This window comes from Cimex lectularius, unplaced genomic scaffold (assembly GCF_000648675.2).
Source record: "Cimex lectularius strain Harlan isolate CLEC.00 unplaced genomic scaffold, Clec_2.1 scaffold42, whole genome shotgun sequence".
Classification (NCBI taxonomy): Eukaryota; Metazoa; Arthropoda; class Insecta; order Hemiptera; family Cimicidae; genus Cimex; species Cimex lectularius.
In genome coordinates, this window is record NW_019392754.1 from 3,786,391 (window position 1) to 3,858,479 (window position 72,089).

Below are 72,089 nucleotides of genomic sequence, written 5' to 3' on the forward strand. Positions count from 1 at the left end.
AGTTTTTATTTATTTATTTTTATCTGTTTGTTATTTATGCTTTTATCCACAAATGACGAGGCCCTGAGGTTCGGAGAGGCTAGCGATAGGGGGGGATGATAATCGGTTATAGTCCTAATTGGTCTGATCACAAGTTGGCTGGAAAAACGTAAAAGAAAAGGGTGGATCATTTACAATATTAAAAATGGTGTTTATCCTCAGCAACATCAGTATAAACAAATTTTTGTGAAATTGCAAATTATCTATTTTACATATATATACATATATATACATTTATATAAAATTATCTATTCTAGTATTATCATTACTAGTGTATAACACTACCCCCAACAGAGAAAGGCATAAGGTATAGTTAAAAAAAAGACTTGCCTACATTTAGTACAGACCTGCTGCAGAAAAACCTCCAATAAAACTTAGAATCATTGCAGGTCTGTAAACTGAACATTGAAACTCAGAAGGCAATTCATAATATTGTGTATGGAAGAAGCTAGATCACTTAATTCCTGCTAAGGTGAGAAGAAGGAAGGGAAGTAAATATATGTTACTGTGAAGGCCTAATAAAATATAACTGAGATCACGGCTGTGGATGCTGATAAAATACTTGTAGGTGACTGATCGATAACCCATGTATCCGGATGAAATGCTGGCCAGGAGCATGGTCGGTCTGCTTTTTTAATTGCAGTAATTACTTTTGTAATATATACTGTATTTTTTCCATAAAAGGCATTTATTATTATAACTCAGACGAGAAGGATTATTTAATAGGTGTGGCACATAAATGAATAGGCCGCGACTTTGATTTAACAGTCGTATAAATCTAAATGAAAAATGCTGGTACAAATTTCCGATTTGATGAAAAGAAAGGAAGTATAAACAACTTTAAAGGGCTTCTGTTTTCCCTTTGAGGGACAGATGGCTGACGGTCTCATTGTTATCGTGGATGACTAAGTCACATACCCCCGTTGCTATAGTAGGAACCCTAGTCAAGATTTGAATAATGAAACGGCCGCCACCCCTCGGAAGAGAATGAATAAGGAGGGATGGGGTGTCTCGTCTTATTGCGCCAATATTATTGCGGTGCCTTTACGACGGATGACGATGAAGAATGCGATCGCTTCTTACACTTCTGACTTTTGCTTTCATCCCATTGGTTTAATTTATACCCCGTCATAACGGAACGTTACAATTCTACATTGTCTTAAGGGCGGCGGCGGAGAAGGTTGCAGTGTAATTTAAGCAATAACTTTACGTCTCAGCCCACCTCCGCGTACAATTAGGATTGCAAATTGCCGTCGTCTTTCGGTATTCCATTAGCCGGGCTTACTTTAATTTCCTGTGAATGTACCACTCCCCTCCAGTTGTATACATGTGGATGGGTTCTCAGGGAAATTTCTCATTTCCAATCCCAGTCTCGACTGTCCAGGTAATCTGTTTTAGAGTAACAAGTTTCGACAATACTTTATTCGAAAAGGCCATGCCAAGTGAGAAGAATTGACTTAGTTAACCTTTTGATTATTTGCCAGATTGTGTAAAAACAGGTTGTTTCAACATATTTTAATAAATCTCGTCAATAACGTAACATTAAAATATATCGCATAAACGTATTCGTCAATATCTGTTAATATCTACCTGTACTTATGTGCTTTGTCAGTATTCCTACTTATTTTTCCTAACTCTCACGTAAGAAATAGGTACTGGTTAATATTACACAATCTCATGACCTGCTTATAGTTAATTTCATATTACTTGAAACCATAGGTTCAAATTGATTAGATGAACATATTTGTTAAGCTTCTAAAGTAATACTTTTCGTTTCAAATGCTTGATAAATAAATAATAAATACTCTTCTTATCCTAAACTTTCTTTATATCTTTCGGCCTCTATCTCTCCCTTAAACTCTTATTATCTTTCTCGCTCTCTCTCTCTCTCTCTCTCTCTCTCTCTCTCTCTCTCTCTCTCTCTCTCTCTCTCACTATCCCTCCCACTCACTATCTCTCTCTCTCTCTCTCTCTCTCTCTCTCTCTCTCATTAACTTTTTTCACTAACTCTTTTTCTATGTATTTCTTACTATCCCTCCCACTTTCTCTCTTGTAATAGAGCGCTACTTCTCTGACTCATTCATGCTCTCTTTCTTCCCTTCTTCTTCTTCTTTCTCACTCTCTCTCTCTCTCTCTCTCTCATTATCCCTCACATTCCCTCTCTCTCTCTCTCTCTCTCTCTCTCTCTCTCTCTCTCTCTCTTTCTCTATCTCTTTCATTAACTCTTGTTCTTTTTCTCTCACTATCCCTCTCATTCCATCACTCTCTTTCTTTCTCTCTCACACTCTCTACCTCCCTATCTATCTCTCTGTCTCATTTTCTTTCTCTAACTCTTTCACTATGTTTACTCTATAAACTCTCAGGACTGTCTCTATTTCTATAAATACCTCTGTTTTATTTTTATATTTTATTTTTCTTCAAGTTTAATCAAAAGGTTTTCTATTCACCAAACATTGCCATATACCATTAATAAGAATTTCAGTGTAACTCCTAATACGAACTGTTTATGGCCATGAATATCTATCTTGATAGTAGTAAGAGGTTATGTACTTCGATTTCAGTTTTTGTATGGGTGTTAACTGGCTTTCAAACATTTTCTTCAATTTTCAGAAAATAAAGTTATATCAAACGGTTTTACTAATTGACACTACAAATTCCTTCTCTCGAGATTTCCGAGCTCATGTTTCTCTTATGTGTGTACATTGTTCTCTCGGTACGCCTGCTCGTGCAGTCCCGCAATTAACATCCAAAGTTCTCTAGGTTATTGCTCGCTTCTAGGACAGTAATTGCGGAGTGTCCTCCATTCTCAACAGCAGCTTTAACAATCCGTCCTTCCGAAAGCTTAATTAAACTATTTAAAAACTATTTTCAAATTGTCAACAGTTTTGACGAATTAACTAATATTTATGATGAAAAATACCGATGATACACATTGTTGGGAAGTCCACTGGATAAACAAATGTAATTACTATGCCAAGATTTTCAAAACGTTCTGTTAATAAAGACATGCAGCAGTATATTGTACAACAGCCTGCAGTGTAAGTGATAGAAATATAATATTTTTTTTTTTTTTTTTGAGACGGATGCGATTACTTACGGGTAGTAACTAATCAAGCGCGGATCAGAGGCCTTACTAAGTCTCCGGTTAGGATGGTAACAAATGAGACTGAGTTCCTGGAGGTATAATGTGAATCTAATGGTGTTCTCTAATCGTCCTAGGATCTACGATCCCATCTCATGTAGGGATTTGTGCACATAGCTCCACTCCTAGTTTTGCTTTCCAACCCACCCCTCGCCACGATAAGCGCTGCTTCTCCTTATCTGCAAGTGGAGGAAATAATGATTTGTCCTAAGAGGGTTTATTTGTAACAAAGCCTGGCTATTACATTGAACTTAACGAAGGAAATTTTTTTGCAAAAATAAAATACACAGAAATAAAATTGTCCACTACGCAAACACTAAATTTAATTTAATCAAAACACCACAACTGTTTCAACTTCGATAAAACGGCCGATCATCGTGTTATTTTTACTATAATATTTATGTTTTTATTATTATATAATTTTTTTATTTATTATTATATTTATAATATTATTGTAATATATAATAAATAATATAATAAGGCCCCATTTAAAACATAATCAAAATCAGAGAATTAAGACGATGCACACTCCCCAAATTGAGCGGAAATACAAAAACGACGTACGTACTGAGCCGAAAGCCCTTGCGATTGTTTGAACGCGTATCTTACCGATAGCGACATACGGAGATGCAGCTCGAGCACCAAAGTTGGAAGAAAGTCAGACCTATCTAAAAATCACTAAAGCCTACAGGATGACATCTACGCACGCCCTACAAGTAATCACTTATGCCCAGCCAATTGACATAGTACTCTAAAGCAAAGTTGCAATCAGACAAAAAGAGTGCAACGGCTAATCCTACAAGACGTAGAAGAACATGAGCTAGAAAGGCTGAGAAACATCACTCTGAATTCTGGGGTATTTGGGTAATTGGGTAGACTCTTCGTGGCACTAAAGGAAGACGTACCTACGGATATTTCCCAAACAAAAGGGAGAGGGCAAGAGCGAAGTGGGTGCCTCCGGATTCTAGGCCACACAATCCTTGACCTATCATGGCAACTTCTTGGCATAATTTCAACAGGTCCAACAGTGCTTTTGCCCCGAATCCTATACGGATAATAACGCGCGCCAAAAATTCTCTCTTGTAGACTTTTTGGAAAGGGAAAGAGAATACCTAAAAGCCCAACTTTAAACGAACTTGATCAGGACCGGAATGTTTTTTCCATCCAAGAGATCAAGCCTGAAAGCTCTCTTAAACATAGAGAGCATAGTTATTTATTTGTTCATGAAAATAGATATATATTTATTTACTTCGCGGTACAAGCGTTACTAGGTTAGTAGGGGCTGGTTCCCGTCCAATGTTTGCAAACATCCTAGTCGACATACTTGTCAAAATCGTCACACTTTTTTAAAATTAAAAAATAAAAGAAAAAATATAAAGAGGAAGCCAGCAAGGGAGACCCATTAGCTTAGCACAAATTAAACTCAAGGAATATAAATCCCCATACCCTTCCCCGGCTTCATCTTCATAAAGGAAGGCCCGAGAAAGACGATGAACTCAAACATTTCCCTCTGTTTGTTTTACACCCTCAGTTTTTAGTTTGGCATGATCCGCCGATATAGGGTCTACCTAAGTTAAGGTACGGCAGTTTGGTGGATGGGACTAAAAAATGTGTACTCACTTTGACTAAAAATGTTTTCAACTGAATCCAACAATGTGTATTGCACTAAAAAAATGCGAGTTTTAAAGAAATTAAAACTTCACTTTTATAATAAATATATATTCGAAAGGTGGGTTGAGATGGGAAGTTGGTGTTCGAGTGGATCACGATACTCAAGTGGTTGTGCAGGGGCGTATTTAGCCGAAGGTTGTGGGTACGAATCCCGCTCATGTCACTGGCTGTTTTATTTCAACCAATACCTTACATAATAAAGATTAATTAATTGAAAGAAGTTATTTGGTCAATCAGACCATGAAATCTAATGGAATTATTAATAAATGAAATTGATCTAATATTCATCATTTCATAACCTAAGTTAGTAAAACTCCCCTAGGAACTTTTCGATTAGATTATTAATATTTAGTTATTAATATTATTAATATTAATTATTAATTAATAGATTATTAATACTAATAATCTATTAATATTATATTTAGTAAATTTAATCTTGTCAAATTATAAATAAAGTTTTAGGAAAACTTCTTATTGAAAATAATTTTAATTGCAAAAATCAATCACGGTCAGTATTATGTATAATATCCAAAAATTGTCAATCTCTTTTCTTAAAATTACTTTTCCGTTCTTATTGGAGGAAAAAGTTAAATCTCATATGGTTCTTAAAGAAGCCATTAACTTTCAAACCTTTTAGCCCAGCAATTCAAATCAAATGCATTTCAAAACATCGTAATGCAATGATTTCACAGGTTAAATATTGTTTTTCGCCTTTAAATGTTACAAATTGCTAATAGGTCACAACCTTTAAATATAGATATTTCCAGTAATGCGAATTCAAACTAATTGGTCGTAGTTTGATTGGTTGTACTAAAAGATAAATTTTTAAACGACGTATGTAAATTTGAAAAAGCAAAGATGATACCCAAAAAAGTAGAACTGAGGTGACGGATTTATAGAATAAGAAAAATGGAAAGATGTGTGATAGACGGTAGGATGTTGGAGGGTTTCTAATCATTCATGAAGGAAAATTTCATTTCGGATGGTAAGTATGTTGTTCTAAGGACAGAGTTGTAAAGGCAGGACTCCAGCTTTTGCAGGTAGGTGTCGAAGAATTGTTTCGGTGATCAAGTCGCTTTTTTTACTGGTAGATGGCTTATGTTCTGGCATATTTCATTGGGTGTGAATGGTGTTGGTGCAGGGGAGAGAGTTAAAGGAGATGATAGGTCTTGTTCAATGTTCTATTGAAGTCGGGATCATTCAGCTCAGAGTGAGGGGTGAAAACACTGGATAGGTAGGCAATTAAGTCGGGTATTTCTTCGTCGGACAAGGCCCAGGGGCCATCATCTCGGAGAAAGAAAGGAAAATTACTAGAGTAAGATAAATAGATAGAATATAAATAAATAGATAAATAGATCGATAGATTAGTTAAACAGATAGATGAAGAGAGAGCGAGAGAGTGGGAGAGAGTGAAGGGGGGAGAGAAAGATATAAAGATAGTTAGATAGATAGAGAGAGAGATCAAGAGAGATTGGATAAATGAAGCTTTATTGAGAGAGTAATAGATACAATAATAAAGGGGAGTACATTCATATGTATAAAAGTGATGTGTTTATTCGTAATAAAAAGTTTTTGGAAATACTACGGAATTTATTACACAACAAAAATTGTAATTAAACAAAGATGAGAACAACTGGTCTTTTCGCGAGGTCGTGTGTGAAATGGAATAAGTTTTAGAGATATAACATGGTAAGGGTTTTCTCGGTAATGAACACGTGCATAAAATGCAGCTCAGTGCATTTGACATTGCAATAAAGGAATGTGAGGACTAGCATTTGATAAGGGATGCATTTAATACGTAACAAAAATAAAAGTATGTCAGCCATGTGTAAACTTGATTATATATTTATTAATCCTTATATACTGAACACCGATCATCTCTGGTTTCTTTCATTCATTTCAATATTGATAAGATTATTATGCTCGTTACTTATTCGGATGATACAATATCCTACTCAATTTTATCAGTAACTGTCGACCTTTCATACAGAAACTTTTTAACATATAAATGTTTGAAGTCGGAGGGACCACGCTATTGCAACCAAGGTGAAAACAACTCGGAAGTTGTAATGTCAAGGAAATTGTGGCCCCGTCTCAGGCTTTGCAATCCCAGACTATTGTAATACGGTAGCTCCTCTTCTATATAAAAACCCCTTTTTCACCCCCTTTTTTTCTTTTACGAGGTCATTTTCTTTCGAAGCGCCCAAGCGCAATTTCAAGGAGCATTAAAGGAGCTCCGTCACCTCTAAATCATAACTGTGCCATTCACAATTACATCGATTGACCGCGGCCGGGCTTTTAAATTGCTTGATGAACATTTATACAATTTATTGTCCACTTGTTCCAACAATTTTCCAAATATTGAATAAGCAGGTCACAACACTTAACTATTAATGAATAAGGCAGATGATTTTCAAAAAGTTGGTACCAGTATTAAAAAGTGTTAATAGTTTTCGTTGTATTAAATGTTATCTTACCAATAAATATTTCACCTAGAATTTTCGTTCATTTGCTTATAAATTAATAAAATGTATACTTAGGTATGTAATATTATTGATAACATATTCTATAATTGTCAACTCTGATGTTGTACCTGATCATCATCAAGCAACCAATGTTTGTTAACAACAATAGAAGTAACATAACATATTTATGCCCATAACTATTTGTTGTTAGAATTTTTTTAACAATAAATTTGCGTCGGGACGTCGGTGGCCGCAACGGTTTAGGCGTTGACACGGCGCTCATCACTGTAAAGTAAAGGCGCCAGGTTCGAATCCAGCGGCCCTGCATTCGAACCCGACATACTTATAAATGGTTTTTTTTCTTTCAAAAACACCTGCACCGCGAAGGTTGATATAACCTCAGCTGTTGCGAATCCTCGTAAAAAAAATGGCGAAAAAACGGAGTAACTCATCATGAGAGTGTTGCGGTAATGTAACATTGAAATGTTGAGATTTTCAGCTAATGGCGGCTAATTTCAATGATTATGACGGTTCTTGTAGTCATTTTAAGATCCAAATTCTTTACTGCTTGCAAATCATGACGCGCAGGATATGGTTCTTAAATTTCTGTTTTTGGTTATTTGTACCCTATTCATGTGAAATAGGCAGCTGAGCCTCCATAAACCACAGGGGTATTGTCAGATGTGCAAATAAGTGATAGATACAGCAGGTTTTTAGTTGATAGGTAGAACATGCATGCAATGCTGCTAAGGATATTTTCAAGACTCTGTTTTTGGTGGTTTGCACACTCTGCTGCGAGATAAATGAAAATAAGCCAAATGGGGCGAATGAGAAATAGATACAGCAGTCCTGTACTTGCAAGTGGTGGGATGACCTCCAGGATGTATTTGATTTTTTTCTGTGCCTTATTTTTGTTATCAGTGTTTTAACATACATGGCCAATGTTAGTTTTTCAGCCATAAGTACTTTTAGATAACTGATATATGCCCTGCGGGAGGAAGGTTGTTCATCAAGGGTAATATTGGTTATTGATCTTCGTTTTCATACGTGAATTTCATAAGCGTGAATTTGTATAGGCTAATTATGGTGCCTCACTTTTGACACCACTCTCATGTAAATTCTAAAAATTGTTGGATACATTGATCTTTACTAGCTCTGTCCGAGCTTAGGGCAGCGATATCGTACTTTAATGTGAAGGAAAGTCAAGACAAGATAACAAATGGGCCTAGCACGCTGCATTGTGAGACTCCAAAGTAATTAAGGCAACAGTTGAAGTGTGATATTCTGTATTTTACTGCAAATGTTTGGTCCATCAGGTAGTTGGTGACTGATGTAGGATCCAGACAATCCAAAACAGAGTGGTACAGTGCCAGGAGTTCATCGGAACATCCGTAATTCTGTGTTACACACTAATATGAATCTCCGGAAGTAAACCAAATCATAACGGACATTAACGCCGTCTACTTTATTTACTACTAGGCTACGTCCACTAATGCCACTGGATCTTTGGCTTCAGAAAAAGATTCACTAATTGAAAAATTTAAATGGGCTTAGAAAGATATCGACTACTCAATATAGTTGTTGGATGCAACAGGACATTTTGTTATAAATAACTTTTTGTGTCATCCTGGAATGAAATGATTGAATAGTAATATTTTCCCCTTGGTGTCTGCGGAATGGAAAACCTGCAATGTGATACGTAGATGCGTATCGCCTTCTCGTCATCTTCAATAGTGGGTCCGTGTGTCAACCTCAAAAATAATTTTCACAAATTCATGGAGGACGTTGATCACTACTATAGATGAAAAACAACAAGAATAAGCAAGCCAAAGTCATCAGACACTCCCAAACTACAGAAGTTAACAACGGAAAATAAGTTTTAGTTATATGCGGCAGCTGTGATTGCGGTTAGAAATCTTCAACTTTTTGACAATAAGTTTAACGTTAGGACAGTTATACCGGCTGACTAGTATTTCAGTTAAGTTGTGTTTGTTGTAGCATCCATCATCAGTGATGTGTCTTGCTCGTGATAATGGGGGTAGCAAACTAATACTCGCGTAGCTGTACGGGGCGTCGGTGGCCGCAACGGTTTAGGCGTTGACACGGTGCTCATCACTGTAAGGTAAAGGTCCCGGGTTCGAATCACGCGGCCCTGCATTCGAACCCGACGTACTTACTAATGGGCTGTTTTTTTCCCCAAAAACACCGGCACCTTGAGGTGGTATCACCTCTGCTGTTGTAAACTACTACTCGTAGAAAACTACATTGATGGCTTTACTCAATAACTTTAATTAAATTGTATTATAACAACAATAAAAGGGATATATAAATCAAGAATTCCTTTTTTTTTTGTATATTTGATCGAATTCATAATAAACTGTAATTTATGAGAGTAAATTTGTCAAATTGTTTTGCTAATAACATAATATAAACGGATTATGACATATTTTATAGTATGTTTCAAAAAATTTAATATAACTTATTTTCAATTATGCAATTTGATGTGTCCGTATTATATAAATAATTCATTATATTAATTAATTCAAATGCGTAAAATTACACAAAAATTGTGTTAATGTAGTTTAGTCTAATTATGTAATGGCACTTGTTTTTATTATAAAGTAACGTAAAAAATTGAAACAAACAATAAAGAGGACTCTGAGAACAGTCTTAATTATTATCAATCTAATATTAAATAAAGTCTAGTAAATTTATGTTTATTAATCGTTTCATGGGGTATAATTGTCTTGACGAACTGTGATTTTAAAAAGACTTGTCAAATTTTGTATGGTGGCTTTATTTGTCGTTGAAACTTCTTTAATTTATGAAGGTTGTAAATTCGTCAAAATGGACAGACACACTGGTGTGATAAAGCCTTCCCAATCCCTGATGGAAAACCTGTGAATTAATAACACTTGGTCGTGTCTAATCTGAAGGATAAATCATATTGATTAGCGTCGGTAGACGGTTTTCTGTGGGTAGGGGACATTTATTAGAGACCAGGACGGCGTGTGTCGGGCCCGCGTGTGCCTGGGACTGAGAGCGGACATAAATCCGTGGTTCATCAGCGAACTCTGCCAATTCCCGGGCTCCCACCTAGCAGACAAATAGGATTTATAGGTGGACGGGAGACTATTGCCCGGGACGTGGAGGGACGGGGACGAACCCCACCTCGATTGAATCGGTTTGAGTCAATTTGGCAGATATCAAAAGTAGATAAACAAGGCGTAAAGGGAAGGGTTGGCATCGGTATTTGGAAGTTTACCAACACTTAAGGGGGAGTCAAACGGCGTAACATTTATCCATTTCTATTTGAAAAAGGAACAAAAAATCATATGACAATTTCTCTGTTATTGTATTAACTAGAAATTACAAAATCGTAAGATTTTTTTCTAAACGAGGTTATTTTCTAACTGCCTTTCTTTACGTACTGAACCTAATAGTCATGGCCCTATTAGTTCTTCTGGTACCCAAAAAACTATAAAAAGTCCAACAAGTTTGTTGCGAGTTGCAATTTTTTCATATGTAAGATCGAAGAATGAAGCAACGCCAAACAGCTTGTGCTTTTACCTTTAAAATTTTCACTCTACTCAGAAATGATCAAAAAATTAACCAATAAATAAATGCAACCAAGAATATTTAAAAAAAGATAACACATCAAAACAGTTTTTTCTTTTTTTTCCGAAGGTATTTCAACTACGAAGTTTTATGAAACCTCCGAGTGCCGATGTTTTGAAAAATGACCATTTGTAAGTAAGGGGCCTCTGGATTCGAACCCGGGACCATTGCCTTACCGTGATGAACTCGGTATCAACGTCTAAACCGTTGCCGACACCGACGCCCCCAAAAGTATTTTAAAATCAAAATCACACAAATACTGAAATAAAGAATCTGATTAAGTAGACTTTTTATTATTATAATTATTTGATATTTACAGTTACAGATATTGCACAAGTGAATATGCTCATAGATGCTGAATTTAACATTTGACTCTTTTAGATGCGGCAACACTCCTTTATACTGAAACTTCCTCATTTTTCACTCAATGAGAGACGACTTTCGCTTCAAGGGACTTAGAGGATTTTCGGATAGGATTGGATGAGATGTCGTACTAATAGATTATTGTGTATGTTCCGTGACTGATGAAATTTCTTATACGGGGTTTGGATGAGTTCGTGTACAAACGGGATGTTTTTGGGTGAATAGTGCAATTTGGAACTACTACGGATAGTTTGGGTTTGTTTTAATGTAAGTAGGATTGAAAAGTATTATACGGCGTTTATTGCCTATAGGTAATAAAAGTAATAGAAATCAAACAAATATAATTAATACAAAAATTATATTTAATACAATTAACCTCATAACCATATTGGCAGCACTTTGCTTCATTTAACAATACTATCTTTATGATCAGTCAGTGGGAGGCAATGGGGTTCCATTTATACTCACTGTTGGACCGATATTTTTAACAAGGTAAAATTTAGCTGTACGCTTGTCGTTAGGTCTTTCTTCATTCTCCACTTTGTGAACCTTACATTCATTCAGGTGTAGTTGTAAGTATTGAGCGTTAATTGATAGGTCCGAATTACATGTAAGATCGCTGCATCATCAGGGAACGTATATGTTAAAATGTTAACATGTGTGGAAATATCTGCAGTTTATATTGAAAATAGAAATAGGACAAGTTGATTTCCTGATGATCACCCGTCCTAATGTGTATACAAGGTGAAAATTCAGTTCCCTGACGGACTCAGCAAAATCGATCCGTCAGATAAAATCTCAATAAGAGGGAGGATGTTCTTCAGTTTCCAAAGCAAGCCCGAGTCCCAGACTCGATCCTGTTCTAAATCAAGAAAGACATCCAAGCAATGCCTTTTTTGTTCAAGGGAATAGGCCATATTGTCAGCTGGACGATACAATGATTCAGTAGATAAAGAATCTAATCAGATGCCAGTAGAGAAAAAAGTTATATTTAACCCATAAAAATAAAAAATAGGAAAAAAAATAAGATTAAAGTTATGGATGAAAATAGACAAATATTCACAATCTCCCATATTAGAAAATGTTAAAAAAAAATTGATATTGACCTAAAAAATCACCAGCTAAATTGTCCGGAAACATAAATGAATCCCTTCCTAAACAATTGAAAATCTCTCCTGATAAATGAATGCGACTGGGGTGAAAAGATTTGATCATTGCTATGACCTTTTTAACAGTTGTAAACAATTGGTGTTGTTTAAAAACGATGAAAAATACATCAAATGTGTTTTCACAGTTGGTGTTTGGTAATTAACTGTATAAATTGTAAAACTCTTGAGGTGTTTTTTGTACACCCTTTTTATATCGATTTTAAATGGTCTTTCTTTTGTTTATTAATAATCAGGACTTTGATAAACATACATTGCTCTTCGAAAAAATAACAAAAACAAGAGAGAATTACACAATTTATTATAAACAGTAAAATCAAAATTTATTGCGTATTAAAATAAGCAATGTTAAATCTGATCGGAAGATAAAATCACTGATGAAACTGTGCTAATTTAATACCAAATTTTTTTAAATCTAAAATGTAAACCTTTGACCTCGAAATTAGTCTATCACCAATACTCTGAAATATTTAACATTATTTTTTTGCAATAAATAATAGGGTAATACATATACTTCCATCAGGATTTATGAAATGTTCGGTCAATATTAATTTGGTGTTCACGTTTTTGCTTTTCTGACGAATTTACGTTATTTTATGATAAATAAGTAAGAACATAACAACCTAGGAGAAAAATTGTAATATATGTTTTTTTAAATTTAGCTTACGTTTGTAAATCGTAGTCGATTTAAACATTTCTTTTTGAGTGGTTCTCAGAAGAGGACGTACTTTCAAAAAATGAAAAAGAAATTATATTCTATTGGAAAAATCAATGTTTTAATCGAAAACTTGGTCGTTTTAATAGGTAATACTGGGTCATAATTATACCTTTAAATAATTTAAAATAGTTAAGAAAAATAAAAGTAGATAGTCAAAAATAGAAAAAAAATAGTTAAATATGTGTCTTTGTTTTCCAAATTTTGTATTATATTCAAAAAATGTGGGTGAAGCATATAAACTTTATTTAAATTGATAAATATAGTAGACAAACAGATAATTAAGAACAATAATTGGGTTTAGTAGGAATAGAAATGTAAAGCCATAAAGTTGGAGAAGAAAATAATCAACTTATGTTTTACAAATAAGGAACAAAACATATTACGAAACTATTTAAATCGTATTTAATTTCTGATCAGTCAAAATTAAGTTAATTTGGTTAAAAATTTAATGAAATTTTAAAATGACTAATACTGAGTAATATTTCCATTGGGCCGATGTTATTGAAACCCAACAAATTTCGGCAGTATATAGCAGTAATTTTGAGTTGAGTTTTGTAATTAGAATAGGGCTAATTGATTGATCCGATTCAAATTAATGAAAACCAATTGTGTTGTACAAGAGTCGTCCAAAGTTTGTTAGGGAGAGAATCGAAATTTATTGTCCGGGTTGAACATAGGCCGGCCTCCTATTTTAACCAGTTTGAAAGTAAATAAAAAATAAATTATTAAAACCCTGTTAGATGCTAATATATGGCTGGCTTGTTAACAGAACCGCGTTTTCTTTTGTCGACTAACTGTAATTCCACAATATTTATATCTTAGGATACGTATATAATCCCCTGGGGCTTACTGCTACTCTGACACGGGAAAGTAAGCCTGCCGAGCCAGTGCTTAGCATTGTGGTTGTCGAATTGGTTTGAAATTAAGCGCGGGTCCGCTTCGTTTTATACCGGGGTTCGGATTCGATAACGAGTTGAAATTTCATTTTAATGTAAAAGCGGCCACGTATTCATTAGAGAAACGGTCTCGGGACCGATTAAATTTGGCGTTCTCATTAATTTCGCGAGTTACTTGTAGCACTTCAAAGAAGCGATTAGACCCAATTCGAATTTAATTAGAAACATTGCATATATGATTAATTCCTTATGTCAAGAGGATATCGGTCGTTCCTGTTTTTGAAAGGATGTTTCCCAACACGCGTATCCCTTTTAGAACGGAATTAATTATTCTGTAAATACATAAATTATCAAGGAAATTGGAAACTGATAAAATAAGGCGACAAATACAAAATGTATACGGATTTATTCGAGTGAATAGTCAATATATAATATGTGAAGAACCGGGTGGTTTTATAGAATATCCTTTCAAGCGGGAGGGTTATACGTCCACCTACACAGGTAGGTGAATGTTTCGAGCTTGGGGTCAGAATCACTTTAAAATACTTTTTTTTTTAAATTATTCTCAAATAGAATAACAAGAGCTAAGCTGGGATTTGAACCCAGAACCACTAGGCTTGCCAATACGAGTTGGTAATACTAGCTCACCACGATCCTATTGGGTGGTTTTTATTATCAGTGAGAAAAAACACTTGCTAGCAAGTTTGAAATGGTGTGTAATAATTGTAAATTACATCACACCAGACCGCATCTCACGATTTCTGAATTTTAAATTACGATAATTTTTTTTAATAAAAAAATTTAGCATATTATTATAATACGAAGTTTATTCAGCATTAAAGGTGAGAAAAAACACTTATTCACAAGTTTGAAATGGTGCATAAAACTTGTAATTTTTAAACAATTACGACCTGAGCAGACAGCAGCGGGCTGGCCAAGTTTCAAAAAGCTGACGTGTATCTTTATTCGACCCATTTCACCCGGTTTTTCTCACCCTCATATCTCTGCTTTCTGTTAAGAAGGGCTTTTGAAATTTGAAACATAAATTAGGTTTAGATCGCTTCGGACATTGTACAAATTTGAGCACTTAATCTTAGTCTTTTCGAAAAGGGGAGAATTTCAAAATATTTCAGTTTTGTTACTGACTTACTCGTTGATCATCCAAATTAGAATGAACTTCCCTAATAGCCAGAAACGTGAAATTCCGTAAAAAAGGGTAGTTATTATGTAGCAAATAAAGGAAAAAACATCTGACAATTGCAATTTTCTCAAAATTAGTGCCACTTTAGGGAGGGAGGTGTAGTCTCACCATCAAAATTATAAGGCACTTCCCGTATAGGTAGAAACTTGAAATTTTGGTGGTCTGATATTGCAAAAAAGGAAACAATATGAAAATTTCTATTTTCACTTGTTGCAAGAGAAAATGTACGACATGCGTAATCGCTCCTGTGCCTAGAAAAAAACGAGGTCGACATCCACGATGCTGAAGCGAAAAAAATGAATGATATCCCAACAAAAACCTAACCGTGAAAAACGGGCCAAGTTTCAGACACCCTCCCAAAAATGAGCCTATCAATGCAATGATATCTACACAGTGGCCAAGTTGGGTTTTTTATACCATAACCTAAGGGAACTCAAAATAAATGATAAAGATTCCAGATTCCCTCAGGAAAAATAAAGTCAGCTTTGAAAGTAGTGATATCTACATTATGGCCAACCTCACTTCACTCCGATGTGCAACACCGTCGTTTTATTTTTAAATCAATTAAATCAATGCATTACTCGGCCGGTTTGTGAATGAGGATTAAAACATCAGGACCATGTGTGCTCACCTAAGTTGGTGAAGGGAAGGTAGAGAACTCAGGAGAAAAGAAAAACTTCCAGACTCCTCATCATTTAGAAATTGGCCTTTATTGGTTAAGCAATAAAAATAGGAGAATAGTGTTGTTCATAAAAGTAGCAGTGAAGTTGGCCACAATGTAGATATTACTACTTCGATTGGTTGACTCTTTTGGAAGGAAGTCTTCAACTTTTATCTTTTCTTTTGAGTTTTCTCTGGTTGTGGAGTTGGACTTTGCTTGACTTGATATCACTGGATTGAAATACTTCTTTTATGGAAGGCGTCTGGAACTTGGAATTTTTTCACGGTTAGGTTTTTGTAGGGATAGATTTTCGTAAAAAATATAGCATACAATTAATTGGTTCATGACTGTTCTTTCGACAAAAACCATTTGGAGTTTTTTTTCCCAGCAAATAATGCCCACATAATAGCTGGCACAATATTTTTCGTATATCTACCCATTATCCGCGTTTTAATCATGCTGGGATATTGCAAACAGTCGTACATATACGATACGCGTATAAACAGGAGGGGAGTTTTAGCTAGGTTTAAAATAAATCCTATTAGGAAGAGACCGTTGACGTCAAAAAATTCCTTTCTCCTCTTCCGTATAAATCAGTTAAATCTCATTGTCCCAGGCCGGCGGGTAAGTTGAATGATGATATTTATGTGTCTGTTGTAACGGCGTGGAGCAAGTGGCCAGCCCCATGGGGCACTCCCTGTAATCACCCTTTGTTATCAGGGCACCACGTCATCCCCTATCTAATTCCATCCCCCTCCTTCTATAAAAATATCTCCACTCCCTTGGATCGGCCCCCAGGGGTCCTTGGTCCATGATCCGACTAGTGCTTATTAACTTGAAGCTATAGACGTGGAACGGATGAAAAAGGGGAAATATTGTGGGTTGGCTTTTCGAAGAAATTGAAAGTCGATGTTTTTACTGATGCCACCAAAAACAAATCTCTTTACAAGACTGGAATATGATTACTTTTTAATTTGATTTGTGTTTCGTATGTTGGAAATACATATTTTTTTTAGTTGTGTAAATAAATAATTTCAGAAAAACCAACAATGAAAAATGCGTTAATAGTTTCCTCGATATCTAAATATTTTATGCGTTATAATTTATTTACTTAAAGATTAATTGAGATTACATGGTAATATACTAAACAAATGCACTTAAAAAAAGCTGTTTTCTGTAAATACGTATCCAGAATAGATATTTCAAGATATTTTCGCACATTTTTTTCGCATTATTATATTTGCGTATTGCTGTCATATTATAATAAAAACAAACCGTTTCCTACCTTTATTATCAATGTTTTGTTCTTGTTACAAAATTTATTTTCATAAGTATTATAATTGGGCTATAAGTGAATAGATTATTACAAGTAATTGAGAACTTAAAATATCCCAAGGTGTGGATTCAATTTTTTGTTCTTGTTACAAAAATTTATTTTCTTATGTATTACAATGGGACTCTAAATGAATACATTATTACAAATAGTTATGAACTTAATATGTATGTAAGGAAGTGGCCTTTGCCTCGAAATCAAAGGGATTTTGTTTTGGGGAAATCACAAAATACAATTGCATGGCGTCGCTTTTATATTGCTTTAAATTAAAAAAAAATAGATTACAAAACACGTCACACCGCGCTGTGAGATAAAACAAATAAAGCTTTTGTTTTCTATCTGAACAAAAATTGTAATAATTCTCCATTGGATACTAGAAAATATTAGCTATATTTGCCTTAAGGGCTTAAATAAAAGAAACTACTTTGAATGTATATTCCAAGATACTCCCATTCTAATCTAGCAGAACATAAAAAAGCTGTTTTCACTAAACATTTAGTTCTATTTAGAGGAGATATTTCAAGATATTTTGTCACAATTTTTTCCACATTGTTTGTGTACAGTTGTCATAAATATAAACAAACTGATCAAACCATCAAATCAATTTTTTGCTCTTGGTTACAATAATTCATTTTCTTCAGTAATATTAATTGAAATTGTGACACGAATTAAAAAAAACTGTTCAACATAGCTTGCCAACCTATTTAATTAGCCACAGCCAATCATATTTCAGGGGTCAATCATATAGGAATTTTCTATTCAACCTGGGAACCACATACGTTGACCACATAATTCACATACTAATCGTTTTTACGATACTTCTTCGTGATTAAGAAAAGCATAAGATTTATCACAGTAACCCTCAAAAAATTGGGAAGACATATATTTTTAGTAGTTTCTGCCTTCAGTTCAGCAGTACGATTCGACAAAACATACTCCTTATTAATATTTCTGGGTAGAACATTCTATGATCTCTAAATTGGAGAAGATGCAGAACACCTTACCCCGAAGGAGACTGAGGATGTACAGAATGTAACAACCTCTATAGCACACGCATTTAATTCGGAAACAGTTCATTTGAGCAAAAAATGGTCTTATAGAAACCCCAAGTTAATTTTGGCAAGGAATCGCGTGGTGGTAACAGGTATAAAGTAACTTTCTCATATAACTGCGAAATGACCCTAACTTTGTTATTTTAAATGAAAATCCTTATTGTAACATTCCATTGTGGCTTTTTTTATGCCACTTTTACTAAAAGGAAAATTTTGATAGGATCGACTATTTCTCAGTTATGACCGACGCATGAGAGGGTATAGTGTTTGTAAAAACAAGATCGTTTATGTCGAAAACGATTAGCGTTAGCAAGTTAATTTAGGATAGGAATCGTCTCAGAATAGGGATCAAACAATACCAATTGTGTTCAAATATTAATTATGCGACAATAAATACAGCTGAATCCTTGACTGGAGGAACATTGAATATAGTAGCGGACTGTGTAAATATTAAATTAAAAAGAAAAGTGAGAATTATAAGCAGTAATAAAACAAGGGGTTAAAGAATCAATGAAATAAGGTTAACTCACCGGTCGGAGATTCCACACAGAGATTCCTCGATCTTTCAGGTTCCAGGACCGTCACTCGCGTGGTTGTCGGCATAACGAGGGTGAACCGGAAAACAGGGAGAGGCGAAAAGGGGTGAGGAAAGCCGAAGAAAAAGTCAGAAAAACACAAACGCGGCTCAGGGCGAAAGCGGCTCGGCCAGCCGGTGCAAGGCATGCAGTTTTACCAACTTACAACAACGGGAGAGCGATCGCTTCGATTAAAAGAATTCAAACATTGGGCGCGCGGGTAAACTATTTTTCTACGGGAGGGGGGCCCTCGAAATGAACAATTTCAGTCTGTAAAAACCGCATGGCCGCCCCGGTGAGTTAATATTATTTCAATTGATTCTGTAACCAATTTTTTTCTCACCGCCTATAATTCTACCCCTTTATTTTTAATTTAATATTTGCTACAATACTCGATGAAATAAACGACATACAGAATTAATAAATACGTAGTTTTTATTTATTTATATGTTGTTTAGTAAATTTATACAATTTAAAAAGATAGGAGAGAATACAAAATTGAGAAATAAATGAAACCATACATTATTTAGCAACAACAAGTCATAATTGATCGTAATAATTAATTAAATTAAATTTACTTTTCATCTAAGGTCTTAGTTGAATAGAAAAAGCTAGTGTGTATCCCGCTCGTAACACTATCGTTTTCATCTCAACCAAGACCTTAGATAAAAATTATAATTAATTAAAATAAATTAAAAGTGAAATAGGCTTAAAACAGTTTGTAACATACAAATTGAATTCTAAAGGTACATTTGGCTGGTATTTTTTAATTTCATTCAACATATTATCTTGTTTTTCTCGGATGTTAGAATATTGAGTGGTTTCAACTGAACTACATGAGCTTGTATGCGCTGGATTTTCTTTTATTGTATTGGATTGTATTGAAAATGATAGTTGGTTAAATTGTTGTATCACCTTTTAAGGATAGTGATATCTCTCTCCATCACCTAAGTACGGATGGACTGGCTAATTTATAAAAATTTAATTTACTAAATATATTATAATTTTATACTTGAATGCGAGGGATCCGTCCTAGATTTTGTTCTGTGAAAAGGGTCCGCTGGCTAAAAGGTTTGGGAAGCCCTGGTCTAGAAAATGATACTTGATTAAATTGTTGTATCACCTTGTACGGAGAGAATATTTTGCACACAAAGAAGCTTTTAAGTGTTTTGATTTGTTAGAGAGAACTCATGTTTTAGAAAAGATAATATTTAAAATGTAGATTACTTGTTCGGTCGCGCAGTTAATTTCGAGGGCTACCTCCGGAAGAAAAAGTATTTATCCGAGCGCCCGATTCGTTTAATCGAATCCAACCGCTCACTCATTATTTTAAGTTGGTCAAACTGCATGACCGCCCCGCTGGCCAAAACGATTTCGCCCTACTCCCCGGTTATAATTTTCTGACTTTTCCTTCTGTTTTCCTCACCCTTGTATTTTCGCCTCGTTCTATTTTTTCGGTTTACCCTCGGTATGCCGACAACCACGCGAGTGACGGTCGTGGAACCCGTAACATCGAGGAAGTAGCCTGTGTGGACCGGTGAGTTAATCTAATTTCCATTGATTCTTTAACCCATTGCTTTATTACCGCTTATAATTCTCACTTTTCTTTTTAATTTAACATTTACACAGTCCGCTACGTATATTTAATGGTCCTCCGGTCGTGGATTTAATTGTATTTATTGTCTGCACAATGAATATTTGAACGCATAGAATATTTGCGTTCTATTTCAAGTTCGACTAATTAATTAACTTTTAAATCTTGTTCAGTTTGAGACTTTCTATCTTAAAGAATATTTCAATTTGTTTGCCTTCTAGGTGTATTAAGGAGTAATAATCAAAATAATAAACAGATCAATTTAATCTAAATATTTGATAAACAAAGAAAACTGCATTTAATTGTTTCTCCAACATTTGGGGCTGGAATATTATTCGTATGTATTTCTTGATGTAATTTGAGTCGCTTTTTGGGCTTTTTTGAGGTTAGAAGAACGAAATGTGTTTTTTTTTTTAGAATCGTGTCACAATTTTTTTTTAATAATACTTAAGAAAATGATTTATTCTAAGAAGAACAAAAAATTAATAATAGTGATAGGAAAGGTTTGTTTGGTTTGCTTACATTATAATATGACAACAATACGCAAATATAACAATGCGAAAAAAATTGTGCAAAAAATATGTTGAAATATCTACTCTAGATAAGACTAAATGTTTCCAGAAAAAAGCTTTTCTTTAGAGGTGTATCGTTCTGCTTGTTGCGACCACCTACGTTCTTTTTGTTAATCCAATTTATATAATATTCAATAGAGAATTGTTACAAAATTTGTTAGATAGAAAACAAAAGTTTTATTTGTGTTATCTTACAACGCTTGTGGCGTGTTTTGTAATATATTTTCTTAAATTAAAACAATATCTAACCGTCGCCCTAAGATTATATTTTGTGATTTCCCACAAACAAAATCCCTTTGATATTGAGGCAAAAGCCCGTTCCTTCGACACACTTTAAGTTCATAATTATTTGTAATAATCTATTCACTCAGAGTCCCATTATATTATTACATAGTTGGAACTTAAGAACTGGTTTCATCAAACATCAAATTGAATCAGCTATGCATGGTGTTTTATACTTCACATATCACACTTTCACGCACCCATTTGAATTTAATTGGAATTCAGACGCTTCTAAACTTTGCCCAGGTCAATTAAACTAATTAGTTTTGTTTGAATCGGGACAAAATGTGGCCTAGGTTAGGCGGGGATCGTTGCTGGGTGGCCGGACATTTAAAAACCACTAACGATTAAAAAAGTTGATATTTTCTTTTACAATGGTCCAAAACACAATGTGAAATAGGATTTATAGGAGATCGGCTTCTAAGCCTTATCACGGCTAGCGGAAAGAAGTAAACCCTGTATGACAACCGGATATGCCAGGAAAATCTCGGAACAAGCGGGACAGATATGAAACCCCTTGGGACGACACTGCCCTTATTTTCACTAGCTACCACAATGGGGTTTCTCTATTTCCAACATAAGGGTAACATTCAGAGGAAAAATTTTTAATAAACTTTCAAACTGTGGAAACACATTTAAAGAATTCGTAATTACTAGAGAACTACATTCCCAGTCAGATAAGGATTTAAAAAAAGGAACCTGTTGAGAAAGATGAACGTCTAAAGACCTGTTTTATTTGATGGACATAAATTTATAATGTTCAAATATTTTAAACTCTTAACGACGTTAACGATAGTCATGGAAATAATCTTTAATTGATTTTCATGAAAATAATTATACAGATTTCTATATGATATTGTTATTAATATTATTTAAAAAACTTACTGCAAACGGTAATAATCTATAAAACTTATAAAATAATTTTTTTCAAAAAGTGCATAAACAAATTTTAGACAAATTGTACAATATACATTTTCTAATATAACAAACGGTGATTCTTTTAAATGGCAAATCGATCTGGATCTTTGAAGTGCGAGATTTGCCGGATCGAACGGTTGTCCACCCGACACCGTAAATAACTCACCCTTGCCCATTAAACAGATAGATACATCAGAAGATCGGGCTCACGGCAACTGTCCAGAGGTAAAAAAAAGGAAAGGGGGCGAAAAAAAGTACACACTTGTTAGGTCTGTATACTGGTTAAAAATTTATATGTGGCCGGCCGGATATCCCCGGGCCCTCACGAATCCCTCAAAACAGAGCCATAAAGTGATTTAAACCCGTTGAACGCTTATTATCCGAAAGGGGCAAACTGAAGGTTCTACTACTTGATATCAAAGTTTATTGGCGGCGGATGTTTCCGTACGTGCACGAGTTCGATATGGTGTTAAATAACGAACTGATCAACGATATCAGAATAGAATGATTTATTGGCATTCTTCTGAGGGGCAAATGTTAAAAAACATGCAATGACGTTGGATAGAGGGTTAAGATTGGTTGTGACTAATATGGAACTCTTTAAAACCAAAAAATGGGTGAAAGGAGTAAAGTATGATTCTAGCTATTAGCAAATCCGAAGAGACAAGGAAATGAGAGAACAGAACATTTTTTTTATTTAAAAAACATAAACATTGATAAAACATACTTGATTTTGTAGAGCCTCAGTCCTCAAGAATTAACAACATTCCACGTCTTATATATATAATTTATTATAGCTCCAATAACTTCAAAATAAAAGTAATCAAATACATAATATTTTAATTATTCAAATTAAAACCTATTTCCCGACGTCTTTGTATTTATTTTTAACTCGGTGAAAATTGAAATAGAGATCTAAAAACAAAACTCATAAAAATATCGTGGGTTTTAAATAAATATAGAAAAAAATGTATTCCAATTTAATCGAGAATGTTGACTTTGATATCTGCGTTATTCTTGACAATTTCAAAAAACTAAAAAAATACTACACGCCCATCAAAATAACTGACTACTTGGTTTTCGCACGAAAAAATGGCCAATTTTAGAAATGCATATTTTTACGCTCAATAAGATGGCTTTTTAAAAAGTTTTCCTAGCTTCAGGCATTCATCGGTGAATTCAAAAATTCTGGAACGTGTCAATTTTTGCACTTTTTACGAAAACTTCAAAATTGCATAAATTGTGGACCGTTATGTTTCTATTAATATTACGTTCAACAACTTTTGTTGCGAAGACTTTTTGAAAAAATGATCCGTTTGAACGACAATTCTCACTTTTGCTTACTCCTTTGGGATGCGGAATGCTTCTGCTGACGATAACTAATTTTTACTTCGTCACATAAATTCAACTATTCCTTCCCATTTCACAGGTGTTGTGTGGCAATTTGGCTTTGAATAACGTGTTGAAACAGTAGGTTTATGTATGGTATAATCGGGAGAGAGTGATCTGTTTTGTCAACTTAAAAAAATCACGTTTTTTGCCCAAAAATCGCAAATAACTCGAAAACAATAGAGAAATCGGGAAATTGGAAGGAGATGAATTGAAAGCTTCTTAAAATTTCCTATCGATTGATAAAGGGCGTGGCTCCAGGGCGATTTCCTGGTTCCACAACACAATTTGAAGTTTTCGTAAAAAGAGCAAAAATTAGCACGTTCCAAAATTTCGAATTTGCTAATGAAGGCTACAGTAGGAAAACATTTAAAAAAGACATCTTTTTCAGCGTGAAACTTTCTAAAAAGTGATACTTAGCGCAGGTCTGTGACTTAAAAGGCTTAGAAAATATCCATTTTTTGATGAGCTGTGTAGACTCAAAATAAAGGGGGGTTACCATTTTGCATTTTTTCTACGACAAAAAGCAAAAAAAAAAAAAATACACAGCGGGGCTTATAGATGATTTTATATATATATATATATATATATATATATGTGTGTAATCTCTATATGCATACAAATACTTATCTATGTACCTATGTAAGTAACATTGAAAACCCATATTTATCATTATATTTACAAATTCATATGTCTTGTTACATACAGGATGGCCAGAGTGGTATGTCCCCTCACCTTATTTTGCTACAAATTTTAGAAAACTGAAAACATGTTTTGTTGTAGCTGGAAAAACGAGACTGGCATATTTGCTATTTCGGATGAAAACGTTTGATTTCATTTTAAAATTATCATGCAAATATTGACTAATTACGAGAAATAAATTGAGTTTTGTTTGAAAAATAGAGAAATGCCGTGGGTAGGAGTTTCATTTATCATATATATTATTCCATTTCTAGTAATTGAATCACTTAGTTGTTATGTAGAAAAGCATTGTCTTAGAGTGCGTATGATCGTTTTGCATATCGTCACCTTAAACATAATCATGATTTTATTTCTAGAAATTTACCCAATTGGGATTATTTCGTTTAAAATTACATTAAATCTATGCTGCGAAAAAATCACATTCGAGGGAATGTGAACGGATGGATGTGCATTTCTCAAAAAGAATGTAAATGGAAATCACGCTCTTAGGAAATTGGTACGCCGGGTGGTCTTACTGCACTGATCCACTTCCATGAACTGAGCCCCACATCCCGCATATTATCTCCACTCGTGAAAACCAGGCTTATTCACCAACGCAGGCGGATAGAGACGGGGTAAGCGAAGGAACGGTACGGGCGCGTGCTCCGCCGCCACCCCTACGGCTAGTCACGACCGACGTTTTAATTAGTAATTGTACAGGATGCCTCGGAGCCTTTTCCAAATAGGCGTTATTGATATGTTACGGCCTGACGCACATATCTACCTCCCTTCATTGCTTATCCGCGGATATCCTCTTTCCTCGTTAGGCGATTTACGAGTCACATGATTTATGTGGTTCAGCCGGGATTTTATGTTTTAATGTAGAAGAGAGAATTGGAAGTTTCCTGTATGAGGCATATTTAATAGTATCCAGTCGGTATCAATTACAGTGCGTACTATATCTGTCTATATTTGTTGTACGGAGAAAATATGTCAACATAGGATTTGGAGCAATTTTGGGCATCCACTGAAATAAAACCGTTCAAACTGTCGAATTTTATAATAATACGCTTAATTTTTATTAGAAATCGTAAGATGCGGTCTGGTGCGATGTAGATTTCAGAAAAATAGTTTCTTTATCGTGCCAACGTTTCTATCTTTATTGAGATCATCTTCAGGGCCTGGGATTTACAAACAATGTTTACATATTACAATTACATTTTGGATGTGGAAAAGTGAATTTATACAATGCAAAATATATTTTATATATTCAATCAAAGTGTTTCTACTCACTCAAAGTGTTTGTCTTCTGTGTAATTGTGTCATTCTTGCGTATCGTGTCGAGAGTGCCAGTGAGATTTTGCTATTTTGTGTTAATATACGTTGGATGTTGAAGGGGTGGGGAAGGACGTCGGTATAGAAAAGACATTTTTGTATAAGGCGTCTGCTTCTTTGAGGTGAAAGGCCTTATACAAAAATGTCTTTTCTATACCGACGTCCTTCCCCACCTCTTCAACATCCAACGTATATTAACACAAAATAGCAAAATCTCACTGGCACTCTCGACACGACACGCAAGAACGACACAATTACACAGAAGACAAACACTTTGAGTGAGTAGAAATACTTTGATTGAATATATAAAATATAGTTAACATTGCATAAATTAACGTTTCCACATCCAAAATGTAATTGTAATATGTAAACAATGTTTGTAAATACCAGGCCCTGAAGATGATCTCAATAAAGATCGAAATATTGACACGATAAAGAAAATGTTTTTCTGAAACCTACATCACACCAGACCGCATCTCACGATTTCTAAATAAATATCGATTAACGGTCACTAATCACCACACATTTCAATACGCTTAATTTTAATTATGCGTAAACGCAAACTCCTATTTATTTCAAAGTGAATAATCTTGCATAATTCCATGGCGAGAACAGTATTATGTAAAATAAATACTTATTGTACATACTAAGAAGTATAAAAGAATAAATTATTTCCAAATACCATTTCATTTTAATCATAATAACAATTACATAGAAACAACTTAAAATTGAGCAGTAAGTACACAATACGTAAGTGGTTTGCTATGAGGTACAAAAATTGATTTAGCGATAGTAGACTGTAAATTCAGTAGAATGAAGCACAAACGAAAGTTTTCTTAAAACTCAATCCGTCGAGAAGGTACGATTCTTGAAAACATGTCGAAATAAAAAGGACTCGTCACATAAAAATAAGATTGTATCGGTTACCTATATATTTTTCATCAAAATTTAGGGTCGTTTGTAAAATCTACGTAAATTTTTCTAAAAAATGGGTCATCCAGTCTAACTGTTAGCCGTTTCGCCAACCAATCTATAAGTTTAAAACAACTCAAGATATTTGAAAACATTCACTACACTACACCTCCTAGAGATTGGAAAATTTCATGAATCTTTCAACTGATATGGCCGGGGACCGCGGTCCGGTTCTCACCGGCGCCACAGTAATTTTTTAGCACTCTATCAACCAACACAACCATTCTATGGCTAATATGGAAAAAAGATAAGGCAATCAATCGGTATATTATGTTTTCGAGGAGCATGGTATATCAAACTCTCGAAAAAATGCGTATCATGGGAAAATCGAGGTTTTAAACACAGGTACAGATTTAATTCGAATTGACGATCTATTTTTACGTGAAACACTGAGTAGGTACTACTGATTAAAATTGAAATAGATATTGAGTAATGAACAACACAAAGAATAACCAATAAATCTGATAGATTAATTCAGTAAGGAATCTCTGTACCCAGTACAGCAAATTCTCGAAGTGAACTATTGTGTTCGAAGGCCTATTATTTTCCTTAATTAATTTCTGCATACTGATAGAGGGAGAGAGAAGAGAGAGAGAGAGAGAGAGAGAGAGAGAGAGAGAGAGAGAGAGGAGAGGAGAGATAAACGATAAAATGAGGATAGGTCACTAAGAAAATATTCTCCGCGACGATGGTGCCTCACAAAGCTTAATACTAGGTAATTACCCTTTTTTGGATAATCATTTACTAAAGCATATCATTCATTGTACATATATTTATAAATCATAAAGATAGTCTTGTTAAATTAACCAAAGTTTTGCCAAAATGTTTATGAGGTTAATTTTAATAAATATAAGTTATTAGTTGTTATTAGTTATATTTGTTTGATTTCTTAAAGGTAATAAACTCTGTATAATACTTTTCAATCGTACTTTCATTAAATCAAACCCAAACTATCCGTAATAGTTTCAATATGCACTATTCACACATAAACATCCCGTTTGTACGTGAACTCACCAAAACCCCTTATAAAAAATTTCATCAGTCATTGTACAAACGCAATAATCGGGTAGTACGACATTCCATTCTACAAGATACCAAAATGACAACTTCAGCATATATTAAAATATTGACTTAATACAATATGTATCAAATAATTGTAATAAAAAATATGTGAGCATTCTTTATCAAATGTTTAAACAGAAATCAATTTTTGATTGCCTGTTGTGTTTATATCATATTTTTCTTGTGTAAGGGCCTTTACTTATGGAACTTGATAAAATGCCATAACTGGTAGTTTAATTGTATCAAACAGCATTGTAAGACCCCATTATTGAATTTATTACCGGAATCCTCATGATTTGTCTGATCCGCAGGCCAACCAAAGGGCGTGTCGATATTTGCAATGCTCAATGGTAGGTTTAGTAGTTTACTCGCTTTGAGTTTGGTGGAATGTTTGGTAAACAAGATGTTTTGCACTTTGAGCTTGTTCCAGATAGCAGGGCTATTGCCTCTGAGCGAAAGTGAACAGGTCGATAGGGTACATGGAACTTATAAAAGAAAAACACCTTCCTTTGATCAACAGGAATAAAGCATTTCAACTACAAAAACATCTGGGATGGGCTTTCCTTTAGCTATGAGAAATACAAAATTAATTGACTAGTAAATGTTATGTCTCAACCTACTACTCGTTTCCCAACGGCGCGCTAATTCTTCAAAACAAATAACACAATATCAATGTATTTTCTGGAAACGTACTAGTCCATGCCTTTAAAAAATTATACAACTTAAACATTTCACAAAAATGAGCAGTTTTGTAAAATTAGACAACTAAAAAGTTGTAGGTCTATAGTGAAGACTTAAGATATAACTTGAAAAACAGATTTACTTCATAAAAGTAGAACCAACCTTTTATATTGTAGTTAATCTGTTATTAAAATGTGTAAATGTGGAAAACTTTCAATGATAACTGATTCTCGCAAACATGCGTACCGACTCATTTCAAATCGGATGTAAAATGTGTGAAACGATTATTTTTATTAGGTTACCTCCATTATGAAACAAAAAACAAGGAAAGGTAAAAATTGCAAATTACACTTAACTACAGTAGAAATCGAAGCCCATTAAACAAGAACATACTTTTTTTCTTTGCTCCAAAATACAATAAGAGAGAAGAGAGAGAGATGTTTTGGCATGTAGCGAAAGAGAAATGATTTGATTTTTAGCTGGTGCAACATTTGAAATGTTCTATAATCCCTTTGGTTCGTAAGGTTTTCAATTTTTAAATAAATTACATGTTCAATATTTTTTTAACAGTAATTTAAGTTATTCCGTAAAGTATATTTAAACTTTTTGACGTTCTGGGTAGTTTGATAAAGGAAGAGGAAAGCGTGATGTTGTATATTATTAAGTAAAAATACTAACTTCGTTAAAATGTTCCCGTGTCTCTTCCAACTCTTTAATATTTCAATGTAGCTTCTCCCGACATCCCAACTATGGAAGCTCCAACTAATGCACCATCTTTGCAATTAGTGTTTTTATGATGAATAAAATCTGAGTGCACCGTCTGAATTCGGCATCTTTATACATTACTTCTATAACTACACCAACTCAAATGCCATTTACTTTTATCGCATCAAGGTTGTTGTTATTTATATTAACAAGACGACATTATTCCTTAATTGGACATCCGTTCCGTTTTGAAGTTAACAACATGGGTCTAGAACGCATGCAACAGCTGAATAATGCGGGATTGTTTGATTTTGTACATGAGTTCCATACCAATTTATCGTCTCAGATCAGATAATTCGTAATTATGTTCTTTTCCTATCTGCCGACTTTATGCCATTAACAAAGGGCAATGTATGTTGCTATGGGAGCGAGAAAAGGCCTACTAAGTATAGAGTAGTAGTAGAAAGTTTGATTAAGGGTTATAATTAGATATATAAATTCATATTTAGGTAGGAATTTATATAAATTTATAAAACATACTTGACCGGCAGATCGAAATCGATATTTGATAGGTTAGTAGGGATAGAATGAATAGAACAATAAGAGAATGATAGAAAATAAAGAAAAAGGGTGAACAAGGGAGCGAAAGAGCGAGAGAGAGGGGTTGAGAAGGGGGAACAGAGATAAAGAGAGAATGTGTTCCCATGTAAGGTGTAAACAGGACCGTTGTGTAATAATGTTAATTTAAAAAAAATGTACTAATATGATATATAAACTCATAAAACATATTGGTAAATGTCAACCTTTTTTATATTGGGATGGTGCACAAAATAACGAAGATTTTGAAAAAGCCATTAAAGCTATTGTTAAGTCTTATAAAATAAAGAAAATGTGTTTGCAATATTTTCCAACACAATCTAGAAATCTTTGCCAACGTGTAATAAACACTTTTATTCCGCTGACATAAAAGCTTTATTTCGACTCACAATAAAGCCTTGCAAGGCGTTTTCGGCTTTACCGCGTTAAAAATTTATCCCTGAAGCAGAGATCAAAATGCCTAAAAAGTGGAAGTCTATTGGCGAGAGGTTGGGTGAATATGGATAGTGCGGTCAGGTTTCATATCCTGGGTCCTTTCTGCTGGGTTTGCATTACGTCATATGGCCTGGCTTTATCATAAAGAAGAGACGGTCCCTTACGGTTTACCAATGATGGATTACAGTTTCCCGTGGATTTTGACAATTTCTTGATAATATTCCTCTGCTGTGATAGTATTACCATAATTCAAGAAATTATACCACCAAACAGTCACCATAACCTTTTTTGGATGCAGATTTGATTTCGGGAAGTGATGGCGCTTCATCCTTGTCCAACCACTGATCTTTTCCTCCAGATTCCATCTCTCATCGCACGTGATGATTCGATCGAGAAATGGACATTGGGGGGCGCGGCAGAAGAGAGAGCAACTTTCAAAGTGTCGATTTCTTTGGGCTTCGGTTAGTTCGTGCGGTACGCACTTCTAGAGCTTCTTTACTTTAACAATTTGTTCCAGATGGCTAACAACGGTTGATTGGTCACCACTAAGCTCTTCCGCAATTTCCCGTCTTTCTTGAATTTTCTTCAATCAACGTTTCAAATTGGTCGTCATACACGACAGAAGGCCTATCGCGACCTTCCCTGTCTTCCTCTGAAACCCACCCTGGGAGTCGTGGCCCACTATGTGTGGAACTACGGCGACGACGGGTGGTATAGTGTACTTGAGGCTCGAGACCCCGAAACGACTCACCTCGTGTTCTCAATCCGAGTTCCTTCATTCTATCCTGTGACCCCTCCCAACCCTTGGTTGCAAGGGGGGTGTCCGGGCACAGAATAAAGGTGTAGCCCAGTGGGCGTGGCAACCTCTCTGAAGCACAAGCTGTACTGGCGTCGGCCTAGGGTGCCTTAGCAGAGTCACACGAGGGCCAGTGCACCAGATCCTGTCTGCATAGACGGGGGAGGGTGTATGGCCATCTGTACCACGGGGTAACTGAAAAGTATAGTTCCTACTCACAGTAAGTTGTTTTGCAACGATCCGGATTTCGAGCTTTTTAGCTCATCATCAGGTTGAAGGACTTCTCCAACCTGATGATGAGCTAAAAGGCTCGAAATCCGGATCGTTGCAAAACAACTTACTGTGAGTAGGAACTATCCTTTTAAAGAGTATTGAACACCACACTCACTCCATCATTTATCATTTCTAGTAACTGAAAAGTTCCAAAATCAGCCCAGGGAATGGTTTCGAGGTGGTACGTGGTGACGCCCGTGGTGGGAACTTAGACAGAGGCTGTCTTCTATTTGTGACCTTCGTGAAGCCTGCGAATGGCCGGCGTTATTACCCCCAGCCTCACGGGAGACGTCGCGACCAGGCGACAGAGGGTAAGCGTTGAGGAAGCGATGATTATGCTGAATAATCCCTCGAATGCGTGAGTAAGCGAATGGAAACGGGTAGTGAATCGGTTTCTCTGACTCGAGTATGCTTTGCATTGTTGTGCGTATGACCGGCGTGGTACCCTTGGGGAAGCGAAGGATAGGCCTATGGCGTCCCTCGAATGCACATGGCAGGTGTAGGCTGAGCTCGACAGGAGGTTTTGCCGTAGGCGGTGCTCATCTAGGGGGTGGTTAGCAATTCCACTTAAAACTGCGGCCGGGGCGGATCCGGTAGTTTAGCCCCAATAATCTGGGAGATAGAGTCGCTTTATCTATCTAGGGAGTGCGCGGAAAAACAGGCTGATGTATTTCGGCTGTTAGCCCTTTGCGCGCGTCATACGACCCGATGCACAATGCGGGGCCCGACCATTCGGAGTGGACAAGCGGAGAGCGAGGATGTCTTGGCCCATAGGGGCTGGGGCCCCTCTACCATTCCGTCGTATGCGGAGTGCGTCAGCTCTCATCTTGAGAATCAAAACATCCGATAAGGCCGAATAGGCCAGGACGTTAAAGATCCTCTTGTCTTGTGACGAAGAGTTCTCGGGAACCTCATGCTCCGTTTTTTACTTAATGATATTATCATTGCTTTATTTATTTATTTTTAATAAGACACAACCTTCTGACATATCAGTAATCATTCGAAAGTAATTACACAATTATACAGAATGTTAATCTTAAATCTGTTCTCGATTTTAAAGAGATCTTTGAGGACAGATGGAGAGGAATTAAGTCCAACCGAAAATTAAAAAGTAGCCAGCCCGCTACTTTTTTGATCGTTAAAAGATAACACTTGCCAGTAGTTCATCAAAAAGTAAAACTGTAAGTAGTTCAGTGAGGAAAAGATAAAAATGTGTCGAGTTCAAGTGGCACGCTAGGGCCACATCACGAAGATAGGATCTGATGCCGTGCTTCGATAGAACTCTTTTAATTAGATCTCAAGGCCTATCGAATGATAAGACTTTTCCGCTAGACGGATCATCTCCATTTACTTTCTCGATTGATGTTTAATTGCAGATCAAGAGATTTCAACTTTGAAGGCAGAGCCGGTTTTCCATTTTGGGCTGTCCACATTGGTGAATAAATGGATATGTCAATTCTACATGGTCAATTCCGTAATAAGAATCAAAAATGGGTTTGAAAAAAAAAGTTATATTGTTCAAAATGGCCGAGACGTTTCAACTAAACATGTTGACAGAACAATCCGTGCCTTCCTAAAATTCACATATCACACATTATTAAATATTAATTTATCAACTCTTCAAAAGATTTGTTTTTTATAAAAATACGGCAAAAAATTAATGTTTACTTATCTGTTGTAAAAGTTGAAATTTAATTAAAATGCAATTAATTGAGTCACATAAGATTTGTCGTAAACAAAGGGAAAACAAACTCACTTTTATGTTTTATTATGATTATACTTAATTTAATAATAATTTGAAAGCAACAGAGTTATAAATGATATGAAAAAACTGTTAAAAAATATTATTCCCCAAAAAATTCCATTACCTACCAAACTTACCGTTAATTTGGCTAAAGAATTTAAAAAAAGCTAAATCTTTCTCGCTCGCTGTTTTGCTGCCTGTATGTTTGTATTTCCCTCTTTTTGTTCACTCACTCTCTTTTTTTTCTATCTGTCTATCTATCTATCAATCTGTTAAGTCCATGTTAAGTGGTAGAAAGGCCGACTCCACGAGTCCTAACTTTGCATGGTGAAATACAACATCGCTTTCTCTCCCTCTCTTTGTCTTTCTCCCTCTCTCTCTCTCTCTCTCTCTCTCTCTCTCTCTCTCTCTCGCTTTCTTTCTTTATCTCTCGTACCTATGTACCAATTTTTCTAAATCTTTCAGTTAAGCCATATCTATTTATTATTTACTGTTTAAAAATCTGTCCATACTTTTTTTATACATATAATGGCAAAGGCCCATTTTCTAATGCGGAACAAGTAAAATGGTTTACTCTCTAAAACTGGCCCATTGCTACCAAATAATCTATCCTCTTCAATAGAATACTATACCTCCAAGATAGTAGATCCTCAACGAAAAATATTAAATCTTTTGTACCGCAAGAAAACGTGCTACCTGCGTACTATTGTGTATTTACTCATGAACTTCCACTTACCTGGTTATGCAACTCTTCTGCTTTCTGATTTATATGCTGATGACATTGTATGGGCTACTCTGGCTCCAGTCAGAGGATAGAACGCCTTTCAAGGATTTGTCGAGGAGTCAGCAAATGGAGGATTAAAATAAATCCATCCAAATCGAAAGTTTTAACACATCTAGCAAACTAATTATTCCAATTTACCAATCTGCTTAAAGAATGAATCGATATATGCATATAGGAATGCACAATAAGCCAGAAGGCTGCCTGGTGAGCACAAATCCAGTTTCCCACGATTCATCAATAACACCATCATCCTACAATTGTTTTACGTCTGACGGATTTAGAAAACCAGTTGGAACTGGTGGCCATTTCACAATTTAGCGACTGTACACTTATAAGTGTTAAATTAAAAGAGTCCTTGCTGTTGAATATATAAAATGCGGTAATATGTACTTAACTAGTGGTATCGTACATTTACAAATTTTATGAAACCAATACCGTTGTTAAAGTATTTGTCATCATGATATAATTGTACAGATAATAGAATACTTGTCTTACCTTTCAATGAACAAATTAACTGTTGAATAATTATTAGTTTTTCCATAATAATCTTCATTTGTTACCACTTGATTTTCTAATATGTAGTGATTAGAAATTAATTTACAGTTGATGTGGTAAATAATATATTCTATTTAATTGATACCGCACATTAATGTATGTGCAGCATTTCGGCTTTATGGCGTAGTGTTATTTAATTAGCATGAATCCTTCAAAGTAGTTAAGGTGGTTTCATTCGATTTCCCCCTAATGTGTTAAAAGGCCATGTAGATTACCAAAATTATTGAACGAATAGGTCATGCAGATTTCTAATGTTTACTTTCTATTGTTTAATTTCTATTGTCTATCAATTCTTCATACAGTTATACGTAATTATTAACAACAATATGTTTTACTACGAACTTGTGACCTAGAACATAAATTCTACATTACCGTTATTATTTGATTAACTAACTCAACTGCTCTTAATGGTGCTGTACTTAATAATAAAGTTATGCAAGTTGGCGCTTAGGAGCAAAAGTGTTGAACCGAAGCGTTTAAGCCGTTCACCTCGTCCGTTTAAGTGGTTAGCTTTGTGATAAAGGGCGACAAAGGATGGGTAGCAACATAAAGGACGAACTTGAGAGTTAAACCTGGGCCGGGTCTTCAGTTGGATCGCACCCGTGAATAGGGGGACAACTCTCTGCAAGTTAATGGCCCGGGAAACAATCAGATGTATGAATACACCCCCAGGCGAGCCCTGACTCGTCCCAAATGCTCGACATCCCTTTATAAAACAAACGGCATAATTCCCTCTGGGTCAGGCTAACAAAAATTTACTAACATTATGTACTCCATGAGACGATTTTCACTATTTCAAACACAAGGGGCATCACTATTATTTAATTTCTCTTAATAATAAATGCAAAGTAAATATTAGAAAAGTTTATAATTTTTTTATAAGAATTTATAATATCGTATTTGTAGAAGTACAATTATAACCAATGTTTAGGTTATAAACCCATGTTTAACTCTATTATTGTCACAAACCCACAAGGAAACATATTTGGTCCATTTCTATTCACAATATAAGCTGCCTACTTCTACCTAAATCTAATAACGTAATTTCTATTGTCTTTTTGGATGTAATTCGACCAGCTGAGTCGATTGGAAAAGTTATTAGGCTCGTAAAGTACTTTTTTCCCTTTTTTTATTTTATTTTAATTGTATTTGTTCTTCAAATAAAATATAGAAAAAAGGAAAACAATATTTGGTCCATTTCTATTTACAATATAAGCTGCCTAATTTCTACCTAAATCTAATAATGTAATTTCTTATTTTTACGATATTTAACATGACCACATGAGAATAATGTAGTTCCTTGCAACAATGTAGGTCTCTAGAATTTTAACATGTACAGAAATGAACCTACAATAGAAATGATGAATGATGGAGTGAGTGCGGTTCAATCCTTTTTAAAAAAAGATAGTTGAAAACAACTTACTGCGAGTAGGAACTATCTTTTTTAAAAAAGGATTGAGCCTACAATTTCTAGCGGATAGCCTAAGTTCTTGATTTTGCGCAATTTATAATAAATTGCTAGTACGATAATCACCTAACTCGGGTTTTAGCAAACTGTGGTCAGACTACGATCTTATCCGAGTTTGACCACTATCAGCAGCTTGGTCATTTCAGCTCACAACGCAATCAGTCCCTAAATTCAAACCCACTCACACTCTCACATTTTCATTTAAATAAATTCTTTCCTATTTACATGCCATTCATTCAGGGTGGTGGCGTACTTGATGTTCCTCCACCACCCTCTACAAATATTATATAACTAACCTAATTGAGATTGATGAGGTACTCAATATTCCGACATAGGGCTTTTCATACGACACATTCACGCTAATAAATACATTCCGTTTCAACAAACACAACGAAACACAAGATGAGATATCTATAAAGTATTATATACAGTAAAACAGTCCTGTTTCCTCTAAACATCGGAATAAGGGACCATACACTCGCTGGCGTGCTCAAGCAGAATATCATGTCGGGTGGCATTCCTACACGCTCTCTATACAGAGCCAAGAATGGCTCAATTATGTTAGCTACATGGAGCAACTTTTTTCTACATTTCGGACACTTTTGCGGGCTTTAGCCCAAATGTTGGTCAACCTAAGCCTAATCTTAAAGGGGTAAGATCACTTGAAATGTGAGAGCTTTTCTGCAGAACCAGCCCACTGAAGCTGCCATTTTCTTTTAACCATGATTAATAATTTAATTATTTAATAAATCTATCCTCAAGATTGTCTCTGTACACAGGAAGCATGATTAAACACGATGAAGAAAATTAATGGTTAGAAAACTTAACTATGAAAGTAATGGTTAAAATATAAACTCCCTTAGTTTATAGTCAATATCATATTAAATACACACATTAACAATAAAGTATCTAAACACTTGTAATTAATCAGCTTTAAACTGTTAAAAGTTCATGAATGTGCAATAAAATGATCATTTCATGGCAATAAATCGTTGATAATAATTGGTAAGTTTCGTGGTGGTGGGTTAGCAATCCCCGAAGACGTTTGGTCAAAAGATCTAATTTGCCACACATCCATTTCAGGTACGTTGTATAATGAAACGATTTGCAATCGGGGCGAAAATATTTGCCAGGTCGGATTGATAGGGACCGGAAGGGCAAGGGTTCAACCCTAATTCACCGGTAGGATCCTCCCCCCACAATCCATCAGGAGTTGTGACGAAGATGTACGGTCTCATTCGGGCAACGCCCACGTCTCCGATCTGTGAATGTGAAGAACCACTTTTGCTCAGATGGCAGAGAAAGATGTCAGATCTTTCGAATACTTGTCTACCATTTAAATATTCAATTGAAAATACGTGTAAACACGCTGAAGTGGGCATGGCTGAATATTATCAATCATTCATATCATTTATTAGTAAAATAAGAGTTTCGCACTTACAAATAATCAAAATTAAATAAAAATTAAAATTAAAATAAAACAGAAAATATTTTTTAGAAATTAATTTTAAAATATTTGTATTGCGAAAGATAGCTGCCAGTAATCAACGATTTATTTCAAATTAATCCCTTTTGTTATCATTAACATTATTAAACTAATGTAAATGTCATTGCGTTCATAGTCCATTTCGGAAAATAAAACCACATTCAGTCGATTTCATGATTGACTTGTCATTTGTGAACGATTGTCAGAAGTTTAGACCTTCGTTTACAGCGATGGAAAGCGGACCATGATGATCAAAAACGACTGGAGATCAAATTGACAAAACAATCACGGTGATTATTAAAATGGTTAAGTTCAAATGTCAAAGTATAAACCATGCTTGTGCCTGCAACCATTTCGAAAAACTAATCAACCTGTACGTTAACATTGCCGATGTGTAATTTTAATATATAAAACCTTATTTAAAAAATAAAATTTTAAAATAATATATGCATTAAACGTCCCAGAGCCGACACGGTGTTAATACTTGCAAATATTGAATTTGGTTTTAACTTATTATTCAACTGTATGTAGAAATTACTATATAATATTATAGAACTATCGATTAGTCCGGACTATTAATGCGGGAGTTTAACTTTCCCTTTATAATGTTTCTTGGAAATATAATTAATTAAGGGATGAAATTTAGCCCAAATATAACTAACACCCAAGATGCAATAAAAATCCTCATATATGAAATATAATTCCTACATGGCCTAAGATTTACTAATTTCTATATTGCGTTGGAAGAAAAAATTTAACCTTTTATTTTAGAAACAATAGAAGTTCCTACTTTCCGCATTGTTTTAAGTTTACTAGGTTTAAAATATGAAAGAGGAATGAGGTTGACTACTTTTAATTTAGGGTCAAAAACTGCACCTAGAAATATTGGAAATAGTAGAAAATTGTTTAGACTTTGTTTCTAGAAATCTAATTGAAATATGAGCCAAATTTTAGGTTCCTGTTTTTCCTGTGATGCTCTTAGGTGCCTCATTTTTTTAGCAATCAAAAATATTTCACATGCAATTGTTTTCAAATATGCAAAAATATGCATAGAAAAATTTTAACTACCAATAAGGATAAACATCTGATCATCACGGTCGTAAGTTTTAGCCAAAAGAATATGCAATTGACACAAAACCGGCTCTAGTTATGACAATGGCGTGTATGCTTATTTCCATAATTAATTAAGATTTATAGTTGAGATAAAAAAGTCAATGGCACGAGCGGGATTCGAACCCACGATCGCCGGCTAGATACGCCGCTGCTCTACCACTTGAGCTATCGTGACCTCGATCCACTCGGACACTAACTTCCCATCTCAACCCCACCTTTGAATTTTCCCTCCTTGTTGCCATTTTTCAAATGTCGTGTAACCGGATTGGATTCTCGGCGACAAATGAAATGGCCACGGAGAGCTTTAGTGAAGTATACTTCATTTAAATTCATTAAATTAACTAATTTCGTGGTCCGCTTGACCAATTAATATATTACAATTAATTAAGGTTTTTAGTTGAGATAAAAAAGTCAATGGCTCGAGCGGGATTCGAACCCACGATCTTCGGCTAGATACGCCTTAGATAATCGGACCACGAATCTAGTGAATTTAATAAGTGTAAAAAGTATCATTAAGATTATTACTAAATAATTATATTTTAAAAATATATGGTTAGATTTAAATAATTAGAAAGTATTTTATTTTAAATTCAAAATTTTTGACGGTGTGCATACGTCTAGAATAATACGTATGTAAACTAAACTTTTAAATGAAAAGCATTATTTACGTTATTATATCATAGACAGTGTGATTGTTCGTTTTCATTATTTCTGGAAAAATATTAAAAATAATTAACTGAAGTCGTAACTATTGATTTTTGTAGTGATAATGTATAGATTAGTTTTTTATTAGTCTAATAAAAACATCATTCTCACCAGTAACGACCAATCGTTTAAATTGAAGTTAACGAACCACAAACCTTTATTTATGGTTGAATTTGAATAAAAAATATTTTCTTTTTGGTTACCAATTGGAAAATTAATTCGGCCGATTGGAACTCCCATTGTACCAAATGGCAATAGAAAAGGGTCACAAGCATTACAAGGCTCGATATAAAATTAGACTACGCTTAATCAGATATAAAAGTTGCAAATAATGTCCTCGAACATCGTTTCACTTTTAGAATTCATTCTTCAAAGTTTATAGTACATAATATTTTTTTTTCAAGTCATGATTAAATAATCAAGATCTCGACTCACGTCACAATAAAAGCACAAATTTACGTCGTCAAAATTTACACTAAAAATAAATAAACAAAAAAAGAAGAATAAAAGAAATAGAAAAGAAAAAGTAAATAAATAAACAACAAATTAGATAAAACTGGATTCCTTTATATTTTAACAGCGTTTGTTTAACAATGGGCTTGTATACATTATAACAATATAATATTCACTTTAAATAACATACTTCATGCGAACGTTAGTATATAAAGGCTCAAGTATGAACGTCTTTGACTCTTTTGCTTATAAAGATGGTAATATCTTACAACATATGCTCAAAAATCAATAGAAGGCACGCTAAAATTTGCTAATATGTGGTTGTAACTTGTATAGTATATTTGCATGTAAGTAATAGTTTTCTTCTGAGAAATAATCTGCCTCATTTCTTTGCTCTATTTCCTTTCCGTTTTTAAACATTGTCACTTACAAAAACGTTGTGCCGTGTCCCTCCCTCCCTATAGTATTATATTAATTTTTGATAGCTATGATAATTTGTTGTAATACAAAAAGAATCTCTCCCTCCCGCTCTCTCTCACTCTCGCTCTCTCGCGCTCTCTCTCTCTCTGTTTCACTTTACTTCTTGTTTTTATAATTTTAAGGCACGTTCATTTTAATATTTGTTGTATCGTGTATAATATAGTAGTACGGAAGTACTAGTTTCCTCTATGAGAAATACTCTCTCTCTCTCTTTCTCTCTCTGCTATGCGTCATTACTTTGCACTATTTCCTCTACGTTTTTTCTTTATTAAACTTTATCATTTAAAGTGAATGCACGTATCGTCTCCTTCTCTTTTTTTCTTTTGCTGGATCTTCCAATGTCTGTTCCTGTATCGCTTACTCCCTCTGTTTCACTGTACTGCTCTCGGGGGTATAGGCATAAAAAATATAAATAAATTTAAATAATTACTTTGGTTAACTAGGACCAACTAAAACTAGAATAGTATATCTTTATATTTTCTCGACTTGCTGTTCTGTTTTATTTATCTTAGTACACTCACTCGTATGAAATATAATAGTACAACTGCAATTGTTATAAAACAAGTTGCAACTCGATTACACTTTAGTAAAATAAAAATGGGGAATCGTGGAAGGTTTATAAAGAGTTTGCTTTCCCCATGAGGAGGTTCTGACAAACGGATAGTAAGACAAGACGGATAGATGGACTTGGAGACATGGAGAGGGGGGGCAAGATAGAAATTAATGGTGTGTGGCGAGAAAAGAGGAATATGCATTATCTTAATCCACAGGATGTTGCAGATTACACGGAACAGCCATTTATATCGAAATTCCATCTACTATGAGAGGAAAAATAAAATATTTCTTTGTGTAATTTTTGAATGTGTCAGTTGAGTGTACTTCATTTTTAAAATTCAAAAGACAAGCTCACGGCAATTCGATTATCTTTAATTACATTTTCGGCTAATACTGTTCTTGGCCTATTGTAAGTCGGTCACATTCACTCCCCCAGTGTACTCGATATTCCTCGGGGCGGGGTTGAACCCACTCCATTCTCGCTAATAAATTACTTTTACTCGCTAGAAGTCACACACTCACCCCAGGGTACTCGATATTCCTCTTTAGATAAAATTGATATTGAAACTGCAAATAAATGAAAATGAACGTTTACGTACAGTAAATAGTTCTCGAAAAAACTATGCAATTATTTTAACATAATTGAATTTATAAATATTATTACTTTAATATTAAATTTGTTATAATATTAAAAACGAAAATACCTACCCACTTAGCGATAAACGTGGTCGGACTTTGGGAAGATTTTGAAAAGCTAATCTCAAGGGTCAAACACTGAACCTCTCTTAGGGGGCAAATGATATTCAACCCTTGCCTCTCAACGGTCTAATGCACTTCCTCTGTTTATTAAAGTTTATTATCATATTTATAATTTTATTTATGGGAGAGTCGAATAACGACGGGTATGCGTTATAATTCACGAAGACTCATATTCGCCTTAACAGCACGTGTGTTATAACCCGTCTCTTTGCCTTCTGACTAATTAGTGTTTTAACAACTGTTTTATCTGACTAATTTTCATTATATTGCACTGGAACATTTTAAATAATTTGACAAACATAAATGCATTTGTTTAAAATTTTATAATGAAAACGAAACTAGTTTTCCAAATAATTCACAAACTGACAACGTCAATAAATTTTTAAATATTTTTTAAATAAGTATAAATAGTAGGGGATGATCCTTTCCCATTAACACAATTTCAGTGAAGGTAAAACAGAATCTATACATTCAGATATATATTATATATAAGATATATGTTGTTCATCCTTTACCTATTTTTCCATCTCTTCCTCTCACTCTCTCTCCTTCTCACTCTCTCTCTCACTCTCTCTCTCCTCTCTCTCTCTCTCTCTCTCTCTCTCTCTCTTACTCGCTCGTTCTCTTTCTTTCAAACCAAACACATATGTATCTCTCTTGACTTATTTATTTAATTATACATATAGCACAGTCTGTCTATCCTACAGAAAAACATGGAGGAGGTGTTTTTCCAACCCTTGTTTTCTCTATATTTTAGCAACAATTAAAATCGCAGTAATTTAGCATTTGAGCAAAAAAATAAAAAAATAACCTCGCCGCTATGATATGAGAACAAGCCGGCTTGGAGACAATCCCGGGATTTTAATCCTTCCCTACAATGGGCCACGACCCCCATCTCACCCCTTAATACTTCACCCCCGTTTTGGAAATCCTGTGCGGTACAATGGTCATTGTGTCGATTTCCTATCTCACCTCTCTTATTTGTACAACCGTTAAAAAATACAACTGATGACCTGCTGAAAATTTACATATTAATTTACATAATCAATTCTGGATCGGGACTGAAATTTCAACTGAAAGCGAACTTTCATAAAGCCTAATTGAATACACTGAGCATGTGTGCACTAGTTATATATTTATATACATATATAATACATATTTTATATTATATATAATCTATTGGTTAATTTTCGGAAAAAATATGTAAAAATATTCTGGATACTTTGCTGTATCTTGAGTTATTCCGTTATAGTAATAAATGATTTGCTCAAAGATATATGAGAAATAAATTTTTTAAATTTAATTACTAAATATTTGTATTATACTTTAATATCTTGGTTTACAAAAAAAATCGCTTAACTACTAAATTAACAGTTACATATTTACTGATTATTCGTTAAATACTTGCATTACTTATAACAATACAATAATTAACTGAGTTTGTTACAATTTCGACTACTTTCCTCTCTTACTCCAAATTTCGGCAAACAAACTGAAAGTGATTAAAATGTGTGCACAATCGACTAATTTTTAACATTCAGTGTGGTTATTTCTCGTGCACATGCTCAGTAGTACACAAGTAATATCAAAGTGAGTTGTTTGTTATATAGGTAAGTTTAACTTCTGCCACTATATATTTTTTTATTGGGGCTTGCATGGTAAAACGGTGAGACATGTAAACTTTTAATTTTTCTCTAGTTTCTCATGAATATCTTCTGATTTAACTCTCCCAGTTGATGGAGTATGAATAGGTGGATTTTTCGGTTATCTAATCGTACTAAAAATTTATTTTAGAAAAAGATTTATAATAGATAATGTTAGCCATACAGGAACATTATCCACATTTATAAATTATTTCAAAGGATAACACCATATTTTATAAACAAGATATTAAACACACGAATGTTTGTTTTGAATGTACAAAGACAAAAAGATAGTTCGCACTTCACCAACGATGCCTCCGTGGGCTCCAATTAAGGGTATAGAGCTCTTGTTGTAAATTATAAAACCCTGTAAAACAACATGGGGTCAATTATCATCAAATTATAATTAAAAAATGCGTGTAATTGCAATTGAAAGCGACGAGGGCTGAGCCCTCTTATGTCGGCACACTCCCGTTGACCAATTACACCCGGCACTTTCACACTTTTTTCTATTATAGCTCTTTAGTATGTGCATTAATCAACAATTGCTTTGGGACGCAGTACATCTAAAGTCTCAGCAATTTTGATTATTATGCACTTTAGGCAATAACGCCAGGGGAAACAGGCAATCCAGTGTGGATTATTGCTAGTACGTACTACCAGTTTTACATTTTTCACTTTTTTTGGTTCAAACATGACACTATTGTTAGTTTAAGTTAGGTTAAATAGGTATTATAAATATATTGTCTTTAGGGAATAAGATAATCTGCTGATGGTTAAAATTCCGATTGTAAAAACTCATTCCTATATACTCGGAAATTACCGTTTGTAAAATAATTTTCAGTTAGGTTATAAATGGTCATATTTGCAAGCGTTTGAATTATTATTCCGAAGTCTGGTTGATAGATATATTGTTCAAAAGCTTAACGAAGGAATTTACATTTTAGAACTTTAAAAGATGATATAAATTATATCGAAGTAATTGATATATATAATAACAGGCAAAACATTCTTCCCACTTGGTTGTTAAATTTTTATAAATACTTTATAAAATTTTTAATGTTTTATAATCAATTTAAAAAATTCTTCACTTAATACTTCTTATTTTTTGAACTGTTTATATTATGTTCTATAATGTTTATGCTATTCTTTTCTTTCAACATGTAAAGCAAGCAGATTTTTTAAAATTTATTTTATAGCTGTATGCGAAATGCAGCAAGGAAAATTATGTTATTTACAATGATAGACAAATACATGCACATACACAATATTATACGCACATTTACTAGTCTTGCGTGATTGATTTGAACGGCCACCATCTAGAGAATGGTCGTATTTGGCCAGTATAGCTTGAAGTGAACAGTGGCCCCTAGACTTGCCGAAGTTACAAAATCAGATGGTCGCGATGCTACCAGTTCTTCGGACTTTTATGACGGTTTGAAGGAAGGGTTGAACTGGACATGCTGCGAATTAACGGGTTGCCATGAGAGGTTGGTTTGGGGATAAATTTATTGTGGCTGGTCTGGACAAAATGGGATTGGTTACTACGATTGGTGAGGTAGAAGTCTTTGGATACAATGGAATGGCATTAACTATTGTGCGAAGGACTTTGAACTAAAGGGATTTTGTTAAGATTGGGACCCTTGGCAGTCGCGTATAGTTCAAGTCTGTAGGTCGAAATTCATGAGATTAGGGTAGTGTGTAATAGTTTTTTGTCAAGTAATGTCAGTTTAGATCTTTTGCTAGTTTCTTCAGCATTGTATATCTAAGGTTACAGTCAGTTCGTGTAGATTCCACGTAAGTCTTTTTCTAAGTAAAGTTCAAGATATCATCTACTATTCACTGGAGGAGTTGGGGTGCCGTATGAACAGACAGGTGGGACAGTTTTACGAGTAAGAGTTAAAACTGTTTTTTTTTTTTTATCGACTGTCGACGGTTCAAGCATATGAAGGAATTGGAGGTTGCGGGTAGAAGAAACAGGATCGATGTTTGGGGAGAGGATTGCTCTATGCTAAGGTTAAAGTGTCGGAATGTAATTGGAGATCAGCTGTTAAGAAGGAGCAAAGTAAGGGAGCAAGTGTGCTTCCCTGGGGGACGCAGGCTAAAATGGGAAAAGTAAGAGAGAAAAAGGTTCCTTGGGTTATTTGGAAGTATCGATTTGCTGGGAAGGATTTGAGGATAATGCAGTATGTAAATGGATGGTTGTCCTTTAACTTCCACATCAATCCTCCGTACCAAACCCGATAAAAGGCCAGGGATATATCAAGGAAAACATCCGGACGTATAGTGTAAGCTCGATGACACGGTGGGCTTGGTGGCTTGGTGAATAGTCGAATGGTAGTGGCGGAATCTGAATTGGTGAGATTTTGCCGAGGATCGGGAGTGGCCGATAGGAAGGTATGAGTAGGAAGAAGAAGAAAGTAGGTGATTCTAAGGAGAGTATTGTAGAGGGTTGTAATAAATACTATTCTTTTTTTGGAAAGTTGATGAAGGATATTAGCGTTCACGAGATCATACCAGGACTTTTATTTTTAGGATTGTTAATTGTGACCTAACTTTGAGAGAAAAAGGAGGGAGTGAGGTAAATACTGAGGAGAGGTATTGTGCCAGGAAGTAAGCTTTCTCCTCGTCGGTTTTTGTTCAAGTGCCGTCAGTGTCAGTCAATTAAATGGAAGAACATATGTACTACTACTTAATAAAGCATTAAGTGCAAAAACCGGTGATAAATTGTTAGATAAATTTTAATCTATCACTAAATGATTTCGGTGTTTTGGTGAATTTTCTTACATTCAGTCATAATTAAATATGTATGATTAAAACTCATGTATTTCTTTTCTTGTTTAATTTCTTTTACATTAAAATCAATATGTTGTAATTAATATGGCTATAAAAATACAAACAACAGTTTGAAATACATAACAAAATACAGTGTCTGGTATTTGTGTAAATTGAGTGTACAGCTCGTACTTTTCACTTTTCTGCATGTGCTTGCAAAACAGCTAAAAGTGAATGTACGTTACAATAAATATTTTAATAACGATGTAAAAACGTTCTTGTCAATCAGAAATAAAGCTTAATAGGATGAGGAGCATGGCTTATTTTATAGAGCAATAAGTCGGAAATAATATATTGGGCTGTATAACCCTTCCAAAGAATGGATGGGCCTATCGACGTGGAAACCGCAGGAAATGAAGCATTGCTATATAACGTATGATTGGCGGTGAGATATTAACCCGCAAATGACGTAAATAATATCATTTTTGTTTTTTAGCCCTATTTCATTTACCGTAAGTAGAGTTTCGGATATTGGACAATGTGCTTTTTCGAAACATTTGTTGTTTGAATATAGATATATTTTAAACCAGGTGGGCCGCGGTAGCCGAGTGGTTAAGGCGTCAGATCCCGCAGTCGTGGGTTCGATCCCCACCGTCGCCTCTGGACTTTTTCTGACGCCGAAGGGGACCGGTGGCCGCAATTGAAAGAAATTGACACGGCACTCATCAATGGAAGGGTCGGGATCGGATCTCAGCGACTCTGAGTTTGGTCCCAACCCCAAAAAAATGGTTAAAAAATGAGTTTCTTTGATGGAAGAACACCGGTACAACGCGGGCTCAAGTTCACATTTGTGTTGTCAGCCTTCCCCCAAAATATGGAGCCAGGGATAAAGCACAATAACCTGTACAGCTCAGCTGCAGTGCTCAGGAGGGAACTCCTCCAGTCCCTGAAAAAAAAGTGTTTATTTATTTATTTTATTCCATGTTCACTCCGCCTACCACAGAAACTATATTAAATAAATGTATTTGTTTTTAATTACACATTAGTGTGAATAGAATGTAGTTATTTATGATATGCAGGAAAAAAACACGTATAACAAAAAAATTGTTTTATAAGTAAATTATGGAAAAATCCGACGAAATATGTCGGGTATTTCTTTTGTAGAGCAGTAAGTCGAATGTAATGGATTGGGTCGGTTAAGCGATCCGAAGAATGGTTGGCACCATCGATGCGGAAACCGCGGCAAATGGAGCATCGCCATCCACCATATGGTTGGATTTTCTTTAACAGAATTCAAGAATTTTATTATCCCCCTTGAGAAATAAGTCAGTCTTGGCGTCATCTGATTATTGAAAAAGCTGGTGTAACCCTGAAGATGACGGAGTTGTCGCTGAATGGAAAGCGGTTAAATGATTATTTAACTAGATAACTTTGAACCATGCAAATCCTTCACTCGCGTTAATAGGTTGTTGTTACAGTTACCGGGTCAGCGGGTTGTCTACCATTATCCACTATCACAGTTCCCCCGTTTTGTCATCAACGTGATAATTTATTCGATTTCAAACAGCAATGGTCAATAATAATAATAATAATAATACTAACAATATACGTTATTATACGTTATTCCAAAATTATTAACCTGTTGATAAATTTATTTAAAAGGATTGGGCGAATTAAGTTGTTTTGGGCTTAATGAGGAAGCAAGTTTGTTTAAAACTAAGTTAAGTTACCATGTTACAGCCCATTTGAAAGCCCTTCCTGAACTAAAACCGAGAACTCATTTCCTTCACGATATTCAACACAAAACAACTTGAAAGTATGTGAAAGTAAAATTTAATATGTTTCTCTTATGTGATAATCACTTTATAACGAAAATCTGTCATAACGAACGGTTTTTTGAAAAGAAAATATTCAATTTATCATTGAATAAATTGAGCGTAAAATTTATATTAATTTATATATTTTGAAAAGAACTTTCTCTTCATCTCTATTTTTTCACTTTCTGTTAACTACGTCAGCAAGAATTTCGGCCGGCTTTTATTTCAGGCTTGATTACTTCCTCTGAGATTGTAATCAAGAAGGAATAAATGACAGAAGCGAGCGTACTACGATGGCCGGGGCCGACGGGGCTTTTCAAGTTATTTTTTAACTGAGCCCAAACTACCTAATTACAACATGGGTATAACACGACTTAAAACCACTTAAAGGCCCATTCTTGGGTCATTCTACAAGTGAAAACGGCCCTTTTAGTGATTTCCACATATTTGTTTAAATGAGCCGTGAGGCCCGTTAATGAGTTCAACGATTTAAGGATCGAGACATAAGTGAATTGAAATTTCGAAAAGATAAGTTAGATATAAGAAACATAGAGAGAGAGCAATAGATAGATAGATAAAGAGAGAGAGAGAGAGAGAGAGAGAGAGAGAGAGAGAGAGAGAGAGAGAGAGAGAGAGAGAGTGAGAGAGAAACCGAGCGAAAGATAGAGAAACTTAAAGAAAAAACGGACTTCGTATTTTGTTGTTCATTTCAAATTAAATTTATGTATTTCTATCACTATAGTAATTACGATATACTTATTTTAATTTAAACCAAATTAAACGAGATCAGAAATTCAAAAGAAATGAATTGCTAGTTAAATTTTAATCTATCACGAAATGATTTTCTGATGTTTTGGCCTTTTTCTTTCAAACCATCTAATTAAATATGTTTTCCTAAATACCCTGAATTTCTAATATCGTTTAATTTGGTTTAAATCAAAATTAATATGTAGTAATTAATGTTACGATAAACATTCATATAGTTTGAAATAGCCAATACAATACGAGAGAAGGTTTTTTTTGTTATGGAGTATACAATAGATAGAAAATTAATAGAAATATACATTTGTGAAATAAAAAGCACGAGCTAAAATTGCTTGCTTTAGTAATAACACTCCGTAAATATAAACTCTCATGTAAGTATTTACATAACATATCCCAGTCCAGACCATTTAAATATCCACCGAGTTCACCTACAGTAATTGTTTTTTTAATTTTTTTATTACCATAGAATATTTCAACACAGAAATTACATGATTTTTCCATCTTTTATAACTTTGCGATAATACACCGGGCAGAACGAACAATGATCTGAAATAAAAAGTTTATTGTACGTTAAGTTGTGTAACTGACCTACGTTTTTACAATGCATTATTGATATCATCTAAATCAAACTAATAAAAAGTTAAACTTTAATGACGGTCAATCTTAGACTTAAATTTGAACTCCGAAAAGTCACAGGAGAGCTCTGTTTAACAATTCTGTCTGCATGATTCAGACCATTTTTCCATTGGAAACGGGTACAACCAAAAATGAATTTACAGGCCCAGGTCATTTTCGTATTTATCCAGCGAAAGATTAAAACAATTTTTTTCGAACGTTTTAGGATAAATAGTACAATAAAAAATTTGAATCATTTATCACTTATCACTTGAATTTATTAGAGTGAAAGAATCTTTATCACTTGAATGAAAGAATCTAAGACATTTTTCCGTTGTTCTCAGATTAAAAATTTCTTTTAAAATATAGAGGTGCAAAACAAGCAGAACCGTTACCAAAAGTGAACTTTTTACTGAAAATAAGGTAAAGGGAAAATTAGCAGTGTTTTTAATTTTTTAATATGCTAATTATTTAAGATAGCAAGTGTATCGACATGTGTATTATACAATATTTTTTATTTGTTTAACTGCAGGGTTAACATGCCAAAGCTTGAACGTTTTTATAATTTTTTTGGAGAATCAATATTAAAATTGTTTGTAAATTTAAAACATGGACAAGAAAATCATATTTATGACAATTTATAAAAGTTACAAACCCACGTTGCTTTTCTCACTTAAAAATAAAATGCTAATCTATACATAATTAGGAAAATCGGATGATAAGCAAAAAGATGACTAACATAATGAATAACAAATAATTCGACGTCATTTTAATATTTTTATTTATTGTCAAACGTCAAACACAAAATCGATCCGTAGCCTGTCATTGTTAATGAATCATTCCCAGATGGAGGACTTGATGTAAGTCAAATGAATTATTTCCTCTCATTGTCAAACCACATCAAACCGCTTGCCGGTTTTGGATTATCGCCTCTATCCCTTCTGGGGACACTCAAGGGATGATGGCGGCTGGTGAGGGTCTAACAGCGTGTAACCCTATAATTGAGGAATAAGGAAATCGGTGGATTGCCGTCACTTGTCAGTATAGTGTCGATTTTACCCATTCATCAAAATCGGCTAATGGGATGTCACAGATGTTTAGTCAAGGCATCTAGTTAATACACTAGATGACGGTGATAACGGATAATTTATGCCAAGTATCTATTCGTTACCGTGTTGGAGATTTGCGCAAAACAATAATCGATATAATATCGCGAGTGTAAGTTGGCTGTTATTAACACGCAAAAATCGACATTTCATTTTTCTCATTTATAGGCGGAACTTTGAACGAATCAATCTGCTAATTTTGAAAATTTCATGAATGCAGCAATCATGGGTTTAATAAACAAAAGTAATTTCTATTAATGTTAGTTATCATTATACGGAAATTTTACCAACAAATGTGTTATTTTGCACAAGTGGCATTCTACAGCTTGTCTTCAGATTAAAAGAAAAACTAAGCAGCCCTCAGATGTGTTGAAATACATTTATGAGATATAATTAGTGTCTCTGCAATTACTCGTGTCCTTGAATGAGTTATTTGTGACAAAAACTTGAATTTGGTCATCATCAACCGCACTAGGAGAACCAGAGCATTTGCGTTTTCCAAATTAATATTTCCGCTTTTGAACCGAGCAAACCACTTACCCTTAGTGCTTTCTCGTAAACCATCTTCAGGGTTTTCCCTCCGTGGTAATAAATTCACAAATATTAAATGACAAATATGCACTATTTTTCCTTCATTTTAAATTAGCGAAGCAACTTGCAAAAATAGGAGACCTCAAACAAAAATTTAAAACACCTTAACTAACCGTATTATTAGAGTGTGAAAACAACAGTAACTAAATAAATATTACTTCAAAACACAAGACAAATAAAAGTGAATGATTAAAAAACACTACGAATTTATTTTATAAGCAATATAAAGCGAGTTGCAAAAACCCTTTGGCCCAATAACAATCAGGCAGAATTGCTTGCAATTCTGAAGGCACCGCAATGGATGGTTATTAAGTTAATAAGAAAGCTAGCAAACAAAAAAAAAAAAAAACTTTACTTAACCGGAAGATAGTGAGGGCCCAGCAACCGGCAGATACACAAGCGAGGCAAAAATGATAAGGGAAATTTTAAGCTGGGAAAGAAGTTCCATTCTAGAATACCATCACCTGCCATTCAAGCTGGTCGGGTAAAGTATGTATGTACTCATGAAAATGGAAAAAAAGTTAACCAATGAGAACAGCCTTCGGTTCAATTACACATAACCGATTACTTACATTAAAAACTAAATATATGAAAATAACAATTCTTTTATGTCAAAGTTCACACCTAAAAACAAGTAAAGGTCACTAAAAACAAAGTTAGTTTAATGGTTTCTTTTTTAAAACCCTACATCAGCTGACATTGCGGAAGTTTCCTGATAATTTCAAGTGAAAAACTTTTCTGAAAACCAAACAACAAACCATAAATACATGTACACAATGCCTGGATATTCACCGTAGTAGTCATCATAAACAACATACACCTTACTAAAGGATTTTAAGTCCTTACATGCAAACATTTCATTAACAAGAAAACCAAACAACAACCGTATAAACTTCCTTGACTTAACTAATACATTGAACTCCAGTTTGACATAGAAATATAACCAATAGACTAAATAAATTTCCCTGACAATTTTAAATCATAAGACAACTCAACGTACAGCGTAAAACCGTACCACTACTTAAAGAAAAGTACAAACACGAACTAAATAAATTCAACTGGTACAAAATAGTCACAGCTAACAAACTAGTAAAGAAGCCATATACACAAAAACAAAGTTAACCTTCAAAAATACATTAAATTGTTCAAATGAATAAATACATACAGATTAACTAATATAACACAAATAAGGCATAAAATATCTAAACATCTACTCACCAGACAAAACGGTATTTTTACCATTCAGTACAAAAACTCAACTTCTTACAAACTTTATTCACATCAGTTAAAATTTTATACAAATTACGAAGAGAAGTACCAATGTTAAAAATGACCGAGTGAAACGAAAACCGGACTCAATCCATCATCGTCACAAACGGACTCCGGAACACTAGAAGAAAAAAGCAAATTCAGTTGTTACTGCCAAGCTTTTGACCTATTGTAAGGTCTCAGGGCAAGACAATCTTAAATATCTCAACAGATTGACATATTTAAGTCTTTACAGGCGATTTCAAACTTTCTTCACGATCGATTCCGTCTTTAATGTTGCACAGCAGACAGAAAGACCCTTCATAATAAAACTGGAAATAATAACTCCGACACAGTTTTACGTTTTTCTACGAATATATAAAGGGATCCGACTAAATATAAAGCCACACAAACCCTGACAATGTCGAAAAGCTTAGATGTGCCTTAAAGACGAATTCAAGGAGGACACACAAACGAAATAGATCGGAAACAACTAAGCGAAACACTTGCAAAGTACGTTTTCTCTATTGCTTTTTATTTCAGTGAATAATATTAAAAGGAAAATAAAAAAATAGTAAAAATGGTTCGATATCATTATAGTGTTTCATGTATTGTTTTCCTTAGTACGGTTTGCAAGATGTGGGAATATCAAAAGATTTGATCAGGAATACGCGAAGATCATTAATACCCACCGGCTACAACTTTCCTCATGGCAGTCTCGATTAATCTTTCCATACTGACCAAGGCAGTTAATCAATTTAAAATATTTGCCCTGGAAGAGTACCCAGGTGAGGGATTTTATGTTCATCGAGTGAAAGCGGATTGCGTGCCGGGGTTAAGTCTCGCCGTTATCATCATGACGTTATCGTGACGGGGGGGAACTATATCGTGTATTCTGATTAAGCCATTATCTCGGGATCTGTTGTGAGTGGAAGTTTAAAATGGTAAATTTCACCACCGATAACGGCCTGCCGATTTTAAAACTTTAATATTGCAATAGCAGTTGTATTAGAAGAAATGAAATGTAACATTATTAGTTTTGTTTGTAATATAATTGTTGTAATATATTCTTAATATAAATACCGCCAAAAATCTAGTTTAATTGTGTTGTTTATTATTTTACTTCTGCTCAGATTTCCCTGTCCTCCAATTGATTGCGGGTACGTATTTGTTTATTTTTTCCCTTTATAAATACAAAACAGATTTACTGAAGGACTAACATTTTCCATAAATTTGACCTGTAAAAATAAATATTGACTTTAAACAATAATTTCACAACAACTTTATACAGCGTGAGGGGGGCCTTTCGCTTTGGCAGAAATCAAGACATGTTTTCGTTACTTTCCTACAATATTTTCATTGACTCAAGAAACCGAGAAATAACCCCTAGAAATTTGTATCATAGTTTCCTCGCTTAATGGCCATCTTTTTCCTTGGAAAATAATTGCATTTATTAACTGTTATTAATTATTATTACTCAACTATAAATTAGGGGTTTCCAAGTTCGTACACTTTCGTGGAGATGGCTATCGACAATCGTGAATCTTTCATAGTCTCTCTTTTTAATGAAGTTTAGTTAGAGCCATGGTCTCCCAGGTATTCAGTTTTGGCATCCACTATTGTCCACAGCCGGTTGACTATTTCTGTTCTCATTCTATCATAGAACAAAACTCAACCTTACAGCTAGTACTAATTATTTCGTGAAAACAAAAATCCTTTATTTATTAAAGAATTGCGAGATCTAGTTAGAAAAAATTTTACAAGAACTTTATGATGGGGCCTTGGGAAAGTGCACCCCAAAACAAAAGCCCATAAACTTAGCCATTTAGCTGCCAAAATTTCCTGCACCCTCAAAATCTGGAAGATGTATTTAACTTCAAAATGAAAATAAAGAATTTTACATTTGACTATTTCACATACAAAAGTTATCCTTTATCTAGTTCCTTGTAAACTGTTTTCCTCTATATCTCGGTTAATTTTGTACAAATTCCTCCTATAATAAACATAAATTTGTGATGCCAGAAATTCTTGAAAACGTGAATTTTAGCTCATTTTGTATTTGTCATGAGGACCACATCGTAAAAGGAAAACATTTATATAACGTGATCTAATGGGCGTTGGCCATCCTAATTGAACCCGTTATAATGCTTATCTATTAGTTTAACTTCCATTTTTACGAGGCTTTTCAGGACTTATTAAAATTAACAGTTCTAAATTACATTGCATGTTTTCTTTCGTCGTGGTTTCAAATGTCATCGTATATCGTGTCAGAAGAATGTTATATAGATGAAGCGGGCAATGATAGTGGAGAAACGGGATGGAAAAAAGTTACAACCCGACTGAAAACGTGTTTCCGGATAAAGTTTATTACAGGGGAACGCCTTTATTTTTCTACCGACAATTTCGAGGCCGCTAGAGCAACTAATGAAGTCCCATTTTTGCAGTTGACGGAAAGTTTAGAAATAGACCAATTAATGTTAGAAACCCATGAGTAGCACATTTTCAATTTGGCATAAAATGAGGTGTACAATTGAATTATACAATAAAACTATGGGCTTCTCATTTAAATTAACGAAGTTAGTGCCATTTCCTAGCTAGATGAGAAAGTTTTGTTAAATCTGTTACCACCACGCGATTCCTAGACAAAATTAGCGTGGAGTTTGTATAAGACCATTTTTTTGCTAAAGTTGATTTATTTTCGATTTTAGTTGATTCCGAATTAAATGGATAGAAGTAATTTTTATTTTTATCTAGTTTCTTGATTTTTGGAAAGTTTTTTACACTTAGTTCCACTGTGCAAACGTTTTTAATTTAAAGCAACCGTATTCAAGTTATTCGCAAAACACTATTTGCCAACATGTTTTTCGGATAAACAAAATCTTCTTCAATCATGACCAATTTATTTATTTATATTTGTTTATATATTATATATTTATGTATTTACGTTATTTAATTATATATTTACGAATTTGTCCTTCTAAAAAATGTTTACATTAACAATCTAATAATGCTCAAATTGTAGAGTAATACGAAAATTTTCATATTAATAAAAAGTAAATTGAATATATAATTCATCACTTATAACAACATAAAAATCAAACGTTGTTGCCAATAAGAAGAGAAATAATCCTGCTTTCCAACTAATGTAATTTTTTTTTCCCATAAAAATTGGTATTTAAATGCTTAAAAGTGTGTTTAAAGATAATCAGTTTTTTAAACTTTGTTGAGTACATTTACTGGAAGTGTCTTTTGGTTTTTGTACCTTTTTATACGTGTAGTTTCATTTCAATAAAGTAGATAAACGAATGGATTGTGATGTAATAACGTTAAAATACATGCAGTGCAAACACAAGAAACCAATATTTAAAAAAAAATTTAAAAAACTTAGTTCCTACGGCTAATTGGCATAGTTCGTCCTCAAGCCTAATATTTTCCGACTTAGTGTCACTAAAAAATGTTCTGTAATTTTCACATCATTACATCAATTTGTCTGAAAACGTAATGTAGTCTTCAATTTTGCCGAAAACAATTAATCTAGAAATTACACATAAAATCAAATGATCGTCTTAATGATTATTATATTCATATTTAATTAATTGTAATATTTTATATTTAATATTTTTTGTATATTTACTTAATACTAAAGTCAAATGCAAATGACTCAGCCTGAAAAGTCCTGTTAAATTTGCAGAAAAATTATTGATATTGCCTTAAATGTAATTAATATTGTATTTATGGATTATTAGAGTGAACGTTTTACCCAATGGTTCTTGAGTTATTGAGAGCATATAAAAATGAAATTTTTTGGCGATTATAACTCTAAACAACGATATATATTTTAAAATAACTATTGTAAAAATGGGAAAAAGGCCTCGTGTTAATTTACTTCTGCCATCTCCTGTTGGATGTGTTTTCAGGTAGCCTATTAACTAAATTATACGCGTTTTCAACTTAAATATTATTCGTGGGATAACCCAACACGCAGTGTCATTTCAATACCAACACTTCGAAAATAATAGTAATGTTCCGCTAACCCGACAATAGTTTTTGTTTGAGGGGTTATGTGCAATTTTAATTCTTCTCGAAATCGCTTTTCTTTTTTATTAGCTGTGGTTTTCACAGATAAAATAAAGCGATAATGTAATTCTCTCTCTCTCTCTCTCTCTCTCTCTCTCTCTCTCTCTCTCCTCTCTCTCTCCTCTCTCTCTCTCCTCTGTCTAATTGTTTTATAGTGTTAGTCGGATTAAATTATAAATCCTAACATAATACTACTGATATTCTAAAAACAGAATCGATCTCGGAGAATTTTCCTAATTCAGACTTAATAACTATTTCAGCAAGAGAGTCTGTATGTCATCATGTATTTATTTTATTTGTGTATTGAGTAAAAGAGCTTAGTGTGGTTTGGTTGAAAACACTCACAACGTCCATTTAGGCTTATCGTTTCCCTATGTTTTCTGTATTCTGAGAACCACTCCGCGTTCATATCTTTTAGTAAGATCGAGGAGTGATAAGTATTAAAGAGTTCCGATTTCGTATTTTGTCTCCAACGACCACCAAGTACTTTCGCTGATAATGATAATGTGTGCAATTTCAATAGTATAGGATCTGTTAGAGGAAAGTTCTACGAGACCAGATTGTATTCATGGAATGTTTTATCATTGGTGAAAATGAGAATACTGTAAATTTTGCTGTATGAACATGACATTGCAATATTGCAATAGGTCACATCGATGTGCTTTCGGACATTTTACATGCTTATCTTATAGTCTTAAACAAAAACTAACTAAATTTTATTGTTGTGGCCTATAGATAAAGAGGTCAAGAAAACGATTATGATCCTACTGAAAAATGGTCAAAAAGCGTTGTTAAAACATCTCAACAATTACTGAACTTTAAGTATTTTTTTAACGAAAACGATTCTATTATTGTAGGTTTTGTAAGGGGGAAAGCTGTAAGGGAATGAAGCAACCTTAAATGTCCTCGCCCGAGTGTCACGAAACAAATTTTCCGATTCGTTTTCCCTCTTTCAGACGTCGGCGGTATGTCTTTCAGCTACGATAATACGGTGTCTTGTATCCTTCTCCAGAGGAACGCTAACTGTGTTTGGCTTTTGGCCAACTTCGTAATTAGTGGATTGAAAAGTTGAACTTCGCCTCGCCCGAATAACAAAGTTATGATCCCCCTCCCGTTCGCTGACAGCATTATGGCACCTAATGGCGTCTAAACCTACACGTCCATATCGGAAAACCGTTCATTAATTACCTGTTATTAATCATTATCGGCTCGCGCAGAAGTTATTTATTTTTCTTTTCCCGTGATAATTAATTCTACAGGTTGACCTGTTTTGACAGGTTTTCATTTTAACCTTCCCCTTTAGCGTTGTATTATATTCTCCCCATAATTTTGTTTTTAATTATATCAATAAGAAAACAAAAGACATATTAAACGAGCAAAATACAAAAATCTTTTTTTTTCTACGATTAAAAAAAAACAATGTTCAGTATAAGAATATTAATTTTGCAGGTATGTACTGGTATTCAATACATTCAACTACAGAGTTAAATGGAAATAAAACCTGACGTCGATCGTTAAAGTGTCACATTAAATTTTATGTATATAAATGTATATGTATTGCTTATTTTCTGTTGTACATGAGAATGTACATGAATTGTATTAGCCGTCAGGATATGCAACGAGAATGTCGGATTAAATGTTTGTGAGGTTTCAAAAAACATTCCACAACCGTACGACCTTACTCAAAACTCACCGAAAACTAAGCAACACATAGTCGTTTGAAATAATCGACAGAGCGAATTTACAAAATTCAAGATTACGACCAAAGAAATATCATTTGACATAAAATACCTACCCGACATCCATCAATTAAATTGAAGGAAACGATGGGCATAACGACATAACACGACATAAACTACTCGAAATTTGTAACAAAGAATATGCACAGCTATCAAACGTAATAAAGTCGAGGACAAAACCAAACTAATTCAACGGGCAACATACCGGAATACGCAATAGGAATGGGTTACCACAACTTCATCCAAACTCGTAAAACTACTTTTACGATAACTTTGAAGAGATTGCTCTTCGTTGCTCCGAAATTATGGCAAAAGCCACACACATACATATACATATTCCCGCCTTTAGTGTATAACAACAGCTCCAACATTAATCACATATTGCCATAAAGAATTTATTATATTATATTTTATTTATTATTTATTATTTTTTTAACATTGCCGTCCCCATAAAAAATTATTATCCGTAGTTTCAGTTCCATAAGAATAAATACTTATTCTTATCTTTCTTAATTTTTAGTTATTATGAAGTTGTTTGTATCGGTCAACTCACCACTCTATTATCAAATACAACTTGTAATTTATTTATTTATTAGACAAATTTATTACTATTATATATTGACATATTTGAACCGACAGTTAAATGGAAAACATTTACATCCAATCGGAAAAAAACATTGATAAAACCAATCCATTTAACTAAAACAGCATGTATAGTAAAATATGTGAATGGAGAAACCAATACATTAAACAGTCAGGACGAAATATTAAAAACCGATGCAATAAACATGATACAACAAAATGTCATTTAGCGACAATCGCGGAAAATCAAATTATACGATCCATCTCATAGGAAACCACCACGAACCCGCAGGAATACAGATAAGCAAAAACTGCCCTGCGATATTCAAAACGGACGAAAAATGAAGAAATTCAAAAACTTGGAAATATACAAACATAAAACTATTAACACTATTAAAAAGCCTATAAATAGCAAATTTGCAACAGCTGATCACTTAGACCAACCAGAACATAAAAAAACCTATTTAATCAATTGAGGACTTTTGTATAAGCGTATTATATTTAAATTTACAGTTATTCAAGAACGAGGCGACGTAGTTTTATAAGTTTTGAGGATTGAATTTCGTAAAATTCGAAGCACCGCGAAACGTTGAACTATAGTGGACGGCCGTAGGAGGAAGTCGTAGTAAGACTCCGGCTCTGATGTCTTTTGTAAAGAATCTTTACTTCATAAAAATCACCAACACACAAAATAGCAAAACGTGTGACAGATTAACCCAACGAAGATAGGAAAACCAAAATGATCAGGCACTACCTTTGGGTTCAACATCACTCAGGCAACACAAACATATCTCACAATGGTACAAACTTTAAGATATTGCTGAAACCTGGAATCAATTCTTCAAAATTATTCAATTCCTGAACGAGTGCCTTTTGAGTTTTCAAAAAAAATTTATTTGAAAGTTGCGAATACTCCACCGAAAAGTTGCTCAAGTGATGCGTTTTCAAAAGCTATTAATTTACAAAGAGCTTACTAAACTAGAGAAAACCATACCAGTATCATCTGAGATTATCACCTCAAGATTCTCCCTAAAATTTCAATTTTTATTTAATTTAAAAAATATTTAAATATTTAAAATATTGAAAAATTAAAACAGCTCCGTCTTGATATTCTTGATTCATTATGATGAGGTGGTAATGTATTCTATAGCTGGCTTAACGCAATGGTAGAAATGTTCTTGTAGAAGATTTATTTGGTGGCATAATTACAATTTCAACCTAATTAATTAGTCATTATTGCATGGTAACTAATTACTTTTCACTTACTAAATTATGTTCAGTGTTGTTTAATTAACATTTTAAAAGTAAAATTTCATTTTTTAAATATTCTCAGTTCGTTGTTATTTTCCCTTTGGCAGTTAATTTCGCGAAGTGATATACGCAACGTCATTCATTTATACAAATGTCTCACATTTGACCATGTAGCATTAGATTTTGAACGATGGGTAGCCAATTGGAAATATAGAAAAATAAGTGTTTAGCATCAAATTTGTAGTGTCTATAGAAACCGACGATAAAAGATAAAATATAAACTGACACTAAAGTATTAAAAGTTTTTGTTATGCTTTAATGTTGCTTAATTTATTTTGGGACAGTGTAATTTAAAAAAAATAAAAATAATAAAGAAGTTTATGATAATCATATAACCAAATATTGTGTTAAGAGTGATCACAATCGTGATTAAAATGCACACTTTTTGAACTTTAAATAAATGGTAGCATCAAACATCCAGAAATTTTAAAAACACTTTTACAAACTAATAATCAAATTTGGAAAAAAAAGTGCACCATAAGAAACTGTTTTTAAAAGAAAATTTCTATATTGTTTTAAAAAGTGAAACTTTATTATTGATATACATACGAAGAGTACTTTAAAATAAGAAAATTGAATATGCATGTTTTACCAAGTATATCTTGTTTATAATATTGCCATGGTAGTTAGCATTTTTTAAAATAAATATTTGATTTAACTAATATCTATTATATACTTTCTTAAATAAATATTTATATAGCATTTTCCGACCTGAGATATTAAAGCAGTGCTTTTTATATGGTTTTGCATTGCTTCTTCCTTTATGTTTTGTAACTTCAAATCTTTTACTAAATGAGTGATTAAGTGATTTATATAAGCTCAAATCCGCATAGAAGTTTATACTGTCCTCATCTCATTTAGTACATGCAAACCAGTAAAATTACACACTTCGAGTTTTGGCTGTCAAAGATAAGACCTAGGTCTCCTTCAAAGTTAGGCCCCAGCTAGATCATCTCAACCGTACAGTACTTAAACCTAGTCACACTCACACTACCAGTCATTCTTTCCTATTTACATGCTATACCACTAATCAGGTGAAGGATTATTCCATTTCCTCGATCACTGTTTATTATACATATATAAGTAATCGAGGATCAATTGGGTAGTCAATATTTCACCTTGGTTCGGTCACATTAAACATTCACTCTCAATATAAAACCAGATATCTATCAGTACTACTCAAATACTCACTACAACCATTCTCATATGGACATTTCTGCTCGCTCTCTATAAGGAGTCAAGAAATTGCACCACAATCAGGTTGGATATAATAGCTACATGCCGGACAGAAAAGCGTGCGTTGGCCCAAATGTGAGTGTACTTGTGTCAAGGGTGAGGATGATCCCTATTCTTCCATAGATCCTCCTGGTAGTATGTAATAAATATACACTTGTTAATATAAATTAACGAATTAAAAAAAGCGATTTCTTTTCTTTGTAACTGTATCAGAGAAACAGCAAACTCTGACAAATGGGTGATATTAGTTGCTTGCAGTTTGAATACTCTCAATTTATTTTCATTTTTATATTTTTTCCTCTCTGGAAATGTAAACTGTGTTTTTAATGGGACAAACCAGTATTGTTTTAACGGCACATCGATTATTCACAATTGTTGTCTACAAGTTGCTTGATGGGTTCTTTCAACAAAAAGAGACTAATATCTTGTTTCGGCGACATATCCACCAAAAATTTTTTAATGTTTTCCCGAAATGTTTTCCTATTTTATTACTTTATTGGACAGGTTCGATCTCACGTTGATCAATTAATGGGAAGAAAATACGTGTAGCGATGAAAATCAAAGTAATCCACCCTTCGTTCATCTCCCTTTCGCGTTTTGAGGCGCCGTGATCAAAACGATTTCGAGTATGAGGCTCACCTCTCCGAAGTTGACGTTATCATACGCCGCTGAATAATTCATTGGCTTTCACTTCACAGGTATAGTAATAGCATATTAATTCGGCCCTTTGATACAGAGACACTCCATCAGTTCTCTGCAGAATCTAATGAGCTAAGTTGGACCGGGATCTATACGGCAACTGGAAGTGTAATTTCAATATAAGAGCAAATGGTAATGGTCCCCATCCAACCGGTTGGCGCGATATTAAGTTCCAAATATTCTTCTGATTAAAAAACAAATTTACTAAACGTACTAGTTTTTGGTCTAACTGTAAATGATTTTTTTACAATTCATTAGAGACCTTAATGGTGAAGTTTAGGACAAAATTAGCTTTTTTGAAATAATTTCTAAATTACTGTTTCCCAGGGCGGTCTCCTTTCAACAACACATCTGAAACCCTGAACCATCTACGATAGAATAGGAGATAATTGTATTCATAATTTTAAATAAAGCTTGTAGTTTTGTAATAAAAGATAAGTTCTTCTTTTTGCTATTTTATAATTATACAATTACAAAGGAAAAACTAGTCAGTCGAAGTTTGAAAGCGAAAAAGCCCGTAATATATAGAATTATAAATGATTTAAATGCGATTTTCGAGTTCATTGAACTTTCATCAACTGAAAACAGTAAATCGTAATTATATACATAAAATAAAGTTTGGCTCATTTATCAATTGGTTTTCACAACAATGAATGAGTTCGTAGAATATTCTACTTTTGGTCTTAACTTTTGATTAACAAATGGAATCAAAATTTTCGTTTTGTATTGTCGGAAGAAAATGGCAAACAAAAGAAATATGCAATAAAAATTATACCCGTTTATTTAAAAAAAGCGGAAAAAGTTTGGCGAATCTGTGTTCATTCTGTGCTAAAATAAACTTATATAGCATAAAAATCGAGAAATCTTTATACAACAAAATTTTTGCTTTTTGGTCTAGACGTATATATACATTTATGTTATTTACATTTTATGTTATTGTAAGTAGGAAAAATGTATTAAATAGAAAAAACACTCGGAACATTTTATTTTGTATTTCATAATTTAGTTTATTTACGGAGAACAATATTTTGCGTGTTGTGTTAAGGTTTCTAATCCCTGTAATGTTTCCTGTTTATAGTTGTAGTAATAGTGCTATAATTTCATTCTTTTTTATGGTTTAAGTGTTTTAAGTTCTAAATTATGACAATTATTCTCATAAATTAAACCTAAATACGGGGCGTCGGTGGCCGCAACGGTTTAGGCGTTGACACGGCGCTCATCACTGTAACGTAAAGGTCCCGGGTTCGAATCCTGCGGCCCTGCATTCGAACCCGACATTCTTGCAAATGGACTTTTTTTCAAAAACACCGGCACACAGAGGGTTGATATAACCTCTGCTGTTGCGAACCCTCGAAAAAAAATAAACCTAATCCACTGCTTATCATATTGTTTAGCTGTATTTCTTTTTTATACATATATTTTTAATGCTACCGACAATGGTATCGTACATATTAGCATAAAACTTCGATCTATTCGATTCTAACTTCGATATTTTGCGATCGGCCCTTTCGCTTATTCATTCACACAAACAACTATATAAACAAATAAATATATACAGACAAACACATTATAAAGCTATACAATAATTATATATATTTAGTATTTACAATACTTACAGACGTTTTCCTTAAAAATCGGAACATGCACCCCCAATGTCTTTATGTCAACCGCCACTTCTACTCGCTCCCTGTAAGGGACCAAGGCGTGGCATTCCTCGACCAAGTGTGAACCACTGAGCTGCTTGTCTCTACAAGCTGAACACCTGAGCGGTGTTTGCCCAAAAGAAGATGTCCATGTGTCAATCAGGAACGGCCTATCTTTAAACGGGCATGCATGATCTATTCCTTGCTTTCCAGTCGTTCGTGGGCCATCGCGCAGTCGTGCTGTTGCCACGCAAGAGCTTCTCGGACGATCCGGCCCATTGACGCAGCCAACATTATTTTATTGGCATAATTTTATTAGTTTTAATAAACATAGCATTGTACACTATAATATGTTTTGTTTCTACTTGGTTCAAATCGTGGTATCTGACACGCGTATGGAAAGTGGAGCTTACATAAATCAGTATATAAAATTAATTGGGTTTTTAATTATTATGCCCAATATTCAAATCGATACCAACACAGCCATGAAATCATCTAATAAATAAGGACAGCTAAGGATATTACTTTACCTTGGCTTTCAATCTGTTAAGTTGATCTGTATGTTCAATGTTGTTAATTTTTTTTACCGCCCCGTTTTTAATTAAACACACCCCTGTACAGTTTTGTTTACATATTCTTCCGAAAAATTGTTATGATTATACATCGTTTTCATTGTACATATTCACCATAAAACCCCCGTGTACGACAATGAAATGCCCGGTCCCTTTTCGACGATTGTTTCAATAACGCGCACTTTTATTCTTTTTTTATTTCAACCTTGTTCAACGTTCCTTTCACAAAATGAAAATACTAAACTTTATAAAGCTTAAGTTTAAAATAGACATATGTCTGTCGTTTGGGGCACAATTATATTAAATTTTATTTTTTATAATTGAATTTTTCATTTTTCACACCCAGCCAACTCCCGCGCATATTAAATTAAGTATGGCTTATCTCAGCATCACATATTTTTTTATACATTGCTAATAGATTTAATTTATGATGCCTTCTTCCTAAAATACCTTCTTGAAAAATTGTAAATTCAAATTAGTCCAGGTCTAATAACACGTTCGGACGTTCGAATGTTAAATGTTGCTCATCCTTGTAACGTGTTACTTACTTCTTATCGATCAGAACTGAACCCTGTACGAATTATACACTTATTTAGAAAGATTTGAAAAGGGTTACTGTTCAGTTTAACTAAGGCCTGCAATCTTAATTATCAAACTGGTAACTCTTTCTTATACGGTGAACGTTGTTTTGATCAGTCAAACATTTTAAAATTATATTGCTTACATTGTTTATAATAACGGATGATTTATTGATCAACATTTTTTTAATGGATTGTATTTAAGTGTGGAAAGTCATGTTAAAATAAGTTGGTTTTTATATTTTGCACAAACAAGGACAATAAATTGTTAAAATTATATAATCTTTTGTTGTAGTCCATGTAGTTGTTGTCCATAGTTCAATGCCTCTGAGAGACAAAATGCCAACGCCCTCAATATTTTTGTTTCCTTTTCAGACAATCAAAAAATGAGCACATTATAGTAATATTTGATAGTTTCATATGATTAGAAACAAATAAGACATAATTATATTGGATTTCATGTATTTACCACTTGATTTTGTTAATAAATCTTTGAATTGAAATTGGACAATGTATAAGCGTTTCCTCGACAATATTTTATACAGAGTGTCCCAGTTCCTTCTGACGAAACTCAGAGAATCGATTCTACTCTTCGTTTGGAGCAAAAAATGCTCAGGTGAAAATTTTCGGAATGTTCTCTATTTTGAAGATATTCGTCAATTTAAGTTTTTCAACTTTTCACGACCTTACCACATAAAAACGCCGATAACTTCCAAAATGTTGAGACTACAACAATTCCAATTGCACCATTTGAAAGAACGATAAATTTGCTGTAAGATACTTCTATTTGCAATAATCTGAATGATATAAAATATTAGCCAATATCAATTGGAACATGTCAAAATTACAAAGCGAATTCTAATTGAATTATTTCTACCCCCCCTTCAAATTTACCTTAGCTCACGTTTTCGAACATTCAATTGTTATTTTTCAACTCTACTAGAACGTTATTTAAAAACCTGGATATATCAACGTAAAGCAAATTAGATGAAAATTTTTTTGTGAAATTTGACAAGTTGTAGGTATTTTTTGTAACCTCAGTAGAACGTGCAATCATGACCAAAAATTTAAATTTTGTAATGTTTTACGTAATGTAAGCGTTTTTATGTGGTAAGGTAGTGAAAAGTTGAAAAAACCTAAATTGACGTATATCTTCATAATACAGAACTTTTCGAAAACTTTCTCCTGGGCATTTTTTGCTCCAAATGAAGAGTAGAATCGATTCCTTGAGTTTCGTCAGAAGGAACTGGGACACCCTGTATATTAAAATTTGTATTGTTCCGTTTAGTTTTTCAAAATTTTGAAAATTTTATTAAAATGTAGGTATACTCAAACAAAACTTATAACGATTTTAAGTATCCATTGAAAAACAATATGAGTGAACCCTTTTGCCATTTTTTACGATAGTTTTCTCAAAAATAGATTTCATTGGGTCAATAGTTATCTGATAGCAATTTCTGTTTAAAAATGTAACTTAAATCATTAAGCTTAACAAAGGCATGGCTTTTTGCACTATTCTACGATATAACGTTTATAATTAACCATGAGTGATGTTGCATGTGAACAACTTCTCAGATATTGATTATAGTATTTTAGTTAGGAAAACCCTCATGATGGTGTCATAATCAGCAATTAGTCGGCAATAAAATGGTTATTGCTGTCAACGTTTCTTATTCTTTATTATTCACCAACATTAATTATTAAATGTTTTTAATTTCAAATGTTATTTTATAAGAAAACATTGTTTCCTTACGAGCTCGAGGGACTACTTATTTATAAAGTTTTTAATCTAAATAAATTTATGAAATACCCAGCTATTTTAAGAAATATTGTATTATTTCATCTTTCACCAACTCTCCTTAATAAATTATGTCATTATAGAAATAATTAATTCCATTCCGAAAGGAAGATCCGTTTGAGAAAACACCCTTTCAAGAACAATTAAGTGATATCCCTCGTGACATATTGCATTAATCATTTAGTTTTGTTCTAATGTATTCTCTTAAATTCTGATTTTTCTCATTGCTCGTCAACAATTTTCACGTTTTTAAATATATAATTCGCGACAACCAGAGACTCCATTAAATATTTTCCCAGGGGAAAAGAAGGAATAGACACTAATTAAAATTGTCTTGTACTTGTATTTTCATGATAAAATTTTGATTTAAAAAGTTTAAAAATTAATTTATGTTTTTAAGCAATACACGTCCAACTGCTTGCTTGGCTGCCGGGAGGGAAACCTTTTCAATGCCTTTTTTATATTATTTCCAATTAACATTTAATGACCTGTGCCGAGATTCGAACCCAAACTCCCTATTGTGGCAAATACGAGTCGGACGCACTAACCATTGGACATTTGAAAGTAGACTTCTGTCGCATCTTTGATATACATACATTTCAGTTATTTTCCAGAATTCGGTACATAAGGAAAAATGAACACTAAATCTATATTGAAATATGATTATAACTCATGAATACTAGTAGACATTTTATTTTTTATGGTTAACAATAACTAGCAAAACAGAACAAAACAACACGTACATCGACTTAATTGTGAGGTATGTAACTTTTTTTATAAGATAAAAAGTACGGAAAAGGTGATATCTCAACGAAAAGAAGAATAGTCCAGTCATAAAAAATGTTATTTTGTAAGATTAGCTCTTGAAATTTTCCAATTGTTGGGCCTACTCGCGTACTACAAACAGTGTAAAAAAAGAATATATGTATAACGGTTCAAAAAATAAAAGCGTTGTGGTGGGATTCAAAATAGCGTAATTAAAATTTTACCCATCAAAATGGAATAAATGTCATAGTTGATATGAATTGCTAGAAACCCATCTAGGTGAGGATATTTTACTTACCCCGGGTGCATGAAGGAAGACATCCAAAGAACTCAAGCCCTACTCGGAGCCAACTGCTGCAAAATTCTGGAACTGTTTGTTTTTTAAAAACTTTGTCAATACGATATACAGCCAGCAACAATGCATCGGAGCACGCGGCCCAGCCCACTAAACGCCCGCGAGCGCACTGACACCGCTCCCGAAGGAATACTTTCAAGCTTACAGATCTTAATTTTTGAGTAAGGAAAACTGAATTCCCTTTTTTTGAGTACATTAGGCGAATGTGGATAAAAATCAGTTACAATGTCACAGCATTTGTGGAAAAGTCCACATTTGTCCTAGATCGCGGGGGGGGGGAATTGCCCTAAACACTCAGGTACCCCTCGAAGACTCACCCGCGGCCCGTGGACTCACCCTCTTCTCATTACAATCAATATTTTAAACATGCAAATAATACCAATAACGAAGAACAATAGTATTGGGTTGTCCGGAAAATAATGCAGGATTTTAAGTTTTCATTAAAAAAAATCTATATAAAATATTCTGTTTACGTTTACAGGATTACTCATTTGTATGNTTTGATTAAAGAACATTGCTTTAAAGTAACTAGTTTCTTTTTTTTTGTTTAATACCAAAATCCTGCATTATTTTCCGGACAACCCAATAATAACAATATAAACAATACAATACACGTCTCTTATTATCATAATCTAAAATAAAATTCTGGTACTTGGAATTCTTGCTATTTAATGAACCTTTTGTGATTTTGTTATTTGTGTTTTTGCTGTTTTTCGGTGTAAACCTCTTACAGCGTTTGCTTTTATTTTATTTTTTATTTATCGCATTATTTGTTTTAATAAATTTCTAACTTAATAATTTTTTTTTTCAATCACAACAGGTCCCCTTACACAGATCTTTAGCCGTTATAATTATAATTATACTATAACGTTTCCGAGATGGACCGCTGGGCGGCGATCTGGTTTTACAGGGATTTTTTTACCTGAGAGGTTTTATAACAATTTTTAAAGAGAATTTTTGGCGGTTAGAACATTTTTAAACAATATAAATAGACTATTTTGACTAGTAATAAAAACATGAGCACAATGAAACAATTAAATAAACAAGATTGTTAAATAGATCTTACTAGCTTAAATAAAGCCGTTAGACTCTATACCTTTATAAATCTAAACAAACATTTCATATAAATTATTTAAATATATACATTATAACTTAGACTAGATATTTCATATAAGTAATTCAATTTTATACTAATATAAACATGAGAATAATGAAAACGAAATAAATAACTTAATTTACTAAAACATGCTGGCTTAAATAACCTTAACGGACTATATACATTTATAACTTTAAATATAACTTCTCAAATATATAATTTAATTATGTACATATATAACATAAAAACAAGACATTTCATTTAAATAATTCGATTACATACACCTACAGTTATTAATAAAATGACTATATTGACTAGGGAATTAACATAGTGATCATAAGAACTATGTAACTTAATTACTTAATACTACCAGTTTAAATACAAGATTAGACCATATACATTTATTTTAAACTACCATTTTAAATCAATAATTTAACTATATACATTCATAATTTACACAATCAGTTCAAATAAATAGTTCACTAAGAGTAATTAAATTTGTACATTGAAGTTATTTATTTACATACATAAAATTAAAAGCCCTTGTGGGAATTTTTTATTATCGATGATTTTCATTTTGATTTTGTTAACTATGTTTAGTTTTTTTTTCATAGAAATACTTTATAAATTTTAAGCTATTTAATGAACCGATATGACCCTCCGGAATGTGAGTAGCGGGATAATTTTACGTCAAAAGGTTGCAGGTCCCCAAAATATAACTAATACTTACGAATACTAACGGAAACAATTGGTTCAAACAGTTGTTATCGTAAATGTTGGTAACATTTTTACCAAAGACCTGGGGATCTGGTATTTATAGCCAACGAACAATAGTTTATAGAAGAGGGAAATGGACTCTGCAAAAGCCCGTGATATCTAGAATACAGAATATATCTCAAATTCCATTACATAAGATAACAAGTCAAGTTCATTATAGTATTTATGAAAATTACACCCTTTGAGAGATTCTAGCGTAAATTTATTTAACCGTAAATACGTTCTGTAGTGCGATTTTATTTACACAAATGTCATATTTCCTATTAACTACACTGGAAATTGTTTTGAAATAGCTTTATGGTATTTTGATCTCTACCGTAAAATATTTTGACTTGAATTGGTTTCTTATGAATATTTAATGTTAATTTTGTTTACAAGTAGATTAATGCCGTTATCTCCTTGCAAATAGCTTTCTTTAAAATATTACTTCGTGAATATTGAAGTATCTGTATTAAAAAAAAACTTTGCAATTTAAAATCTATAACATTCAGGACTTCAAGAAAGGTATAAGCTTACTTATGTCTATAATTTTACCTTCTCGCAAACGTCGGTCGTGTGTCCTGGTGTTTGCGTTTTTCTCGTTTCTGATCTTTTGTTTTTTTGCTTATCCTCCTTTTTTCGTCTGTCAGGCGAGTGTTAGTTTTTAGCCATCTTTGGGGTTGGGTCTGTTCACGTTTTGGACGTTTCCGATATTTTGGTCTGTCTATTTATGTCAACATCAGAGCTATATTGGTCTGTCAAACGAGTTTTGGCTTCTCACGATCTTAGGCCCTGGGTCTGTCGGTATGCGATTTTCACATCGAAAACATGGTTGTTAATATGTAGCCAATAAATAAATGCATATTTAAACGTTTACAGTAAGTTACAATTAATTAACGTTTTTAGTTGAGATAAAATTGTAATATATTAATTGGTCAAATGGACCACGAAATTAGTGAATTTAATGAGTTTACAGTAAGTCTCGTCTATAGATGTTAGAATTATACTAATACATAACCAATTAAACTATGAGGAGTTAAAAAATAAAATTGAAATCGCTCAATTTATTGAATTGAAACTTGTGTAGGCCGTAAAGCAGTGAATAATTTGTCCGAAAAGGTTCGTGTAAGCTTCTGGTAGAACAATGAATGCATGGAACCCTTCGGTGCTGATTTTGAGCCTCAGATCTATAAAAAGGTTTCCAATTGGAAACGAAGGGCGTAAAAGGGGGAAATAAATTCAGAGCAGAGGGAAAAGTTGTTGGCGAGCTATAGAAATGAATTTCGCTTAGGCAAGAAGACGGTTTGCTGTGTTATTGCTGGGCTTTGCGGTCCGGAAAGGCTCCCATGTGACCACGACCTCCTATTTCCCTTCCAGCCCTCTAAACTATTACTTTCATTAAACGATTCACTAAGCTCAGAGGCAACCGCTTCAGATAGCATCCCGCCCTCGATTCTACAAGCTAGATAGAACCCTTCTCCGAATATACACCGGAATAGAAATATTGCCCTCCGACCACCCTTAATTCTCCCTTTTGCCAGTGCGGTAGACCTGTCTTGGCGGCAGTTAATTTCAATTTAATACTATTGTTGGTTAAACTTGTGAATTTCTTTTTATTTATGATATTCATTTGATTTTAATACTTGCTTTCAACAAAAATTAACTACTAAAATGACACATAACATACACCAGTTGTAAGCTCCAAAACATATAATAATATTGATAGGACAGAATTATGTGAGCACCAACGTGACTTTTTGGGCTTTATTCCTTCCAAGACTACATAAATTTTTTTTTAATTTAATAAAAGATAATAGATGGGTATTGATACCAGTGACCATTCCAGTACTATTTCTTTTTCGAATGGGCATGCTAATACAAGGATATCAATAGTTTTCATGGCTACATTGAATAGTTTATTGTGTGTCTAAATATAGCATAATTATATTCGCATCATATAAATCATTAAAACAATGTTTGGCATAAAATATATGGTTGAAAAACATAAAATACTCTAACAGTAAAAATTATATTATATATATAAAAATACATAATATAGTTTGTGTGGAAGGGTTTTAGGCAGTCAGCACATAAACCAACATTAAATTTGGTACTCATAATTTTTTATCATTTTTTTAGCACTTCTTTCTACACATTTCAATGTTTGCATGGTTTTGACAAGTAGTCCCAATATTGGGAAATATTTCACTTCCTTCCTTATGGCAGTATGACCAAATGGGCTTTACTTTTGACATGTACTGACTACTGATTACTGTAAAGCTCAAATCCTCACAAGCATGTGCATACCTCCGGCAACTCCAACTTTTGTGTAATGTATAGTAAATCGAGAATCGCCCACCCCGGATGTTAGCAGAGGTGGATCAGACCATCCATCTGAGTTTAATTCCAATTGCTTCGCCCTTTCATCTCCCAAGTTAGTCAGTTTCTAAATCCAATCCTTCTTACACTCTTACTCACTTCAAATACATTCAATCCTATTTACATGGTTAGAGAAGGATTGAGTACATAAAATTTCAAGGTTCACAAAGAAACACAAGGCGACATACAGTCGACTAGCCCTGTTTCCTTTAAAAATCAGAACAGGGAAACCAGATATTTCCAGGTGGCATTCCTACACGCTGTCTGTACGGAGCCAAGGAATGACACCCTTCAAGTAGATGGGACACATCGAGCAACCAACCTCTCTACATGCCTGACATATATGCGGGTTTTAGCCAAAAGTAAGTGTCCATGTGTTAATCTCGCAGGCCTATTCTTCATCGAGTGAGGATGAACCCTCATCTACTAGTCAGATCATCGAACCTTCGATTTTGCTCTTGATACGTGAGAGCTAATATTGTCTTGTAATCAGTCATTTGTTGTGTTATGAAGCGTCAGCTTTGACCGTTTGTATTGAAGTCGAGAAAGCGTTTGTTAAAGTCTATTCAGCTCCTCTTTTATATTCTAGTATGTAGATATCACGTTAGCAATTAGTCGATACACCAATGTAGCGGACGTGGTTAACTAT